General features: G+C 38.1%; 4 long non-coding RNA genes and 1 pseudogene across 16 annotated transcripts in view; all 5 read right to left on the reverse strand.

The window, feature by feature from the left end:
• Positions 1-831: 831 nt before the first annotated feature.
• Positions 832-6,842, reverse strand: LOC113311132. Of its 6 annotated transcripts, none has more exons than XR_003341571.1 (8): positions 5,948-6,842; positions 5,714-5,811; positions 5,428-5,542; positions 5,225-5,293; positions 3,869-3,936; positions 1,354-2,481; positions 1,056-1,254; positions 832-972 (listed from the first exon to the last, which is right to left on the reverse strand). It is a non-coding gene; the product is annotated as an uncharacterized LOC113311132 (long non-coding RNA). The 6 variants fall into 6 exon arrangements; XR_003341572.1 differs by having other exon boundaries at positions 835-972; positions 1,056-1,076; positions 5,948-6,837; XR_003341575.1 differs by having other exon boundaries at positions 928-1,254; positions 5,687-5,761; positions 5,948-6,841.
• On the reverse strand, positions 2,483-3,862 carry LOC113311133. Its single transcript, XR_003341576.1, has 2 exons — positions 3,570-3,862; positions 2,483-3,464 (listed from the first exon to the last, which is right to left on the reverse strand). It is a non-coding gene; the product is annotated as an uncharacterized LOC113311133 (long non-coding RNA).
• An 11,115-nt stretch (positions 6,843-17,957) lies between the features above and the next one.
• On the reverse strand, positions 17,958-20,493 carry LOC113310756. Of its 8 annotated transcripts, XR_003341371.1 has the most exons (5): positions 19,553-20,204; positions 19,416-19,464; positions 19,131-19,330; positions 18,904-19,015; positions 17,958-18,793 (listed from the first exon to the last, which is right to left on the reverse strand). It is a non-coding gene; the product is annotated as an uncharacterized LOC113310756 (long non-coding RNA). The 8 variants fall into 8 exon arrangements; XR_003341368.1 differs by adding an exon at positions 20,276-20,493 and having other exon boundaries at positions 17,958-19,330; positions 19,553-19,979; XR_003341370.1 differs by having other exon boundaries at positions 17,958-18,732; positions 18,904-19,330.
• A 7,597-nt stretch (positions 20,494-28,090) lies between these two features.
• On the reverse strand, positions 28,091-28,918 carry LOC113313660 (annotated as a pseudogene).
• Positions 28,919-71,739: 42,821 nt separating this feature from the next.
• The window catches only part of LOC113314098, a 3,526-nt gene continuing 3,176 nt past the window's right edge, over positions 71,740-72,089 (reverse strand). Inside the window, exon 2 of the long non-coding RNA XR_003342267.1 lies at positions 71,740-72,089. This exon is cut by the window's right edge and continues 2,215 nt beyond it. This is a non-coding gene — a long non-coding RNA (uncharacterized LOC113314098).

Consider the following 72,089-nt stretch of genomic DNA (forward strand, 5'->3'; position numbering starts at 1 on the left):
TGTGTTTCAAATATAACTCACTGATTTGCAGCATGTGCAATATTAAATCAACCTATGATAACTGCAGCCATTATATCCACTTTTTCATGGTCAAATTTCCCAAGAGTAAATTTAAGATATTTCGCCATCCAGTAATACAATCTTTGAAGTTTGCGGCAATCACTTGAGGTTTTACCTATCAAAAGAGAATGAGGGAGATGGCTTCTGCAAATCGTGATAGACTCTGGCACCCAATACGATTGAAGGAATCTCATAAGCAAGCATATTTCCTAAAAGCTTCTCCAAGACCTTGGTCCAACTCCATATTCTCTGTCGGATTCCCATTATGTGAGCTTCAAATAACGGAATCATTGTTTTTGACATCGGAAACATTAACATTTTAGCCTACTCAAATAATAATGTCATCCGTAGGAGTCGAACCCACAACTACATGGTTAAAAACCACATGCTCTTCCATTTGAGCTAATATAGCAGATACTATTTGCGATTTAAGTGGGACTTAACATGAAGTAATATAAAGTAGATTGAGGATATAGTCGTAAACAATATTCATCTTTACACCCTACTTCAGACTTGTTGTGGCCATTTCTACACCTAGCAATGATTGATTGAATAATCATTTTTAAGGAACAATTCTACAAATACAAAGTGTGTAATTCGGAATTGGTAAATAACTTCTACATTTTTGCATCCGAAAAATAAGATGTAAACACCAGCTAAGCTAAAGACCCTGGCACTTCTCCCTGATGAATTCCATTTAATACATCAATTAAGGAAAACATTTTAACAAATCTAATTGTTGTTTTACTTGATTTTCATCCTAATAGCAAATCGAAGAGTGGGATCATCTTATCGAACTCATTACCTTTATGTAACAAAAATTTACAACCTGTCCATAAAGGATATTACACAGACAGAGCAAGAGATAATTGTAAAGTACCTCCCAGATCAGGAATAGGATTCGTAGAGTGTCTGGAAAGACATCAAGGTGGTGTTAATATGGATGGAGAAATAGCTCAGTTCATAAAATAGACAGGGTGGTCGTTTTAAAGTACCTTTAAAATTCATCTTAAACCCTACAAAATCCAAATAATGAAGAAAGAAAACTGTAAATAATCCAATTCAGACTGAAACAAAGATAATTGAAACTAAGAGATGTATAATTAAATACTGGGCAACCCAATGCAGATCGAATGCACGTAAGTTATAGAAAGCGAAGTGAGTTTTTCTACTCTTACTTCTTGAATTTGAACCCTGAGATTTAATTCAAACATAAAAAATAAATGAATACGAATTTCTAATTTAAAACAGTAAAATAAAATCTTGAGAATACTCCAGACTAAGCAGCTTTACCTTTCCATAATAACTCATTAATACCGAGCAATGCCAATGTTTCCCTCCTTGTTAAATCCCCCTGAAATTAATCTTGATCTTCCCTTTTTACTCTGCAAATCTTCTTAATGATTTTACCTCTTCGAGATTTTTATTAGAATGACAACTCGGAGACCCATCTCTCAAAACCCACGACCAAAATCATCGAAGTTACGAAATACACTTGCAACTCGTATAACCACAATCAAAATCATTGAATAACAAAATCCACGATCAAAATCATTGCACATACAAAACCCACAATCAGATTTTGATCCAACTGGATTAATGTATCAAAAATATATTACCTAATTGAAAATTCAACTAAATTTGCTTGAAAAAGACATAATAAGATAGCGATTGATTGAATCAACAAACACAGTATGTAGGATGCTAATAAATCGAACGCCAATATTTTAGCAAATAAAATAGGGATTTTATTCCATGAATCAAACGCTACTGAACTGTTAATGAATCGGACACCAAATTGATGAAGCTGAGAACCGAAAATCTTTTAGATCTTTTAGGAGATTGTTTAATATCAATCAAATTATACCGAGAAGTGTGTTGATTTTAACATAAACGTAGGAATGTAGGCTGTTGCACCTTGTCCAGTATACGGATGAATGCCTATTGGCTACGAAAAATGCTATATCAATATAATTGCATCAACAAATCTGATTAGACAAATAAATGCTTGATAAATTAAAAATTCTTTAGTCCTCAATTGTTTTTAAGTTTATAAAGTGACCAATGACCACAATATTTCATTCCCCAACTTTTAGAATGTTGTGCAACAAATTATTAATTATTATGTTTCATAGGCTTAGTTTTCGTGCCGAGCAACTTAGCCAAAGCGAAAAAATGTAGCATCATAAATTTTGACAATGTCGTAAACGAATTCCTAAATATTAAATTCTTCATGGCAATCATCGGCCAAATGTAGTATTGATTTACTTGTCCATGCTTTTAGCTTTATTGTTGTACAATTGGAAGACAAAGAAGTATCCACGGTTGATATGATAATGATAATATATTACCTAGAGAACTGATACACCAGTTTGAACCGTGGCTTAGTGCTCCCCTTTCTCATTTCAGTTGTAGCAACTCCTACCGCAGAAAAGTAAAATGTATAAAGAAACTGGATCAGTAATACATGACACACATTACTCCCTATGTTATTGGGAGACGAATGGGTACATATTTCTTATTGCACCTAAGATTCAGTAAAATATAGTAAGATTTTACATTGATGCCATTAAAGCAATCAAACATATAGACTTCCTGAAAAACCTTCAATGGCATAAATGACATCACCTATTTGAACCCTTAAATTTGATCAAACATGGCATCTTTGTTCAGAAGATCCAGTGTACACATAGCTCACCAAATACAAAACCTATAATAGTCTGTTGTTCCTGCTTGTTACCCGAAATTTTGAAATATAAAAGAAACAGATCACATCAGAAGTAAGTGGTAGAGGTATCTTATTGCTGGAGAAAGAGAAGTCCAGCAAAACTCAAGGGTGCATCCCTAACAATGTGTGCATTCTATGTACACGAACGTAAAATCTACTGAAATCCATGGGTACATCCATGGTAATGCAGTATGCACAGACAACCTACATGTCTCTTTCATATGATTACTTGGAACACAAAAGTGCAATCAAAATATCATTAAGTAGAAACGTTAACTCAATTTATTTAACATGTTCTCCGAAACGAATGTAATTAAGTAGATGCACATGGCGGTTAAATGATAATGGATTTGCAGCTGCTGGAATAGTACACGCAAAAACAGTGACGGATTTAACATGTTCTCTGAAATGAATGTAATTAAGTAGATGCACATGGCAGTTAAATGATAATGGATTTGCAGCTACTGGAATAGTACACGCAAAAAACAGTGACGGACAGTTACATGATGTGAGACTAAGATCTTCTCCCAAAAAACTTTAAAACTGGAAATGTGAAAATGCCGAGATGAATTGGCCATACCAAGTACAATCCTAGAGAAGCCTATGTTCAAGCATACTACAATGGGCTTCCATCCAGAACAAACAACCACCGCTAACTTTCAAAAAACACGTTCACCTACCAATTAGCAAGATAGAAATTTGTAAAGGAATCTATCAAGGATCAGCTAGCTAAAAAACGAACAGAAAAGACAAAATCAGAAGGTTTTAGTCCCAGTCTTACCAAAGAGAACCGGCTAGATGCAGTCACGGAGAAAAGTGAAAGCCAATAGAGTAGATAATTCATTTATAACATAACTATCAACCGAAGATTTTTAGGGCAATGGACACCACTAACAATACTTTCATGGTAAATTTGGCAGCTTTTCCTTGTCCCATTCTAAGCTCACATGCCACCCGATATAACTAAGTGAATCTATAGCTGATTTAAATATTTAGCCCTAGACTAACAAATAATCAAAGCATTGATATTCCAAAAGATTAGTATGAAAACAACTAAGAAACTAAAGTTAAAGAACGTACAACTAAGAAGCATCAACTTGAGTTCCAACTATCTCTGATCGTATTTCAGTATATTTTTGAGTCTTTACCTGCAAAAGAGCATCCCATCATCAATTTTCTTTTACCTATTTATTCACGGAGATATCCATAGGTTTACTTGTCCAAACGACATCATCAGTACATAAAATTTTGATCCCCATAGACTGTGAATGACACAGGATGCTGATTTCTAAGAGATGAAGAAGTCAGGGATTTACTCACAATACATTTAAGAGGAGCAAAGAAAATTATCAACTCTATATATAAAAATATCACCAAAAAATTAAAATCATAATTTTCAAAACTGAAACAATCAAAACACAGCAGAACAGAAGATGCTAAGCTTCAGATGTTGCCATGAAAGCAGAGAAAACCAATCCAGTAATTAACCCTAGTCCCAGAAGACTCCAGCGACCACCCAAATTAATGTTACTGAATTTGTTCGAACAATTTAGAATTACTTAGGCTTGAGCAAAGTCAAACTTGTCTTTAGTTGCTTTTATTTTGACGTGGGCTCGACAGTGTACACCGAAGTACTGCAAATGTGCAGGGCATCAAGATAGAGGCATCGCCATTTCAATTAAGCATTTCAATTATTCTTATTCGGTTCCATGTCTAAAAAAAATGTTTGAAGCAGTCAATATTTGGAAGAAATGAAATGCACCTTATTCATGGAGTTGTCGACCATAATTAAATGGTGAAATTGGAGAGAGGTTTCCTTCAATATCCTACTTAATACTTAGGAAAATACACGTACAAATGTGTCAACATGATAAGCGTGTCGCTAAGCAATCCAAACTACATTCGTCAACTTAAGTGTAGGTGTTACTTCCAACAATATACCAACAATGTAAGGCTAGGATGCAAATTATTTCCTGTTGGAGGTGCTTGGTTTGAGTAAGTTTTATTAGTTGTCTTTCGTCTTACCGAGCCTACACCCTCGTACCCTATAGTACAGACTCTGCAAGATTCCTAAAAGATGTGTAAAATAATATGTTTTTCATTTCAAAAGAGAGTTGATGGGTCTGAGTTTTATATTTTTGTTATTTTGCTCTTTCAATTTCCTTTACTCTGTATTATTATAAGAATATCGATAACTCAGACTCATAAAAGTGAGAAAACTCAAAGTTTTGCATCAATAAGCCATTCTCGCTGCTAGTAGTTTACACCTAGACACGAAAGCAAAGTTTCAAGCATCTAACATGTTAAATAACCAACTTCAAGTAACCTAAGAGCAAACATTTTCAATAAAATGGAAATTTGGGGGTCCAATCAGAGATAACAATGGCATGCTTTACAACAACCCAACCTGATCAAATTTTTCTAGTTTCAACAGACCTGAAGCTCCCATAATAACACCATTTTCTTCGTCAGTAACCACTTTCAAGGTATCAACTTCACCACCCACTGTATTGCAAAATCAAAAACAAACATGTGACAATTAATCGGTGATTTTGGATGTAACACAGTAAATTAAGATTCATATTTTGATGAATTAGAACATAACAGTAAATAATTTTTCAAAAAAGTAAAAACTGCACCTGTGAGAAGGATCAAATTTTCCAACTTGAATGAGTAATGAGGGGAATTCCAGACTTTTCGTCCTCCTCTTAACCATGGATTTGTCATTTAGCTTAATCTGACCATGGTCCAGAACTAATTGCAAAGGAAGTCGAAGGACAAAATCATGTCAAAAGAGCTCCACAATTTTGTGAAGAACCATATAAAACCTTAGAATCAACAATTCGGAAAAGAAAAGGAAAAACAAAACAAAAAAAATAAATAACGGTTAGACTGTACCTAGAGTTTTCCTTTTTCCAAAATTACCTGAAGATATTGAGGACTCTGCGATCACTTGACCTAACGATCTTGTTCCTAACCACCACCGATTTTATCAACAATCAACGTCATCAATAATTGAAACCCTAAATTTTATAGATGCATTACTCGATATCAATTTCGTTGTTTAGAATGGGAAAACCCGAATTTTATCAATCAGCCTACAACAATCAAAAAAAAAAAACTAACAGATTATAAATTCTAGGGTTTCCTCATCTCTACCTTCTTCTTCTTTTCCTCTCATCGCCTTGCCTCCTAAATTTTCTGTAGAGCACATCAAGGAAACTCAAATCTCAAAATTTAGAGTTTCTTCGCGGGCGAAGAGAAGAATCGTAGTAGCAGAAGAAGAAAAAAAAAAGAAGGAGAAATAGGTTTCATGGAAGAGATAACAATTAACAAACACTTCTTTACGGTGACTCATCCGTATAATTAGCGAAGTTTTCCTAGCCGTCGAAGTCAAAGCTCCGTCCGGACGACAGAGACCGTGTGATGGGCCTCTCGGATCAATCCTGACTATCTAATGACTCTCAAATTTCGGAGTCAAACACCACCTTTTTTTATTACAGAGATTATTATTTGATCAGCCATTCATTTATGCTCCGTACTTCACTCCGGCAACCCTATACCTCTAATGTCTTCTTCAAGAATGGCGGTGTAAAGGACTGATTTATATGCTCAAGAGATGTCATTTGGCATTGTTCTTGGAATCAATATCTCCCAATCAAGAACATTTGATACTAGTATCCAGTTATTAATAACCGTTCAGCTTACAATCTGAATTAAGGAGGAATCTTGGTCCCTTAGGAAGAATGCAACGGATAAGAGTTACGGGAGATCAACCAGCTGATCTCTCGACCTTTGACCTGCAGACTTTCTTCAACGGCGCTAAGGCTATAACAATAGCATATGAAGCGGAACAATGGATACACCAGTATCACACCCAGCAGAGCGAGAGCTTGTAACAATTTTTTTTTTGAGACTTTCAACGGGTAATCATACTGATGTCAATCCCATGAAAAATATATAGAGACGTACGCAATGAAAAAAAAAAGAATTCGAAAATACAATTCCCTTAGTCTTCTGAAGCTTTTGGAACCACAAGGTATCTTGCTCTTTCAGTAACAAGAATTTCTGAATTTCAGTAAAAAGAATTTGAGTTGTGTTAGAGAAGTTAAGAAATTCTTGCTCTCTATCATCTATGTTTGTACTTTGAGGGTCATCATATTCGTCTTCCTCACGTGATTTAGGTCTGTGAGCATTGTCGACCCTATCTTCCCTTTTGTGTTTGCATATTCTTGCATTGTTTGCTCATGTTCAGTAAAGAGCATACCTGGTGGTGTTTTTTTTTTTGGCAAGTCCAACAAAGAAAAACAAAGTTTGTGGCAGCTGTGAAAAATTTGCGAGAGTGGAGACCCAGTGGTATGTTAAAACTTGATGGATAAACCTCTTCTTATGATTTTTGATTGATTATTGGATGTTGATCCCAATAATCGGGTACAGAAACTTGTAGAACATTAACAAGTTTGATTATTTGATTTAGAGATAGCTAATAACATTAACAAAATTTGTAGAAAGGTAAATCGGGTACAGAAACTAAAGAATTTAATTAGCTAAAAATGCTATGGAAAAGAGGGACAAATGTCGGATTCTTATTCGTCTCCCATTGCCCTATCCGTATTTGCCCCATCAAAAAATTTCTCTTTTTTGGCCAACCATAGGATGCAGATACACTTCAGTTCAAAAACAGTTTGGGGAAGGTGGGGCGAACCAGTTTGGGGAAGGTGGGATTGACTGGCTGGAACAACGATGAGGGTTCAAAAAAAGACTTTACGCCCTCTTCCATTCTTCACTCAGGTGGAAAAAACTTAGATCTTCGATGAGGGTTGCTGCCTAGAGATAAGCTTACCTGCTAATTGAATTAGCAAATAACTATATTTCATCACTTTTGAAATTTGTTCTTAGCAATATTTTTTTTCTTTTTCTTTTTGGGGGTGGGTACAATAGTGTTAGCAATGTTAATACCATTCGTGAGTCAAAGCAGTGCAGCGAAAACCCTTATTTTGTAGTTTCCAGTATACCGTGATGCACTTGAGTTGAAGTTTTCGAATATGAAAACTATTTTTTCTCATCTTATAGCTTGATTCCTAAAAAAAATTGTTGATTCCTAAATTAATCGGAAATGTTATTCCCCACTCGTCTCACAGTTCTATTTATCGTGCCTAATTATGTGGAGCTGAGTTGGCACGTGATTTGTGGTAAAGTGGCAGACTGACAGGTGAATATTGAAAAGTGAAAATTACAGGGAGACCCATTTTTCAGTTTTTCTCCACCGAGAAATCCACATCCAGAAAACTTCAGGCGCGCACCCATTTCATGGAAGAAAATTATTCTCAAACCCATAATTTATGAAATTCTGTTTTGCTCTTTTCCAGAGAAAAAAACTACTTCTTCAATTCGTTTTCTTCTTCTTCCCAAGTGTAAATCTTCATCAACACTTGAATTATGATTCTTAGTGCTCACTCCCAATGGATCGGTGACGGTGTAATTACGGTTTATAAGGGAGAGCTGCGGAATCCGTAAGGTTTTTAATCTCGATCTCTTGATAAAAATTATATCTTGGATCTGATTGATGTAACTAAGGTTGGTCTTATGGGATTGTGATTCAATTTGAGGTTTCTATATGATTTCCTTTACTGATTCGAAGGGTTTCTTTTGGTTTTCAAGTAATGGGTTTTTTCTCATAGAGAAACAAAATTCTCTTTTCCTCAGCTTCTATCAAACCGAGAAGGAGTCCATGGATAAACGGGGTCTGATGTTAATCGAAGTGGTTAGCAAAAGCAATTCTCGTTCATCTCTTTTTTATCTTAGCATTTGAATTCAAGCTTCTCTTCCGAAATCAGCAACAACAATTCTCGGTATTGAGAGTATTAATGGCTGAAATCAGTAAGGCAGTAGTGATGGTTTGGCAACAACAGATTTTGGAGAATTGATTTGAATTGAGTTGTAAGCAAAAATCACCAGCACTTTCACGTTTGAATTACCATCAGTGCTACTCATATGGTGTTCGCAGAATTGTTTGAACGATGGGGGAATGAAACTGAAATGGGTTCGTTGTTGTTTAGCCATGGATTCTATAATGGCAGTCGAGATGAAATGGAGGTTGGTACATGCAGTAAGGTGAAGTATTGAGCTGAGGTGTTGTTGTTCATAAGCCATGGCCAGAATGGTTGTCTGTAATGGGTTTTAGTGGTCGTGAAGGTCAGGTGGAAGATGTAACATAGAAGCCAACTGGAAATAAAAGTTGTGCTCGAATTGATGTGTATGTGATCGAATTGGTTAGCAAGGAAGAAGAGTATGTTGTTACCAATGGACAAGACTTTGATGTCAAGAAGGCAAGAAATACACAGTATGCGCTAAGGATGTTGCAGGTAATCCAAAAGATTTCATGTGTCTGCATAAACATAGTCGGCCTGCAGTTTCCGAATCCAATGCGAGTGTATATTAGACTGGACAAAGACAACAAATACTTCCTAGATTTGCTGATTAGAGTGCAGTGAGTACTTTTAACACACGAAAAGAAAAGCTACTACAAGGACAACTAAGAAGATCCATGTAGTTTATAATTAATCACCTGTAGTTTTGCTTAAATCATTTTGCACTTTAACTGTGCAAGTGGTTCGATCGGAATAGCTTCTGTTGTAACAATAGTAGCACATAACAGTGAACGTATAAAATCAACGAAAACAAAGACTGCATAACTTGTCATGCACCTACAATAATATCTGCATAACATGTTATACAGTCGCGAAAATGGATGCATAACCTGTTATGCATCCGAAAATATGGATGCATAATGCTTTATGCATCGAGATAATTGTTGCACAATCTTTTATGCATCGAGAAAATAGATGCATAATGCATTATGCATCTATTTTTTATGTACGCACTAATACAATGGCTACATAACTTGTTATAGATGCATAATTTGTTATGCAGTGGAGAAAATGATTGCATAATTCGTTATGCGTCTGCAGAACGTGTTATGCATCTTTTTTGTGGCTGCATAATAGTTATGTATCAAGTTTTCGAAAATTTTGCCTAAAATGATGATCACCTCAGATTTTTTTCGTGAAAAACAAAAATTTGATATTCTTGTTTGTACTCGTTGCGTAGATCTCTTAAAAAGATTTCCAACGATATAAAATTTGTAGAATTCCAAGGCGCGGATTTTCAGATATGTTACGTCCAAGTTCCGTTGCCAATTATACCCCTGATGCATAACCCGTCATGCAGATGCATAATCCGTCATGCACACATTTTTAATAATTTCATATAATTATGGGTATCACGAAAATAATTATGGGTGTCACAATACCTAAAATTAATTATGGGCCTGACAATGAGAATATTTTTATTTATTTTTATCTCCCCCTAAGTTTCCCTATTGAAAAGGGAGATAGAGGTTGAGTTCAAATACGTCAAAGCCGTTGGCGCACTGCCGCATGCTTCACTGTTTCGAAGCTATCCGGTGCTTTGGCGTTTCCTTTGTCTTCCGAAGATTTTGGAACCACAAGGTATCTTGCTCTTTGAGTAGCAACAATTCCAGAATTCATGTTGGATTGAGTTGGGTTAGAGAGGTTAAGAAATTCTTGCTCTCTATCATCGATGTTTATACTTTGAGGGTTATCATATTCGTCTTCCTCCACTTGATTTAGGCATGTGAGCATTGCCGAACCCATCTTCCCTGTTGTATTTGTATATTGTTGTAATTTTTGCTCATGTTCAGTAAAAAGCATACCAGCGGTGTGTTAAAACTAGATGGATAAACCTCCTCCTTATGATTTATTGATTGATTTTGGGTGTTAATCCCCCATTTTTGCCAACCGTGGGATGCAGATTTATTAGGTTTAAAAACAGTTTTAGGAAGGTGGTATTGACTGGCTGGGCCAATGAGCTTTTCCTGTGAGAACAATCTGAACCCATTTTAGTGTAAATTTCAAGAACGATTTTTTGGGACCATGGTTTTTTTGGGGACCATGGTTTTATTTTGGGTAAAGACATTAGAAGTAAATCTAGGTCACCCCTTATCTGGATATTTATATTAATACCTAAATTACCCTCCTGATTAATTTTGGGTGATGATTAGTTAGTGTTAATAATAATTAGTGTAATGACAAGTGAGATGATTAAGTTAAAGATAATTAGTGAGATTAAAAAATCAGATGGTTTTTTTTAAAGAAGTAGAATTATTGAGAGAGTAAAGTGAGAGAAGATGAAGAAGGAAAACATGAAAAACGATGGATTTTACCAACCACAACCGGAGGAAGGGTATTTGGGTACCCAGGTGTGCTTCAAACTTAGATAATGTTGGTTGAATTGCTCCAAACTTTAAAAAAAAATGAAAATTTTTATGTAGATTTGGGTCAGTTCGGTTACCATATGTCAAGAACATGTAACCGAACACACCTGAAAGTGTAGTTCGGTTACGTTTTCCAAACACGCAGGTTACCGAACTCGCTCGCTAATGGAGGTTTTGGTCGTACAGTGTAATGTTCGGTTACCTAGGATAAAATGGTAGGTAACCGAACTTTGAACTTAACAATTTATTTGGGTACATCTTGTATGTTCGGTTAGTTCGCAAACTTCAACGCAACCAAGTTCTGTAACCTAGTGTTAGAAGTTCGGTTGGTTCGCAAACTTCAACATATTTTGCGAATCAACCGAACTGGGCTTATATATGCATATATGCAATTAGGCAAACGTTCGGTTACTACGAAATTTATTTCTTGGCGAATTAGGTAGAGTTCGGTTACGAAGTTTCAAAGGTAGAGTTCGGTTACAAAGAAAACTTAACATTTTTGCGAACGAACCGAACTTGTGGACTTCTCATTATTTTCGTAAACTAAAGTTCGGTGATATCCTTATTTTGCGAAGGAACCGAACTTATGGACTTCTGTTGTTCTAATACAAGGAGTTCGGTTAAAAGTATTTTTTGCGAATCAACCGAACTCTATTGGCTAAGTTCGGTTACTTTGTAGTTTTAAAATTTTTTGCGAAAAAACCGAACTCTATTGGCTAAGTTCGGTTATTTTGGAACTCAAGATAGTGGCCACAACAACACAGTTCGGTTAGACTGGATTTTTTTTTTCCGGTTCTAAGGGTGGAGTTCGGTTACTTTGTAGTTTTAAAATTTTTTGCGAAACAATCGAACAGAGAGTTCGGTGACTTAGTTTTAAATCCAATAGAACCGAACTGTTCTTCGTGTTCTTCATTTTCAAGAAGTTCGGTTAGTAAACTAGGGTTTTTTGGAAAATCGGCCTAACCGAACATGGCTCTGTAACTCCTACTAAAATCCTATTTTGATGATTTCTATTCGATTGAAGCAATCAAAATCAAATTAAAGTGAAGGGTTTGTTGGAAAATACCTCCGGAGTGTCCCATGGCAGAATCAGGCTGCGGCTGGCTCTTTTATACTCGATAAAATTATCATATAACAGAACTTAATTGTGATTGCATTGATGTTGTTACATTTCTTAAATAGGCGGTGGTGGTGGTGGTGGGAGGAGGTGGTGGTGGTAATCGGTGGTTGGTGGTGGTGATAATCGGAGGTGGTGGTGGTGGTAATCGGCGGTGGTGGTGATAATCGGTGGTTGGTGGTGGTGATAATCGGAAGTGGTGGTGGTGGTAATCGGCGGTGGTGGGAGGTGGTGGTGGGAGGAGGAGGTGGTTATATATATATAGGTGGTTATTAGGTTGGTTTTAAATTAAATTAGGTTAAGAGTAGGTTAGTCATTTCAACGTTTTAGGACACCCTTATGATTATAGGGAAGGTGGCCTAATAAAATCATGGTCCCCTCAAAAAAAAAAACATGTTCCCTAAAAAATCATTCAATTTCAAAAATCTCACACGAACACATTTTAGCTCGTTATCAATAAGAAACTCTCAGTTTTACTAAAATTAGGTTCTGACATGGATTAATTGTGGCATGTGAGAGAGATTGGTTTTGGCACACAGTTGAGAGAGAGATATAGAGCGAATTGATGGGAGTGAGAGAAAAGTAGTTGTGAAATTTCTAGTGAAGAAATTCAATTAAGTTTCTTCCCCCCATGTTTGGGTCCCTTGAGCACCGTAATGTTGCAGATCTTGGTGAAGGGACTGTTCAGCATAAGCCATTTGTTTAAAGGACTAGTAATCCTGCCTCTGTCCTTGTTACCCACCGCCAAATCTCGAGTTTGACTATCACTGAACAGGTAAGCATGAAGCAGTGAAGAAGAAGAATATAAATGTCAGTACATTCTTCCTTCCACTTCATAAGAGTTTAGTGGCACCAAAACAGTGAATTGTAATGGCAACTGCAAGATGAAATTTAGCTTATATAAAGACAACTCTCTTTATTGATGTTTAGAAAATCTCTCAAAACTAAACACAAGCTCTAATCTTGCTTATATGATCAACCACAACTTTGGTGATCATATATATATAGAACTATGAATTCCTTTTCCTAATCCTATTACCTTATTACATGTCTTTCCTTTTCTTAGAACTAGATGACTTCTAATTCCCTTAGGATTACATCAATTTCCTAATCTTGTCCTAACCAGCTTGTTAGTGACTTCTATGTTGAAGTTAATCCAACATTCTCCCCCTTAAGCTTCAACTGTGCTTGTGAAAAATCTTGTACTCCTATTAATTTCCTCATCTCTTCAAACTTGATCCGAGCCAATGCCTTTGTTAATATATCTGCCTTCTGCTCAGTTCCAGGTATGTGTTCTACGTTAATGACCTCCTTCTCGATGCATTCTCATATGAAATGATACCTTTTGTGAATGTGTTTCGTCTTCCCATGAAACACTGGATTTTTAGTGAGTGCAATTGCAGACTTATTATCAATATTGATGAGAAATTTTTCAGGTTCTCTTCCTTTGATTTCACCCAACAGTTCTTGAAGCCATATTGATTGTTTAGTTGCTTCTGTTGCAGCCATAAACTCAGCTTCACAGGATGAGAGGGCTACAGTGTCTTGCTTTTGTGAACACCATGTAATAGGTGCTTCACCTAGATAAAATATATGACCAGTTGTACCTTTTCCATCATCTTGGTCAATATTATGACTGTTGTCACTATACCCAACAATTCCTTTTGATCCTCCTCGACCATACTTCAATCCACAACTGATTGTTCCTCTTAGATATCTCAATATATGCTTTATTACATCACCATGAGACTTGCGTGGACTCTGCATATAATGGCTTGCTACTCCCACAGAGAAAGCCAAATCTGGTCTTGTGTGTAATAAGTATCTTAGGCATCCAACATTTCTTCTATAACTCGTTGAATCAATCTATGCTTCTTCTTGTGCCTTTGAAACTTTAAGTCCAAACTCCATTGGTATCTTAGTTGGATTACAAGTTTCAAGTCCTGCTTCTTTCAGAATTCTCCTTGCATAAGCTTCTTGTTTAATCTGAATCCCATCTACTCCTTGATGGACTTCTATGCCAAGGTAATAAGTGAGTTTTCCGAGGTCTGACATCTCAAACTTTGATGACATTTCTCTCTTGAACTCATTGATCACCTTAAGGGAGTTGCCAGTCAAAAATAGATCATCTACATAGACTGCAATCACAAGAAGCGTTCCCTTTTCTTCTCTTATGTATACTGATGTTTCTTTAGAGCACTTAACAAAACTTATTTCTCTTAAGATTTGATTTAACTTTGTATTCCAGGCTCGAGGAGCTTGTCTTAGACCATATAGAGATTTTGATAACTTATAAACCTTATGCTCTTGTCCTTTTACTTCAAAACCTTCTGGTTGTTCAACATACACATCTTCTCGCAATTCACCATGTAAGAATGTTGTCTTAACGTCTAAGTGGTGAATTTCCCATGAGTTTGATGTTGCTTCTGCTATTAAGAGACGAATTGTCTCTAGTCTAGCAACTGGTGCGAAAACTTCATCAAAGTCTATGCCTGATTCTTGAACGTATCCCTTAGCTACAAGTCTTGCATTATATTTGTTGACAGTACCATCAACATTCCGTTTTATTTTGAAGATCCACTTAAGACCAATCACTTTTACCCCACCTGGCTTATCAACTAGAAACCAAGTCTTGTTTCTGTTGATTGAAATAATTTCTTCTCTACATGCTTGTGTCCATTTAGTCGAGACCTTTGCTTCCTGAAAATTCCTTGGTTCATCATTAACAAAAAGTAGCATAATCTCACATTCTTCTGCAGCTTGAAGAACATAATCCTCCAGATACTGTGGCTTTTGTATCTGTCTTGTTGATTTTCGCAGTGGAATGGGTTGAGTTATTTCATGGATCTCCTCTTCTTCTTCTTCTTCTTCTTCTACTTCTTCGTTATTCTCAGTGTTTTCATTATTCTCTTCTTCTTCTTGATTAACATCATTGTTTCCATTGGTATTGATGATTATGGGTCCTTCGCCTTCATCAATTACTTGACCCCATCTCATGTGAAACATTCCTGGATCCCTACTTGGTCCATCATTAGTTTCTTTCCAGTTCCAGTTTTCTTTTTCATCGAATACCACATCTCGACTTACTATTACTCTTTTCGTTGTTGGATTGAATAATTTGTAAGCTTTGGATCCAGGCTCAATTCCTAGATGCACAAGAGTATGAGATCGATCATCCAGTTTCTTAAGAGTTGCAGAATCAACTTTTGCGTATGCTTTGCAACCAAACACTCTTAAATGATCTATGTTTGGTTTTCTCTTTCGCAAACTTTCATATGGAGTCATGTCTTTCAGAGCTTTCGTAGGTATCCTGTTTATTAGGTATGTGGAGTGTCGTACAGCTTCTCCCCATAGATAATTAGGTACCTGCATAGCTTTTAATGAACTTCTCGTCATCTCCATTAGAGTCCTGTTTCTCCTCTCCACCACTCCGTTTTGTTGTGGTAGCCCTCGAACCATCTTGTTCTGAGACATAGTTTTTAAGGTTCTGAAACTTATGTGTCCTAATCTTGCATGCCACTTCCATGTCTGATCTTCCAGTCTCATATTCAGACACAATGGCCTTCCAATCATGAGACTTATCTTGTAGAGTATATTCTGTGAGCGTGAGACTCTAACTAAAAGTCTTCCACTTAGGTCATGAACTGTTAGATAATCTTGTCGCATTCTAACATCACATCCAACTTCTGTAGCTTGTCCTAAACTTAGAATGTTGCTTTGTAAGTTTGGGATGAAGTTGATGTTTGTGAAAAGCTTCTGTTCTCCGGTCTTGCTCTGAAATAGAATTGATCATTTCCCTTCAATTTCCACAGAATATCCATCCCCAAACTTCACTTGTCCTTTGATTTTCTCATTGAGTTCAGAAAAGGAGTGTCTCTTACCAGTCATGTGATTGCTGGCTCCATTATCTAAATACCATACTCCTTCTTCATTATCCTTTGTTTCATAGTTCTTTGGTATTAATTTCTCTTCGTTTAAGAATACCACTTCGTGCATGAAAAGAGCAGTATCGGCTTCCCTTGTTTCATTCTTGTTTGCTTCTTCCATCTTTTGTATTCTTTCAGGGCATACAGAGGAGAAGTGTCCTGGTTTATCACATCTGTAACAAATAATGTTTGATCTATCCTTCTTTTCTTTCCCTTGGTTTTGATCATTCTGACTTGTTGTTCTATCTTGTGAGTTAAACCTTCCTCCCCTTCCTCGGCCTCTGTTTACTCTACCACCTCTTCCACGACCTCTTCCTCTTGTCGCAGAGTTTTGTTGGTAAGAGTTTGTGTACAAGAGTTTTCCTTGAGTTTCTCCATTGTTTCTTCATCAAGGATTCTCTCTTCATATGCTTTCAATCTTCCAATTATATCTTCATAGCTAGTTTTCTTTAAATCTAAGACTTGTTTGAGAGAAGCTATGATATGAATATACTTGGATCTTGGTAAACTATTGAGAAACTTCTTTACCAGTTTATCTTCATCAATGGATTGTCCAAGTGACGCAGCTTTTGAGGCTATCTCTGATAGCTTTCCTGCAAAGCTATCAATAGTATCAGTGTCTTTCATCTTCACTCTTTCAAATTCAGACATTAAGGTTTGCAGACGGGCTTCTTTAACTCCATCAGCTCCGAGATTACGTGCCTTTATTGCATCCCAAATTTTCTTTGAAGTTTCCTGTTCACCAACTTGTAGAACAAGACATTCTGGTATTGCTTGAAAGAGTAATCCAATGGCAACATTGTTTTTGTCTGGGTCCAATGTACCAGGATCAATTGTTTCCCAAACTTTGTAGATTTTCATTAGTACCTTCATTCTCATGGCCCATATTGTGTAGTTTGTGGCGTTGAGGATTGGAACTTGTATTGATGGTGGCGTGAACTGTTTTGCACCCACAATGGTGGTTTCGTTTTCCATGGCTCAGAAACACGCTCTGATACCAATTAATGGCAACTGCAAGATGAAACTTAGCTTATATAAAGACAACTCTCTTTATTGATGTTTAGAAAATCTCTCAAAACTAAACACAAGCTCTAATCTTGCTTATATGATCAACCACAACTTTGGTGATCATATATATATAGAACTATGAATTCCTTTTCCTAGTCCTATTACCTTATTACATGTCTTTCCTTTTCTTAGAACTAGATGACTTCTAATTCCCTTAGGATTACATCAATTTCCTAATCTTGTCCTAACCAGCTTGTTAGTGACTTCTATGTTGAAGTTAATCCAACAAATTGGTGTAAGGGAAGAATTCAAAAAGTGGTTGGGTGCATTAAGTGGGTTTGAATGATTTACATCTGACCGGGAGAATTGCAGTGCCAGCGAGATCAGACTTCAGAGATTGACCAAAGTAGCAAGTTCTTTGTGGGAGAGGGATGGAGACCAGGAGACGAGGACTGAAAAAGATGGTTGAAATTTATTGCAAGAGAACCGGATCCAGTTAAGGTAGAAGGTGCACCAAGCTTTATTGTGCACGCGCAGCAGTCAAATTTATTTAGAAACTTTGCGCGCATTAGTCCATTATTTTTTGTTTTGCTGCATGCATTGTTCAATAATCATCACTTTAATACTTGTTGTCTACTTCCACCATTTAGTCCACACAACTTTCACCGTCACCAATTTACAAATTCAGAATTGCAGTCATAAATACCTATTTTTCTAAATACCAGAATGAAATCTAACACATGGTTTTTTGTAGCTTCAGCTGATTTACTTGATTCACTATCATCAGTATTAAAAAAAAAACAACAACAACAACACTTTGAATCTTCAAAAGCAGCACCAACAATACTAAATTAACAATTTTTTATTTTACATTTGCCATTGCACGAATCGAATGACTAAATACCCAGCATCACCTGCAATAGTCTAGCTCATCAAACAAATTTGTATTTCAACTTCAAGAGACTAGGTTTCTCACATCCAGTGGTCGATAAAAGCGAGACCACTTTCGTTGTTCAACTATAGACATGGACGTGGCCTAAAAATCATTTCAATCTAGATGTTCTCTAACCATAACTCAGGCTCAATTGACGCAGACATAGACGTTATCCTCGCTACGGTTGACGCAGATGTAGACGTGGACATTATCACCGCTACCGTTCATGCAGACTTCAACACCATCGTAATTTCTAATGACACAGTCATAACTTATCCCTTGCACAATAACAATCTTTTCGGGGTGGGGGGATTTCGAACAAGTTTTGTTGTTTCTTTTGTCGGTGAATACAAATTTTCAGACCAGTTATGATTGCCAGCTGCAACTGATTTCATTCCTAGTGCAATACTAGTGATTTCGCTGGCTAAGTCACAATTTGACTTAAAGGCTTAAAGCTTTAGTTTGTTGGGCCACGATCAGTGATACTAAAGCTTGTTCCTTTATGGAAAACCAACCCGATTGATCACGGCACAACAACACAAGGCAAAAAAATTATATATACTTGAAATTCGAAAAACAATCACGTGATATGTAAGTACCTTAGTGTAAACTTTTAACCCTTCACAACCATGACCGAGGTGTAACTGATAAGAGATCTCTAATCTACATAAAAGGAGATAATCACTGGCATCTTCAAATGAGATTGTAATAAATGGAGTGATTCCTACGAGATGACACCAAAAGTTATTAAGTTTACTTATACTCCATCAATAATGCATGTACGAACATATTGGAAAAGTGCAAAAAGAAAATGTAATCCGTCATAAAATATACCTTGGACCTTTGTTGTCGAAACAGCTCAACAAACTATAGCTGTTTGGTTCATTCTTTTAGACCTGCAAATATGGTTCCTCTATACTCAATTGACCATCCAGTACTTACTTTACTGAAATGAACCACAGTTCCTAATAATCAGTGGATGTAACACCTTACTGAACTACATGTCCGAGAAAAAAAATTACAAACACTGAATACACCACTGTCAAAGCGAGTAAGTATACCTTGACATAGAAACAAAGATTACACGCTTCATTATTTCTACACAAAGCAATCCGAGAGAAGACAGATTTAGGTAGCGCATCATATAATAACAACAACAAGAAATACATGAAAATAAAAAGTAACTAAGGATCAAACAATAACTCCATTACAGCAACCTTTTTGTCACTTTCCTCTCCAGCAGAACCATTGGAATCTCAACCTATTCGACAGAACACCATTCAGCAATACCATTCACAAGGCTCAAATTATAAAACAAGCTAAACTGATGCCAACGGATAACACACCTTGACACATAGATAGCCTGCAAGTGGCTTCTACCTGCACGTGAAGTCCCTGGAAAGCAAAAAACCAATACAATTAAGCTCAACATAACTAATACCTCAAAAACACATAGAAGACACACTAGAAATAAAATCCTTACCCAAAAACCTCCAATGAGAGTAACCAGGCCGCTAGCTTCAGCTCCTTTGGAAGAAGCTTGACACCAGAGCCGCTAGCTTCACAGAACATAATATAGTTAGGCTTCCATCTCCATCACAACAGTACAAAATCTGAGTGAGTAGTTCTTTCCCACTGCTGAGCAAAGACAACATCTTGCCATGACTTAAGATTCCGTTAGATCCGATTCCATATGTCTTAATCGGCTGAAAAATCAATAATCAACATAATCAACATAATCAACATAATCAAAAATTAATTATTAAAACAGACCTTTGAGGAAAAACAGACTTGAAGTTGTTTAACCTATGAGGCCAACATTTTATGGCTTCATCTTAATGAGCCAACAAACCCAGAAACCTAATATGAGAGTAATTGCGACCTCTAGCTTCAGCTCCTGCGGCAGAACCCTGTAAAACACAAGTTAATACTTAATAAAAGGTACCAAGGAAACTAACTCATGGAGTAACTTGATGAAAACTGCCATCTAATATCTAAATGCTAGATCTCAGAGAGACACGAGGTATGAATTTCTAATATCTTAAAATGGAAAACAAGTATGGAAGTATGGCTACAAACGGAAAAAAAATTAAAGAAATGGGAACAAATGGTCGTGAACCCTTGATTAGGTATACAGTATATAGAGTGAGAGAGAGAAAAAATTGATTGGAGTGAGAAAAAATGGTCGTGATAACGACCCACTCACCATAATTGTCTCTCTGCAATCTTATCTTCTTGCTACAGAAACACCAACTTGTATTCCAGCTGTGCGCTGCCATCAATGGGATTTCAGAGAGCTTCCAACCACCCCTTTTCTTTATTGCAGACAGAGAAATTGACGGGTAATGCGACACATACCGGGAGATAATCCCGTGGATTCTCACAATAGAGAGAAATTTTTGGGGCCCCACATGGAAATTTGCAGGGGTCTGTTAAGGGTGGGATTCTATTTTTTTTCACTCGGTGTCCACCACGGGATTACCTCCCGGTACACCAAGCATTATTGGAAATTGACCCTAAAATCAATAGCATATAGGGTAAAGAATTAAGAGCAGTGGAGGTTAGGTTAATGAGAGTATATGTTAGAAGATAAGATGGTTATGAATTGTGAGAAGGGTAGGTCTAGGGAAGCCAGTGGGCAGGCAGACAAATGAAGAAGAAATTGACAGAGAAATAAAGGGGAAGGCGATGATAACAGTGATAAAGTTAAATGGGACTAGGCTAGGTTTTCGTTCTGATTGAGAAGAGGAATAAGGAGAAAATAGAGGTTTATTTTGGTAACAGATGGCACAACTGAACTCTCTGAAGTTGTTGTTGATTCAGGAGAATTAGTGATTCATTTATTAGTAACCTTACTACAATCACAATGGAGCAATAGATTATACACTTGCTTTCTTGATTACCTCATACTGTAAATTGTTTTATCTTACAAGTTGTTAGTGTACAAGTATTTATTATTGGAATTAGATGTTACTGTGGGTGACTAAATTTTACTATTTCATAAATTCAATTCGGAAAAAAAAATTTGACAAGAAACAACCCACAAAATTAATAAGACAATTTGTTCTAGGACATTAATCATGTTTCATTTGCTTCAATTTTCCCAATTCACACTGGTTTGCAACCATGTCATCGAACATTTTAACCAACCGCGCTGAACTGGCATCATCCTCACCGTAGAGTGACATATGTGGAACTACCGCGCCAAACTGGTATCATTATCATTACATACTGACTTGTGTGGTGGAACTTTCATGTCATATAAAGAACTTTCATGACATATGCATCGAATTCCTGCATATAAAGAACAAACAATGATCGACACGTAGAGGACATTGCACTTGACTACTCTGTGCATATTATCTGTTATCTCAAGTAGTAGTTTAAGAGGTTAAAAGTTACAATAGTATATAGAAAATTCGTCCTCCCTCGTACTCGTACTCCGGCCAATCACCATCATAATATTGATTCTCTGTAACAGAAATCCATGTTCTCGAGCTGCAACCATATGGCCAAAGAAATCATTTATAATAAGCTTCATTTGAACTTAACATAAAAAAATAAGTCAATATGTCTCGCACAGAATACACTCTCTCTCCTAGAGCTCTGATGACGTGTCAAGGCGATTTTTTAGGTCAAATTCTTTCTTCGTCTTCACCATGGATGGCGCCGTTCGTCCTCCTTGATCCTAGATCTTAAATCAGAAAGGGAACTCCTCTAATTCTGCTAGCAACTTAGATTTCAACATTCGATCGGAAAACTTTCCATCTTTGAATGGATCTGTTATACCTTTTGAACCTTCTGGAGGAATCTGCACCTCAAAGTTTTGCTTCTTGCTTCAAGGATCCCTCGATGCAGACATCTACTCCATCAATTAAGCTTGCATATGAAGAACCAAGAAAAGATGTTAAAGATTTTGCATACTTCTCATCAGGTGAATTGCAATCTCATATTACTAGCTGTGAAGCTTTTGTTGTTGGTTATTTTGTGGGAAACATACTTGATTTCAATTTTGTGAAAGAAAATTTAACTACCCAGTGGAATCTTAAAAGGCAATTTTACTATGACTATCCATGGAGAGCAAGCCTTCATGTTTAAATTTTCTCTAGAAGAAGATAGAGTTAGGGTTTTAGAAATTGGATCCCGTCCACATTGCCAGTAAGTTGTTTCTTATTCGCCCTTGGTCACCATTTATAGAACAACAAATTGGATCAATTAGCTCTGTTTCTATATGGATGATTCTAAGAAATGTTCCTTTACATCTTTGGAATGCAACTGTATTTTCTAGGATAACAAGCCTTGTAGGAAAACCAATCATGATTGATGCTCCAACTGCAATGAAAACTAGAATGGCTTTTGCAAGGGTTTGTGTAGAAATTGAAGCCTCATGCTCTTTTCCAGCTACTCTTCCATTTCAAATTGATGATAAGAAGTATGAGGTGAGGGCTGAATACCCTTGGAAACCCACTGCTTGCTCTCATTGTAAAAGCTTTGGACATAGAAGTGACAAATGTATCTACTCCAAAGTTAACCAAAAAGTGGGTTCCTAAGACAGTTACTAGAATAGAAAAGGCATCACCCGTTGAAGATTCTAATGGTGATCTTTCTATCCATGAGAATGTAAATGCTGATAATGTAACTGACTCTACTGGACCTCCGTTAGAGACTGCTCAGGATGGTCACCCAGTAGTGAAAGAGAAGATTCCAGTTGGGGTATTGAGTGAAAAAGCGGAAGCTCTAGAGAAGGTGGCTCAACCAGCCGAGGAGAAGTGAACATCATTTACAAGAAGGAAGAAGAATTCTAGAAAAAAGATGATGTTCATAAGCAAGAGGCTTTAGACTTTTTGAACTCTTTCAGCAGTTTAGACTCTGACTCAGAACCTACCGGTATGGAGATATTTGAAGAACCTTTAGAGTCCAGTGTTTCTTATGGTTTTGAAGTCTTTAATGCAATTGGAAATAATACTCAAGATATGGACTCTTCAAGTGATGAGATGGAATTAGTGAAGACTAAATCTCTTGATGCTATCCAAACAGGATACAACGAACTAGTTCTCAGCAGGTGGAGAATATGTTAAACTTTTCAGTTATGCTTGGAGCCAATAGTGGGTGTTCAAAAGAAGGAAAAAGGACCATTTTTAGCGAATTAAATGATAAATACCAAAAGACTAGAATGGAAAGGGAGCTTGGAAAACTAGGTTTGAAGGATAATGTGGGCAACGAAAAATTAGGCTGAGGACATGGAAAATCTGCCAAGAAGAAATGACTGTTTGTTACTTCCCTTGTCGACAGGGTGTTGTTTCTTTTTGTGGTCTGAGTACGGCATTTGCCTGATCTCGTGTTGCACTGTTGTGCTTTTATTTTTCCTGTACGCTTTTGCTCTTTTTCTATTTTCATTATATTAACCTAGCGTTTTTAGGGGCCACTCAAAAGGAATTAGGGGCCAACAATAAAACAAAAAAGGTCACCCAATCCTAAATTGTGTTCACCCCTTATCTCCCATATTTCGTAATGACAAAATTACCTTCAATATTCGGTAGTTTGAGCAGGATTCGGGTGATAAAAAAATTTGAGGGATTTTTTTTTCTTTTTTTTTTTTGCTTTTTCGAACTTTGGTACAACCATAATCGGTAGTAAAGTGTGTTACTTTAACTTCCGAATGTATATTGGTCCCAAAATGAGATTTTTCCAAAATCCTTTAATTTTCGACTTTGGTACAACCATAATCGGTAGTAAAGTGTGTTACTTTAACTTCCGAATGTATATTTGCCCCAAAATGATATTTTGCCAAAATCCTTAAATTTTCGAACTTTGGTACAACCATAATCGGTAGTAAATTGTGTTACTTTAGCCTCCGAATATATTCATTTTTTGAATCTTAGTACTACCATAATCGGTAGTAAATTTAACTTCTGAATGTATATTGTCCCCAAAATGAGATTTTGCCAAAATCCTAAAATTATCGAACTTTGGTACTACCATAATCGGTAGTAAAGTGTGTTACTTTAACCTCTGAATATACTAAATTTTCGAATTTTAGCACTACCATAATCGGTAGTAAATTTAACTTCCGAACGTATATTGGCCCCAAAATATGATTTTGCCAAAATCCTAAAATTTTCGAACTTTGGTACTACCATAATCGGTAGTAAAGTGTGTTACTTTAACTTCCGAATATACTCAATTTTCGAACTTTTAGCACTACCATAATCGGTAGTAAATTTGATTTCTGAATGTATATTGGCCCCAAAATGTGATTTTGCAAAATCTTAAAATTTTCGAATTTTGGTACTACCATAATCGGTAGTAAAGTGTGTTACTTTAACCTCCGAATATATTCAATTTTCGAATATTAGTACTACCATAATCGGTAGTAAATTTGACTTCCGAATGTATATTGGCCCCAAAATATGATTTTGCCAAAATCCTAAAATTTTCGAACTTTGGTACTACCATAATCGGTAGTAAAGTGTGTTATTTTAACCTCCGAATATACTAAATTTTCGAATTTTAGTACTACCATAATCGGAAGTGAATTGTGTTAATAAGTGATGCTTATTATCTGCCGATTGTGTTCATGGCCTCAAATTCAAATTTTCAAAACTTAACAAAAGTTTCAAAATTTTCTACTTTCACAATCGGTAGTTAATGGTGTTCATTATCTATCGATTGTGCGTAACTTTTTGTACAGAGAAATTTAATTTTTAGAATCAAGAATAATCGGTAGATATCGATCAATTTACCTACCGATTATGGTTGATGTTCTTAAGAAACGAAGAACATCAACCATAATCGGTAGGTAAAGTAGATTATTATCTACCGATTATGTTTCTGCTAGTGTAAATCCAAGAACATCAACCATAATCGGTAGGTAAAATAGATAGTTATCTACCGATTATGTTTCTGCTACTGTAAATCCAAGAAAATTTTCGGATCAAATTTTTGATTTCAAGTAATCAAATCCTAATTTTGAATCACAACTACTATCATCTATTCGTTTTGTTTGTTGAACTCCTTTTTTTTTGATGTTCTAAGTTTCAACTTTAAGGTTAATGAATTTTGGGTTTTAATTTTAAACAATCAATCATAACATTTTGTTTGATCGATGATCTTTGTTTTCAATCAAAATTAAAATGATGGAAAAAAAAATTCAATGGGTGGAAAAGAGAAGAAGAAGTGGAATGATATGATTATGAAAATAAAGGATATAGGTTTAGATTTAGTATAAAGGTGAAGGACAATATAGATAATTTTTTATTTTTAAGACATCCCTTAACCTCCTTCAATGGATGGGAATAAAAAAGTGACCCCTAATTTCTTTTGAGTGACCCCTAAAAACGCTAGGTATATTAACCTTTCTACTCAAAAAAAAAATTATAATAAAAAAAAATCAGTGTTTAGAACCCAAGGATTTTACCTCAGAAAAGCCCCAAGAATCATCGTCAACGCACTCAACTAAATACCCCTACGACGCCCTACACCATCTTCTATTGAACCACTTACAATGCACCATCAAGACACGGACTCTCCACCATACCTTTAGTCATCATCAAGACAAACAAAACAATGAAACTTATAAACATGAATTTTTGTACCCGCTAATGTTGTTAAAATCTTAGGGTATCAATTATAGAGTCTTCCCCAACTTACTTTCAGAGATTTAAAAAGCATATCTGATTTGGGATCAGAAAACTCTTATTCTAGTTACAACCCTCATACCAGTATTAGTAACACGTAACATTTGAACGTAATATCCATTCTTTGGCCCGCATCACCTGTTTATGCAATGGAGCATTCTTATAGACAGAACCAACATAAAAATAAAGAAAATAACAAACCAACCTCAACAACTTATGAGAAACGTAAAAACTAAGTCATCATAATAAGCCAAGTAATTTACACATCAATATATTAAGTGAAATTCTTTGCTCAAAATCTAAGAGATTCTGGTACTCTGCGATTTTGTTTATCTCACGCAAACATACAACAACGAAAATCAATAGGCATGAAAACTAGGACTAATTTGCTAACATTAAAACTTGATTTGTACTTGTTAAATCAAAGTTTCTTCGGAACGGACACCCTAACACCTTGAGCCGAACGGACACCCTCTTTTCTTTTTTCCTCTCTTCTTCCCCATGAACGGCGCCTAAACCTTGTGATTACCGGAGCGATGCAGGCCTTAGGGCCGCTATTTCGTCTTAGTTGCCGGGATTTACCTTCGATTTGGGTATCGATTTATTTGATTTGCCGATGAAGTTGCCTCGTAATTTGCTAGTGCTTGGTCAACTGGTCGATTCTCTCTTTCAAGTTCCCATCCATTTGCATCTGCATGTTGGTTTATTTGAACCCCCTCGGTATCAATCCTTCCTCTCTTTGTTTAATTGTTATAACCTAGTCTGATTTCCTTCTTCTGTTCTCTAATTTCCCAAAAAAAAAAAAAAATCACGGTAGTCAGTTTGTTAATTTGTTCACCATGTCTTCAATTTCATTTGGTGTTTTTTTGTTGACTTCCGATTAGGCTTCTTGATGTTTCAGACTGCTCCTATTGTTAATCATGACTCCAATCCATCTTTTGACTTACTTTTTTATTTTGAAGAGAACCTGTTTGTTAGAAAGTCAGTAGGTAGTTTTTGTATCACCATAATTTGTGTTCTTCGGTGATGGTTCTTTGTTGGCTTTTGCACACCCTCTCTTCTCTTTTTTCAATTCTATCAATCACCATTTATTCCATCTCGTGTCTTTTTCTTTCTAGTATTATGTTTTTCTTAATTCAGTAAAATTTAATGTATTTTTGTCCAAGGGGGTTGATTGTGTTTGAGGTGCTCTGGGTTTGAGTGCTGTTATTAGGACCCAGTAGTTGTTCAAACTATTTTTGTGAGCTTCTTATCTCGTAATTTCTTCAAGCACTGGCCTTTTGATCGTCTTTTGAATTTGAACTTTCATCGGCATGATATACCCATGTCAGATTTTCATTTTTCTATCCGGTTAACTACTATGATTTGGTGGATTCTAATGGTTCTGCACCGTTTCGGTAAGCTCTTTCCCTGCATTTTTCTGGTTGTTAGTTAAATTCAAAGCCTCTACTTTGTTTCCTTCTTTTATTTTATTCCTGTTAAGCCTATTAGAAATAGCTCTATTACAGGGGTTAGTCCGGTTAGTCCACGAGTAAGTTGGAGGGAGTTTAATGTATTTTGAATCTTGGGGATTTTGAGGGAGTGTAAGAGAGTATTGGGAGTTTGAGAGAGTTTGGTGTGTTGAGTGTAGGGAGTTTGAGAGACTCAACCAAAATCTCTACTTTTTTGAGAGATCTGGAGTGAGGCAAAATTACACTATAAACTCCCTAGAACTCCCCAGAACTCCCCAAAAAAAACAAACTCCCTATCATTCTATTTTTTATCACTAACAGGGAGTTTAAGAGTTTCTTTCAAACTTCCCCACGACTAACGGGGTTTTCTAGGGAGTTGGGGAGACTCTTCTAAACTCTCCCACGACTAACGGGGATTTTAAGAGACTCCCTCGAACTCCCTCACGACTAACGGGAAAAAATACAACTACACCCAACTCCCCCAACTCCCTTGAGGACTAACATCCTGTTATTGTTTTCTATATTCTCTGTAAAAATATGTACAAGGGGTTAGTCCTCGAGTGATTTCGGGGGAGTTGAGTGTATTTTAAATCTCAGGGATTTTGAGAGAATTTGAGAGAGTGTAGGGAGTTTGAGAGAGTTTTGTGTTTTTGAGTTCAGGGAGTTTGGGGGAGTGTAGAGAGTTTGAGAGAGTTTATTAGAGGGAGTTTGGGGGAGTTTGACAGAGTTCACTCCTAACTCATTCTCTTTTAAGAAACAATAAACCCTTATTTGCAAATAACATTGATCTTTAATCAAAAGAAAAAAATAAATGAAAATGATATCTCTGTATCAATAGTATGTTATTTTGTGCAACGAGATAATTTTTTTCCCTTCAATTTAACGGTCTCCATACAATTCTAACTCCCTTTGTTCACGAACATTTTCCCACATATCATCCGCTATACTCTTTCTCCATGCATTAGCTTCTTGACGTTGTTGTTCTTGAGTTTGTTGTGTCAAAATTTCATCGTCATTTACAAGCGTTGATGGATGGCTATCTTCCTCTTCCTCTTCCTCGACCGGAAACTCATCTGAACGGCATTCTTTTCGTAAGAAGTTGTGTAGGCCTGCACAAGCTGTCATTATCTCCGCTTGCACCTGATACGGAAATGGAGGTTGAGACTTAAAGATCAAGAAACGAGACTTCACAACACCGAACAATCTTTCAACTACATTCCTCAAAGAAGCATGACGCATGTTAAATAATTCTTCAGCCTTTTTCGCATGATTACCCGTACCAGAAAATTCTTTCAAATGATAACGTTGGCCACGAAATGGTGTTAAACAATATCGTCGGTTTGCAAACCCACCATCCCCCAAGTAATATTTACCTGAATAAAACACAAAAAGAAAACTTCGTCAAGTAGAACCCGAATATAACTTAACCAAAAAACTCAAAACTTCACATTAGATAAAAGTAAAATTACCTGCGGTATTTTCAGTCCATTTCTTTTTGTCATTGCGTCGTTAAGTATTTTCGAATCATGAGCAGACCCTTCCCATCCACTGAGCACGTATATGAACTCCAAGTCGAAGTTGCAAACCGCTAACACATTTTGAGATGTAATTCCATGTCGATTCCGATAAACGGCTGCATTTCTTTTCTCTACCATTTGGGATATGTGTACCGTCCATAGCTCCAATGCAATCCTTAAAGTAAGGATAAAATCGTGTACTCTCACGAATTTTAAATGGAGTTGCACTTGTTGGCTTAGCCATCATCCTCGGAGCTATAGAATTTAAAGCTCGCAACATCCTGTTGAAGTTTTTACTAACTGTCCACCGAGAGCGACCAAATGTGTCACGTATTGTGCAATATCGTGAACTTTGGCCAACAACGAGTAAAAATGTACCAAGCATTTCTTCAATAGAAACACATCTTGTATCACATAATGATGTAGTTTCTAATGATACAACATAGTTTTAGAAAAATATCAGGGTACATCCTATAACTTCTTCGAAAGTCTTCTGGGTCTTGACGCAAAACTCTCCTTATATAGTTATATCCAAACAAAGTAACTGGGCGTCTCATTGGTCTTTCATACGCTGACTTTGTATGTATTGCAATTGCTTGATTATATCCATCAACCATGAATGCACCGCTGAAAGTATATTCAAAAATATGGATAGTTCAAATTCATTATTGCTGCTTACCTCTTCATCATCACTGCTTTCTTCTTCTGTATCAAAGGCTTCATCTTCACTATCAGTAGATAAATCCAAATCAGACATGTTCACCTAAAAAGATGAAAAGTACTTTTTTTTATTAGAATCATCATTATTTCAAAAGCATAAAAGTATATGTATATAGAAAATAAGCATATAGAATATAAAGTTCATAAATTCAATCATAATAACCATAAAGATGTCAACCCATAAAAATTAGTAGCAATCAATCCATAACAATAAGTTCTCAACTAGGAGAAAAGAAAAATTAAATACTAATAGTTATGAGAAAAACGATCAAATGTTGTAACTCTAAAAGCCCATTAAACCTAATAGAAACTTGCAAAGATGACAGGTTTATGCTTTTAACTTTGAACCAATCCACAACTTTCTCTCTTCAGGAGTAAAACGTATGAATAAGTTCTTCTTGTGATTGTTGTCCAGCATTTCAATTACTTTCAGCTTATCTTCCAAAGAAATTTCATTCATGCCATAAACAAGATCCCATACTTGGTTATCTTTCTTATCCTTATCAATTCTGCACATTTCTTTTTTCAATTTTGCGGTCTTCTTTCTCTTTCGCAACAAGAGCATGCATTGAATCAATAGAAGAAGCAATCGATGAACTGTTGGCAATCAATTTCTCTAGATAATCAGACTGCCCAGTAGGATTAGTTGATGTAGAAGAGTCACCAATGTCACACCTTGGTCTTTTCTTTGGTGCCGTTTTTCTGACAGGAATTTTCTTTGTGTTCATATCTTGAGTTTCATCTTTATCTTGTTCATCACTTTCCTCTAATCCATATCCCACGTATGATACGTTAAAAGTATTATCATATTGCTCTCGTTGAGTATAATCAACATCGAATAATCATCTTGTTCATCTTCCTTATCGCAGGTTCTAGCACTTGTACCCTCATGGGTAAGATCAACTGTAACTTTTCCAGAAGCACATTTATTCCCAAAAACAATAAGCAAGTCACCGTAGTCTTTACCATTATCTTCCCTTAAGTTAGTTTGGTTTGGATGGCTCTGTTAACATACAAAAAATAAATAAAGGATAAAGCATGAATTAGAACTCTGCACAAAATAGAAGAAAAAAATATCAAATTTAGTTTTCAGTAAGTAACACACACATACCTCAAAGTAATTGTTCCACATCTCGTCGGATCCAGTAATCATCTTGTTAGTATCATCCCAACCGAATCCAGAAGTACAAGATTTAAACAAATCCTGGTATTGACCAAATCTAGTCTTCAGCCATCTATGTTTCCCTTTATAGTTCTCAAAAGATTTGTCACAACCACATGCTTGGTTAAGTTTTGGAAGTATCTCCTCTTCCACTATTCTCTTAGTAAAACATCCACTAGTGTCTTTCTTCTTCTCAAGTGTAGCTTCTACCAACAGTTCCAATAATTTCTCAGTCTCTCGAGTTGTCCATTGTTTGTAATTCGTAGTCACTTCCGTTTCCGGTTCCGTATTCTTATTCTTCCTAACATTCTTTTTCTTCTTGTTGTTTTCAGCAGGTTGGCTGGATTTTTCCATTCTATGGTGTGACATGTTAGCTACATTAGTACTTAGACTAATACTAGAACTTAACAAAGCAAGGATAGTAATAACACCAAACAGTCTAATGTAAACATGATAAAAAAATGTGATACTAGATTACACAGTACTAACACGCAGAGCTACTTTGCCAAATTGTTAATCAAAGAAAATCCCTTAGCAACTCCTTGCAACAAAAGCACCGTATGAATTGGCTAAAACACGCCAATACGGAATGAAGTACGCCTCTGTATTGAACTTTGGCATATAGAATAGAAGAGAAGTATGTGTCTAAATAAGAGGACTTAACAAGTGATAGTGATTCTCAATGACACCCATGCAAAGTAGCAAGCCAATTAATGCATGATGACATAACAAATTATGAAGATAGCTGTAAAGGAATTCTGTTTCACCGAAACATAGTTTCAGATTGTCCAATCTTTATAGTACTAATACTTACCTGATCCTCTTGAAATTTTTACGGTACGCTTGAAACTCAATATTCCACAACACACTAAAAAATCATAGCATTCCAACGGTTCATTAAAAAGATACATTACTCAGAACCCGACTACTTTCAATACGTGCATACAGAATTCAGTTCCGGATTTCTCACACTTTGGTGTACCTAAAGTGATCAGAACTTCATTAAATTTCTACAGTAGGAAACCTTCATATATACAAACATCATACTAAAATTTCAGCTTTGTCCGATAAGCGGAGAATGAGATAAATAGGAATCAGTCCCTTATTCGGGATTTAAACTCAGCAGACCATAGTCATATATTGTGCAAGCTTTGCAGTAGAAAACGTGACCCGATCCACGTGAACATTTTACTGTACTTCTATAATAATGTAAACTACGACATACTCAAATTTCATCATATTTCAACGGTTGAATATAAAGATATCATTATAACAAAAGCACCGTATGAATTGGCTAAAACACGCCAATACAGAATGAAGTACGCCACTGTATTGAACTTTGGCATATAGAATAGAAGAGAAGTATGTGTCTAAATAAGATGATTTAACAAGTGATAGTGATTCTCAATGACACCCATGCAAAGTAGCAAGCCAATTAATGCATGATGACATAACAAATTATGAAGATAGCTGTAAAGGAATTCTGTTTCACCGAAACACAGTTTCAGATTGTCCAATCTTTGCAGTACTAATACTTACCTGATCCTCTTAAATTTTTTATGGTACACTTACAACTCAATATTCTACAACACACTCAAAAATCATAGCATTCCAACGGTTCATTAAAAAGATACATTACTCAGAACCCGACTACTTTCAATACGTGCATACAGAATTCAGTTCCGTATTTCTCACACTTTGGTGTACCTAAAGTGATCAGAAATTCATGAAATTTCTACAGTAGGTAACCTTCATATATACAAACATCATACTAAAATTTCAGCTTTGTCCGATAAGCGGAGAATGAGATAAATAGGAATCAGTCCCTTATTCGGGATTTAAACTCAGCAGACCATAGTCATATATTGTGCGAGCTTTGCAGTAGCAAACGTGACCTGATCCGCGTGAAAATTTTACTGTACTTCTATAACAAGGTAAACTACGACATAATCAAATTTCATCATATTCCAACGGTTGAATTCAAAGATATCATTATAATAAAATCATGCAATTTCTTACCAAGATCTTTTGAACCACAAATTAGGGTTTTGACAGAGAGAGAGTACCCACAAAAAAAAAACTATACACACAATCAAAATAAACAATCATGGAGATCAAAGATATGAAAAACAATCAAAATATTACACAAATCAAACTATTATAAACAATCATGGAGATCAAAGAAGAAAAAAAACATACCTGGGAAAAAATGTTTCCTCTTCTTTCTCCTATGGTTTTCTACGCACCAAACTCCTTCCCAAATCTCTACTCTTTTGAGAGATTTGTTGTGAGACCAAAATACACTAAAAACTCCTTCGAACTCCCCAAAGCAACCAACTCCCTAGTATTGTAGGGTTTTATGACTAACAGGGAGTTCAAGAGCTTTTTTTAAACTCCCCAGCGACTAACAGGTGTTTTCTAGAGAGTTTAGGAGACTCCTCTAAACTCCCCCACGACTAACGGAGATTTGGAGAGACTCCCTCAAACTCCCCCAGGACTAACAGGAGAAAACATAAATACATTAAAATCTCTCGAACTCTCCCACGACTAACCCCCTGGTAGATTACGCCATTTAGAACTTCCTTCTTACCCTTTGAAGCCCGGTTAACTCTTGGCCCACTCCTTTGGCTCTCATCTTTTTTTCTTGGGTTCATAAATACAACACTTAGGAATCTTTTGATCCCAATCAATTTCCTTAGTTACAATCTTTTTAAACTTCGTCTCCTTTCGTGTGATATTAGTTTTACTTTTACTAAGCTTCGCTTATATTTTGGTATCCCCTTTCACACCATGAAACTTCTCTCTGGAACGTCCAAGAAATTGGAATACCACTCACTAGGGATCATTTAAACCATCTCTGTCATTTCTACAAGCCAGATGTTACTTTTTTATCGGAGACAAAGTCCCCTTTCGACAGAATGGACATTTTTTTTGAAAAAATCTAACTTTCATGATTGGTTTATAGTTCTTTCGGTGGGTATCGCTAAGGGGTTAGAAATAGCCTGGCGCAATAACGTAGACTTGAAATTGATCTCATCTCATCTAAATGTCTGTCACTTTGAAATGTTGATTGGTGAAAAAGAAATAGAAATTACTTGCGTTTATGGTGCAGTGGAAGCAGATGAGAAAATAACACAATGGTCATACATTTCGGATCTTGCAAAACAAGTTCAAAAGCCTTGGGTTCTAATTGGAGATCTAAATATCATCCTGGATCCGGGAGAAAAACAAGGCGGCAATAATTCGAGATCTAGCAGCAAAACTTTTGTTACTCAAGTTATCGATTCTTTGGGTCTCCAAGATGCGGGATATGAAGGAGCACCATTTACTTGGTCAAATAACAGAAGCGGTGATGCTAATATCTGTGAAAGGATTGATAGAGCTTTAATTTCTTAACAGTGGATTCAGATCTTCTATAACACAAAGGTAAGTTACCTAACAAGAGTTGGTTCTGACCATACCCCTATACTCTTTAATTCCAACCCGGAAACAAAAAAACTCAGCAAACCATTTAGATGTCTCAGATCTTGGCTTACGCACCCTACGTTATCAACAGTAGTGGCAGCGTCTTGGAACCTCCATTCCTAAAAATACCCTGATAGGAACTTTGCATCTACCCTAAAATCTCTCTCCTCAGACCTAGCTCAATGGAATGCTGATGTTTTCGGCAATATTCATAAAAATATTAAAGCTCTTAATAACAAAATAGAGAACATACACTAGGGATGAACATGTTTTCGGTTTTCCGCTGGAACCGGACCAAACCAGACCAATTAGAATGAAACCAAACCGAACAATTTCCTAATGGATTGGTTACGGTGTAGAAAGTGAAAAACCGATAGTGTTGGTTTTGGTTTGGTTTGACCTCTAAAACCGAACCAAAAACCATTGGAAAAACGATTAATTTTTAAACTTAATTTCTACCGTTGAGTTACAAGTATTAGATTCTACCCATTGATTTAGAGGATAAATAGAAACCCTAAATCTAATATTTCATTATGATACTCTCCCTCTTTCTCCTTCTCTAAGTCGCGTCCCTTCTCCACTGCCAACTACAGCCGCTGCTACTCGACTTTTTTCTTCCCGTCTTTTTTTTTTTTATTTGTCAATAACTAAATTAAGATATATTATATATCTTCTTTTGATCTCTAGAATTAGAGTAAGCTTTAACTATTCTTGATATTTTTTTTTGTCTGTAAATTTGTGTAAACTAGTACTATCGGCAACTATGATTTTTATATCTGTAAATTTGTGTTTTTTTTTTTTGGTTTTACATAATTATTGGTTAACCAAAAACCATTGGGAAAAACCGAAACCAACTGGAACCATTTGGAAACCGAACCAATGGTTAATGGATTGGTTTGGTTTAGATGTTTAGAAACCAATAGTATTGGTTTCGGTTTTGGTTTGGCTAGAAACCGAACAAAAGCCGACCATGAACAGCCCTAACATACACAAGTCCGGGAATTTTGCCTCTAAAATTGATACTCTCAAGAACCTCCAAGCGGAACTGGGGAACTGGTACATGATTAAAAATGACTATTACCATCAATTATCTAGGGAAAAATTCTTTAAAGAATATGATCAAAATACTGAGTATTTCCATACTTCTGCTTCCAATAGAAAAAGGGTCAATGCAATTCACTCCCTTAGAGAACCTTCTGGTATTTGGATCTCAGACCGAGACCAAATCAATGCTTTACTGATTAATCATTTCACCCAAATTGGAACCTCTAAATGGGTAGCTCCAATATCGATCTCTCAGAAATAATCAAACCTTGTATTTCTGATTCGGAAAATTCTTTTTAACCCAAATTCCATTCAAAGAAGAAATTTGGTCCACCCTCTCAAAAATGAACCCTTGGGGTGCTCCCGGACCAGATGGTTTTCAACCGGGATTTTTTAAAGCCAATTGGGAGATCTTTGGGACTGATATTACAAACACCGTACAAGATTTTTTTAGAACAGGGAGTCTGACTCAAGAATTTAACCATTCTTTTATTACTCTTATCCCAAAAATATCAACACCTCAAACCCCAGCGGATTTCAGACCGATCAGTCTCAGCAACACGATTTACAAACTTATTTCCAAGATCTTAGCCAATAGATTAAAGCCCTTATTAAATAGGATTATTTCACCCAATCAATCGGCCTTTCTTCCTGGGAGAAAAATTACAGACAACATTATTATAGCACAAGAGTTGATTCATTCAATGAAAACTTCCAAAAAAAAAGAAGGGGTTTTTTGCTCTTAAGATCGATCTTTCAAAAGCCTTTGACAGAGTCGAGTGGCCTTTTATTAGAAATCCTTTGTTTCTCCTTATGAAGTTCTTTATGGTTCTTCTCCTAATTACAATGATTTGAAAGTATTTGGATGTGCTTGCTATCCTTGGCTACAACCTTATGTTCAACATAAACTAGCACCAAGAAGCAAGTTATGCATCTTTCTTGGGTATTCCCAGTCTCATAAAGGATATAGATTCTTTGATCCTCCGACAAGGAGATTTTATCTGTCAAGACATGTCAAGTTTGATGAATCTCATTTTCCAGCTCTAGCTTGCAAACTATTTGATGTTTCTAACACTTCATCAGATAAACTATATTTTCATCACGCCACTGCAGTTCCAGATACTTCTACTGATCCAGCACCAACTCTGCAAGAACTCTCAATGCCACAGTCTGCTACTTCCTCCACCACAGTATCTTCTACTTCCACTGATACAGCACCACCTCTGCAAGAATTCTCAGTGCCACAGTCTGTTACTTCCTCAACAATAGTGTCTTCTCCTTCTACAATGGATACTTCTGCACAGGATACTTCTATAGTCCTTCCAACTACTTCCACACACAACATGACTACTAGATCCAAAGATGGTATTTACAAACCTAAAGTATACTTTGCTACAAGATATCCTTTACCAGCTGCATTCCTTACCAATATTACTCCTCCAGTACCAACTTCATATTCTCAAGCTATTAAAAATCCTGCATGGATACCACCATTGGAAAAAGAATTCACAGCTCTCAAGGATGCAAATACATGGTCTTTAGTGCCTCCAGATTCATCTCAAAATGTAGTTGGATGCAAGTGGGTTTTCAAAGTAAAGTATAATCCTGATGGTTCAATTGAGAGGTTGAAAGCTAGACTTGTAGTTAAAGGCAATCACCAGCAGGAAGGAATAAATTATGCTGAGACATTCAGCCCAGTTGCTAAACCTCCTACAATCAGGTTAGTGCTTTCTTTAGTTGTTCATCATGATTAGTCAGTTAAGCAACTTGACATTAGTAATGCCTTCCTTCATGGAGATCTTCAAGAAACTGTCTTTATGACACAACCACCTGGTTTCCAAGATAAGGATTATCCACATTATGTGTGTAAGCTAAATAAGTCAATTTATGGGCTTAAACAGGCACCTAGGGCCTGGTATGAAAAGCTAATGCATAGTCTTATCTCCATTGGATTTGCTGCTTCCTTAGATGATACATCAATGTTCATTCACAAGTCAGGCTCATATATTACTGTGGTACTTATCTATGTTGATGATATTTTAATCACTGGGTATTCCTCAACTGTGATGCTATTATATCTTATTTGAATTCTCAATTCCCAATCAAAGATCTTGGTCCCATACATTACTTTCTAGGTTTAGAAATCAAAAGGAATTCTTCAGCAATGCATATCTCTCAGTCCAAATATATTCTAGACCTTCTTAAGAAGACAAATATGATGGGTGTTAAACCTTGTTCTTCACCAGCTCTTGCAAACTGTAAGCTCAGTTCCACAGATGGGGATTTACTGACAGATCCAACTGAGTACAGATCTCTTGTGGGTGCATTGCAATATGTCACTTGGACAAGGCCTGAAATTATTTACTCTGTTAATCAGGTCTGCCAACACATGAGTCATACTACCACCGTGCATCTGATTGCTGCTAAGAGAATCCTTAGATATTTGATAGGAACCATTGATTATGGTATTGTCCTTCAAAAGGGTCTACAGGTTTTATCTTCTTATTCAGATTCAGATTGGGCTGGTAACCTAGATGATAGAAGATCTACTTCTGGTTACGGTGTCTTTTTTGGTTTAAATCCTATATCCTGGTCATCAAAGAAACAACCCACGGTAGCAAGAAGCTCCACTGAAGCTGAGTACATGTCTTTGGCTCACACTGCTGCTGAAGTTCTTTGGGTATGTCAATTACTGAAAGAACTAGATGTTTTTCTTGATACTTCTCCTTCTTTAGGTTGTGATAACAAAGGTGATATTGCTTTGGCTTCAAATCATGTACTTCATAGTAGAATGAAGCATGTGGCCATTGATTTTCATTTTATCAGGGAGTTACTTCAATCCAAAACTCTACAAGTTTTTTATATCTCCACTGATCAACAAGTAGCAGATGTCTTCACCAAAGGGTTAACAGCTTCAAGGTTTGATCTCAGACACAAACTGAGTGTTCTTCCTCACTCACAGCTCAGTTTGAGGGGGGCTGATAGAACTGAAGGACATATTCTATGAGTGCCCTGAGTCTTTGTCTGAGTGTGTTTATACATTACACTGTTTACAGCTGTATTTGTATAGACTCTTCTCTCTCTTACAGCAACAATTGTGTTATTGTCAGAATGTGTCTATTGACTATATATATAGAGTGTGTACTATCCTCTTTAAACAATGATCAATTGATCTTTCTCTTTATGTTTCAATATTCTACTAAAAAGTAGTGTAAATTCGTGTTGTACAACTTGAAAAAAAAATGGAGAAAAAAGATGATCCAAAACAAACTTGGATATAAAGAGAGACAGAGATATATTAATACAATAATTTATTATTTTTGCAGAAAATTGTTTCTCCAATTTCTATATGGTGGACCTACTTTATAAGATACTAATAATCAAGATTAATCACCGGCCAATACTATGGGGAGGAATGTGCACCCCTAGTTAAGTGGGGGTGCACATAGATGCACTCTTAATTATCAATTGACACTTAGCTTATGTGTTACAGCAACCCCTGATTGCTACAGAAACACCAACTCGTATTCCAGCTATGCGTTTCCTTTTTCTTTTTTTCTTCTTTTTCTTTTTTGAAGCATATAGCTATGCGTTTCCATCAATGGGATTTCATAGAGATTTAAACCACCCTTCTTTACTGTAGAAATAAATAGTCCCTAAAATCAGTAGGCTATAGGGTTAGGTTAATGAGAGTAGATTTTTTTTTTTTGAAGCATAATGAGAGTAGATGTTTGAAGATAAGATGGTTTATGGAGTAGTCTTTTTAGTTTTGCCCAAAATCAGGGAAAAAGAGAGCGGTAATCGGTGATGTAATTTATATGCATCACACATCAACCGTTGATAATATGGTATGGTGATCTTGTACACGTCGTCGTAGGTAAATCACACAAATTCAGGGATACGTGGTGTGCCAAGTGGGACTCTGTCCAAATCCGCCCGGCACCTGTGATTTTGGAGGCATAAGAGCTTCTCCAATGATGTTGTGTGTGTTTCCTAGGTGGAATCACAAACAAGACATCCTCATTCCAATGTTAACTTCAATTTAGGGTGAAAAATAATTCATCTCCAATGGTGTCGGTTGTGACTTTTTTTAATTAAATGTAGATTTTAATTTTAGTAATTTTAAGATTTTATTAGAATTAAAAATGGTTATTTAGTATATTGGAATTTATTTTAGTTAAAAAAAGCTTACTAGAATAGCTTGACATTGTCAAGGTGAATGTCTAAAACTTGACATTCACCTTGACAATGTCTAACAAAAATTAAGCCATATCATCTTCACATTCATTTAAGAAATTGGGTTGGAGAAGAATTTTATGGAAAATGAATGTCTATCCTATGTGGACTTAGACATTTATCTTCACATACATTCCATTGGAGAAGCTCTAAAGCCCAATTCTTTTTGGTGGCCACTTGTTAAGTAGAAAGTGTACAAATATCAAAAAAAAAAAAAAAACTTACAAGGACTACTAATAAAAGAATAGATTTACAAGGGACCACTTTTTTTTTTGATATTTTGTTAGAAATATCAAAAACCTGGCTAAATTGGGGCCTATTGCGATTAATTGGGGCCTATGAATTTTTTCATCCACCCCATAGAGAATGATAAGGGGTGTCTAAGTTTGATGGAACTACCATTTTACCCTCTACAAAATTTTAATAATACCAATTTATCCTCATTAAATCCTAATAAAAAAAATAGAAAAAACTAAATCAAATCAAAATCACTTCCATTTCCATTTCCATCAAAATTAAGAATTCAAAATCAAACGAAAAAATTAAGACTTCACTAAAATAGGTAATTTTTCGTTTTAGCTCGAATCAGGTATTTTTTTTATTAACCCAATCCCCTAAAGTAGGTTTCCATAATATGTAATCACTCAAACAATCCAATTTTTTTAAATCAAAGTTTTTTGAATTTATAACAATCGGTTTACGTCAATGCACTTGTAAACCGATTTCATTTAGAAACGGTTGTTGTTTATGCCCACAAAGACTGATTGTCCTGGATGACATTTTGGTCGGAGGAAATTGAACCAGAATCGGTCTACGTTAATGCCCACATAAACCGATTCTGGATGCCCGATTCTTGTATGGAATTTTTCTGTGTTTTTTTTTTGTTAGAGTCGGTTTATACAATACATATATAAAAACTGATTCCTGTTATGCAATGTTAGGAATCGGTTTTTATATACGTATCGTGTAAACCGATGCTGGTTAATCATTTTTTTTAGAAGTATTCGATCATAAAATGAGTATGAAATCATACTCGATTTTATTTCGATTAAATATGAAAATGAAAATAGTTCTATATGTTTTTACCCAATTTGAAAATGCGCATAACTTTATACTCGAATTGAAAACGAGTATAACTTTATACTCGGATTGAAAACTAGTACAACTTCTTAAACGATTTGAAACTGAGTATGAAGGTCATACTCATTCTTAACTCGGGTATAAAATGAATTTTAATTTTATTTGATGTTTAAAAACACAGAATTCACATATAAAAAAGAAAAAATTTATCCACAATCGTTTTATGTTCATGCCCATATAAACCTATTCTGGATAATCGGTTGATTTTCATGTCCATATAATCTGATTCTGAGTAGAAGCAAGTTTCGGAAAATCTCTGTATGTTTTTGAGGTTACAATCAGTTGATACCAATGGCAACATATACCTATTCTGAGTTGGTGTTCTTCAAAAGATTTCAAATTTTCAAAAAATTTCATGTTCATATGATTCATTAACACAAGTTAATTTCACATCTAACACGATGTTTTAACACTAATCACCCAAATTAACACTAATTAATTAGGGATAAATTATCCATTAAAAAATATTTGGTTAAGGGGATTTTCATTTTACGTCAAAATGTCTCTTTTTTGTCACGTAGTGATAGGCCCCAATTTACCCAGGTGTTGATGGTGGTTTTAGCTTTGGGTTAAAATCGTAAAACCTTGCATTAGATGTGACGTCACTCTGCAAGGAAACGGTGTTACGAGTACTAACCTCTCCACCAACGCATTTATTGAACCGCTCAATATACTTTAAATTCTGGCGCCTTGCCAATACTAGACTCGCTGAGTACTTTCCTGTGCTATATTCCACATCAGAACCCTTAAATCGGTATGGCATGACGGATTTATGTTCACTCGCAGCTGAATAGCATGAAACCTCAGAGTACCAAAATTAAGGCCATTGCACGAAAGGCTCAGACAGAAAGCATATTGCATTCTGTACATAAATATTTTTGTGACAAACATACGAAAATCCATCTAATCATTGTAATAACTTGCAACGAACTCATAAACCCAATAGAATTGCAAATTAGGGTTTGCGCCTCGCGCCATATACTAGACCCCGTTGGTTGAAACCATGCCTAGCCAGGCTAGGCAACCAAATTCGCCGCAGCGCGCTAAAAGTTCGGCCGCGCTCTAACATGCCGTCCCTCTTCCCATTGACCAAATAGGTCACTTCAAATCCGCCACTGCGCGTTGTAAGTGTAACCACGCCCCTAGAATGCTGGCCCCACTTCCCGACGACCAATCAGGTTGCTCCAAACCTGCCGCGGTCTCAAAAGAAGTCGTTATACTAAGCTAGCTTCCCAAAACGTGCTAGCTTCCCAAACGCGCCACACGCATACTACACGCGTTAATTAGGGTTTCAACACACCAAACCATAATTTGAGAAAGTTGCAACCAAATTCGTCCACGATACTTTGGCCACGCCGCAACTAGCATATTGCTATGCCGTGGCCACTGGCACGTCACCATGCCACAGATGCTAGCACGTCGCTATGCCACGGCTACTGGCACTCCAACATGCCACGGCTACTGGCACGCCACCATGACACAACTACTAACACGTCGCTATGCCAGGGCTATTGGAACACCACCATGACACAGCTGCTAGCACGTCGCTATGCCACGGCTACTGGCACGCCATCATGCCGCAGCTGCTAGCACGTCGCTATGCCACGGCTACTGGCACGCCACCATGATATAGCTCCTAGCAAGTCGCTATGCCACGGCTACTGGCATGCCACCATGCCACACATAGAAACCTGCTACACGTTTTCCACGAAAACACTCGAGACATCAAAACATGTCACAAACTGGGGGATACTCATCAGGGTATTGATCTGGCGGTTTACAGCGTGCGGCGTGCAATACGCCCGTTACAAGAAAGTATCATAAGAGTGAGGCGGTTAGTAAATACAAGAAGTAATAGTGAAATGTTTTTTCATTATGGAAACATCAATTCCAGACGTTACCCGTTACCACTTTCTTCCATTACTCAACCGTTTTTACTTCTTACGAGGCCAGGGTACGTTTCATTACGACTTGTATAAATAGGTTTCACCTATTTCCACCAAAAAAACAAGTTTTGTTCAGGAGAACAATACACATCCATAAATCACCTGGTAGCTTTCCATTCAGCTCGCCAGTTCAACTTTCGGATACAAGTCGCAAAACACCCACACTTCCAGAATCAACTATTTTGGTCTCAACGCTTTCTTCGCTTCCCTCCCTAAGACCAACCCTTTTCCTTCACTTTGTGACCGAAGCAAGCCTGGAACGGAAATTTCTTGGTTTAGGTCAGGATTGTACAGATTGATCTCTCGAATCAAAAGTACTCCCGTGCAGTACATTGTTTTGAGTTTAGATTTGTTTCTCACCCACACACGCAAGATTACCAAAATCGGCAGAAGCAGTTTTCACCCACAAACACCAGGATAGAAAAGGTTTTAGAAAATGTCCTTTTTATATCACTTGAATTTTTTTAGTTTGTGCCTCCATCTTTGCGTGGCCTCAAGTTCGGTTTTCACCGCTTATATGGCAGGGCCGTCTCTTAGTCCAATCCTATAATTGGTAGTCTTGTGTGCCTCATTACAACGCTCATTATTGTAGGGTTGACCTTTGTCTATAGTTTTGCATTTGATTATAAGGTACTGTGGCCGTGAAGTCGAAAGTAATTTTAAGCTATAAGGATTAATGACTTTATTTTTTTATTTTTTCGCTTCAACGTTGCGCTTCGGAGCGAATAGTCGAGTTTTGAAGCGAAGCGTCCATTTCGAAGCGTGAAACGTACACTTTTAAATACCATGGACAGTAGCCTTTGGGTTATTAGGAGGTCAACGGTTCGATTCTCCGCTGACATTTTCTTTTCTTTTTTTCCTTGAAGCGCATCAAAACAATGGAATCTTTGCGCTTCGCAAAAGATTCGCTTCAACATTACGCTTCGGAGCGAATAGTCGAATTTTGAAGCGAAGAGTGCGTTCGAAGCGTGAAACGTATGCTTTTAAATACCATGGAAAGTAGCCTTTGAGTTATATTAACTTTCTTAAACATTCAAACATGGAATGAAGATGCAATGGTTTATCGTAATTCTCCTTATGGAAAAAAAAAATGTATATAATGCACAAAATCTGTGTATACCGATATTTGAGTGATCATGATTTTTTTTTTATGCTCGATAAAGAAATAAATATTAAAAAAGAGCACGAAACAGCCCCGGCAAGCTCAAAGAGCAAACCTGAAATTCACCGAAAACACAAACAAAAACCCATAATAAAGATACAGCTTAAGGTGGTCTAATAAAGAATTGATCCACCCAGCAATAATAATATGGGAAGCATGACTTTCAGAAAACACGAACGAGTTTTAGCCCAATCCTAGACTTGAACCGTGATGTCTCTAATTATATCTAGAACCGGAACCTTAATGTCCTTAGCTAACATATTCTAGACAACTAAACTACCCGTATTATAACAGCTGGTGACCCTCTCCGAAGCTGGTTCCATTGCTCCAAAAGATTTAGACATTCCCTGCTAACAAGAAGACAGTACGATGTATTACATTGCTTAAGCTCATGTTGTTCTATTTTTGAATTGAACTACTTTCTTTGATATCTAAATATGTGACTCGGAATATAACCAGATTTGCAATTCATACATGGATTAAAAATCATTAAAATAGATGTCGTCTTACACAATACTATTAGCCTCTTTGATCGGATTTGATGTTCCATCAAAATGATCATTGTTCTTTGCTAATCTTGTACTTTGATTGAAAATATAAAAATGGCCTTTTTATAAAAAGAAATTTATCGTGAAGAAAATACAATAACAAAAAGTAGATTAATTGCACCGATGGTAGTAGACTAGAGGCTACCTGAGGTAACATGAAGATGTCAAGAGATAAGTTTGTAATCTATCTTACAAAAAAAAAATGTGTTTTTCCCAATCAAATGACTATAAACAGGTCTTTTATACCAATCGACGGCTATTATTCCTCTGAAAGCAGAAGAGATAAATCGTGGCTGAGAATCCACCCACTCTCTACGCCCTAATCCAACGTCTATAAGGGTGTCCGTGTGGATAAAGTCTAAGGTTACACTGAGAATTTCAATTCCTTTTTAATTTCTCCAATAGTTAATTTTTCTTCGCTTACTCTGATAAATATCCCCATTCATTGGTATTAACACCCTTTTTTTTATATCTCCATCAGAAACGGTCGATCAAATTGGGAGGGAACTATAAGACACAGAAAAGTTTAGTAATCAATCTTAATGCGTTACAATACTCGAGTCCAAATTTGTGCACCCCCTTAAAACCGGGATGCACATTCCGGCCATTGTGATTGGCTTGAATTTGTCAAAGTGGTTTCTATCCGGCCATTATGTCATTCATAATCTCGACTTTTTTTTCTCTCTCATGGTTCTCTCCGGCGACTTTTCCTGGCGACCGAAAGCCAGTTTCAATCGCCGTATTCACCATGAATTCTTCGAGATTTCCAATCGTTTTTTATTTCTTTTTGATTTCTCAACCACGGTTCCTTAGTTTTGGGATTTTTGTTTTTCTTTTTCGCTTTTTCCCTTTTCCTTTGGTTACTGTTTTTGGGTTTTCTTTTAGGATTTCAGTCGTCATTTTTAGGTTTTATCTGTGTTTGCCATGGCTAGATCCACTAGGGCGTCTTCCCGTACTCATCTTCCTGCAACTCCTTCTTCCCAGACGCCTTTGAACTCTTCCTCATCCACAGACTTAGTTTCTTCAGGTGATGGATTCTACCATTGCCCTCTCAAGTCTTTTCAGAGCTGTCGTGATGGTGTAAACGGCAGAGGTTACGCCTAGGGCTCGTTCATGAAACATTTAATCGACAAGCATTTGAATTCTGAAGACGGCAAATCATTTTGCAGAGAGTTGATTGCTAATAACTTGCACATTTATCGTGTATGGGAAAAAACTCTTAATCATCTTCGAATGTGGATGTGTTGCAGTTGCATGCAATTGCATGCTTGGAGAATGCCTTGCAAGGGACGGGAAGGTATGGTGCATAGGGAGGTCGTCGCTGGACCAGGTTCAGGTGCCTCTTTTCTACTACACGGTCTGCCGAAACCATTTGAGGCTAGTACTGAAAACTTGGATTCTAACAATGATGATGTTTGTAATGCTTCTACGGCTGTCTGTGATGTTTCTACTGCTGTCTGTGATGTTTCTACGGACAGTGTTGCTGATGTTGTAGGGGATCTTTCGACTAACCTACTCAATGCCATATTTCAAATACAGTTTACAACTGTTACTAGCATTCCGTATAAATGCACTGCTAGCATTCTCAAGAGAATTGAAATTCTGTCTCGACATAGTCATTGTTAGCCCAAACAACCTTTCAGCGTGGCTGCAACTTATCCTCCTTCCATTTGTACGCTAACCCTGTTCAAACCGAGAAGCTCATCAGAAGAAAAATCAGGGAACCAGAAGAGATTACAAGCGCGACTATCATCAATGCACTTTCAGTTTGGAAAGAGCCGAATGGGTGCTTTATTTTGGCAAACAAATTACTTCATCAACCTGTACGTACTGGGGTTAGGAATTCAGATTCAAAGAAGTTGGGAGCTGCCAATTTGTTGGCTTGCCAGAAGAAGATTAGTTGCGGTCACTTTGCTGCCGCAATCAGGGTACTTTATTCATCTGGGGTGGCTCCATGTAATGAGTCTACGCACCAAGATTTGCTGGATAAACACCCACATGCGCCCCTTCCTGTTGTGCCAAGTGATATTTGGTGGATGTGATGAGTGGGGCTGCAGCTGCAGTCGCGGATAATTTACTTGCTTCAATCACAGGGGTTTTCAATCTTTGGTTGGCTGGAAAATGTCCCGGGAGTTTAGGCGAGTTCATTGCCAGTGCACTCCTAACTCCGTTGCTTAAACCTGGAGGTGGTATTAGGCCAATTGTTGTTGGCACGGTTTGGCGAAGATTGGTCTCTAAAGTGGATGCTTTCTCTGTTGGAAAGGATATGACTTCGTATTTGGGAGATTATCAATTCGGAGTTGGTGTGCCTTCTGGGGAGGAGAGTATTTTACATGATGTAAACTACTTACTGGAGATGAAAGGTCACTCAGATAAAATGTCAATGCTGCTCATTGACTTTTCTAATGCTTTCAACATGGTGAGTAGATCTCAGCTCATCAAGGAATTCCGTCTTCATTGTCCAGGTATTTCTCTCTGGGTAGAATTTTGTTACTCGAGACCTGCTAAACTCTACTATAACCAGTATATTTTGTCTTCTGCACTTGGAGTTCAGCAAGGTGACCCCCTCGGTCCCTCGTTGTTCGCGTTGACACTTCACCCTCTAGTGAAGACTATCGCTTCTCAGTGCAAACTCGATTTACACGCTTGGTACCTTGATGATGGTACTATTATTGGTGATACATTGGAGGTAGCCAAGGCCTTGAGCATAATTGAAACTGAAGGTCCAAGAAGGGGTTTACATCTGAATGTTAAGAAAACGGAAGTCTTTTGGCCTTCTCCTGATCCCAGAAGCATAACCGATGGTGTTTTTCCCCCTGATATTGGTAGACCCTCTAATGGCGTTAAACTCTTGGGTGGTCCTGTGAGTTTGGATTTGAACTTTATTAGTGATATGATGTTGAATAGGGTGAATAAGACTGTTCAACTAATGTCTGCAATCAAAAAACTCAAGGACCCTCAGAGTGAGATGTTATTACTTCGTAATTGCACCGGGATGTCAAGACTATATTTTGCAATGCGAACTACCAATCATGCAGCCCTGCAGCCAGCCACTGATCTTTTTGATGACCATCTTCTTAAGTACTTGAGGCTACTAATCACTGGAGATGGTGCTGGTTTTGGTCCTTTACAACAAAGATTAGCTACCCTTCCTATCAAGGATGGTGACCTTGGCATCTACACCATGGCTGACACCCGCGCCTACTGCTTTCTTGCTTATCAGAGTCAAACAGCTTCGGTGCGAAAAACAATTCTTGGAAGCTTATTCTCAACGAACAAAGGTCCTGCTTATCAGTTGGCTCTTCAGAATTTTATCCAGGTTTGTGGATTGCCTCCTTCTTATTGTGTCGATGATGCTGCCCTCCCTTCCATGAACTCCCTGGCAGTTACTTATTTTGATACAGTCAAGAAGAGAATCCCAGACCAATTTTCCATGTCTGCAAGAGATTCCATTTTGTGGAAGTGTAATCATGTCAAGCATGCACATGATTATTTACTGGCGGTTCCCATTAGTGGGCTTAACCAATGCCTTGGACCTAGACAGTTCAGAGCAGTGCTTCGCTACAGCCTTGGCATCCCATTGTTTGTCGAGAATAGCTTATGCTCAAGTTGTAACAAACCTATGGACATCTTTGGAGACCATGCGCTTTATTGTGCTAAAGATGTTGGGAGTAAGTTCCGACATGACCTTGTTCGTGATGTGGCTGTAGACATTTGTTACAAAGCTAATGTGCCTGCACGCAAGGAAGTCTCTCTTGGTATTCTATCATACGATGACAAGGATTTGAGGCCTGCTGACATTCTTGTTCTCAACTGGGAGAATGGTCGAGATGTTTGTATGGATGTCACAGGGGTCTCTCCCATTGCCGGTGATGGCATTCACTCTTTTGCTCCGGGAAAAGCTATATCTAATGCGATCTCTCGCAAACGCACCAAATACCTGGACAAGTGCACTGCACTTGGATATGGCCCGGGAGTCCTAGCTTTTTCCACTTTAGGAGAATTTGGTGAAGATGCTTTGTGTTTTTTTAAGCGCTTAAAGAATTGTCTAGTCTGTAATGACGCTGGTAGTGGTTTTGGTAGTTTCATTTTTCATAGATTAGGTATCGCTATTCAAAGAGGAGTTGGGGCCCAGCTTGTGGCCAGGCTACCAACCAAAACATTTGTATGAGTTTATTCTTTTTTACTTATTTTTAAATTAAATTTTCTATTATTATAACATTATATTTATATTTTTTGTTTTTATTTCTTAAATTATATTAAGTACGAAAAGCAAAAAAAAATATATATATAATTTTCAAAATCTCAAGGACATCTCTTCTTTTTATTTATCTTCCTCTTTCTGTCTCCTTTGGTTCTCCATGAAACAAATTAAACATCCATAACAAAAAATTCCAAATAAGAAACATTCAATGTTATTTTTACGCTTCAACCCTCAAACATAAATGGTAACGTAAAAACTGTTTCCCAGATGATTTGGTTTGATATCTTTAGAGGCAGATTTGTTGAGAGCGATTTAGATGTAGGGGAAAATCAGAAGGCAAGAAAGAGGTGTACCTAAACAAATTTTTCGTAATGAGCACCAATCTAGGACAGTTTGATTTTATTTTTTTAATTATTCTTGTTGATCTTACAATATTTGTGTATTTGAATTGTACTTGAGAAATATTCATTCTTTTCGATTTGTACACATTATTCTTTCGGAGTTCACCTGGATCTGTAATATCATCTTGATGCATCTCTTAAATGAAGGATGTATTCATCTTACTAAATTTCACTGAAGTTCTCTGGTTCTGGCTATTAGTTACCAATTTTTGATGAGGCAAAAAAAAACAAACACAATACTATTATAAATTGGGCACATTAATTAAATACCCTTAGTTTTGACACCCAACAAATATATCCTTATACGACGATAAATATACTTTTGTCATTTAAAAACTTTATCCATCTAAATATAGATTACATTAATACCCTCACTCATATTATTATTTTTTTATTTCAAAATACAAACATATTTCTTTCTCCACCACTTCACACTTCACAGCCGCCACCACCTCCATCGCCGCTCCACAAACACCACCTACTAACCGCCACCACCACTCCACCACTGGAACACCGCCGCCGGCACCACCAACGCCACCAGTTGTGTCAACAACCAAAGTTGATCCAAAAATGTAATATCAGAAAATAAGAAAAAAAATATGGTGTCAACAACTGAAGCTGATCCACAAACAAAAATCACAAAACTAAAACAAATAATAAACAATAATAATAATAATACGGTGTCAACAATCGAAGTTGATCCCACAAACAGAAATCACAAAATAATAATATTAATATGGTGTTAACAACAAAAGTTGATCTCATAATATGTTGTCAACAACCGAAGTTGATCCCAACAACAAAAATCAGAAAATAAGAAGAAAAAAAAATGGTGTCAACGGCCGAAGTTGATCCCAAAAATATGGAATCAACAACCGAAGTTGATCCCCAAAACAAAAACCAGAAAATAAATAAATACATAACACGGTGTCTGAAAAAGCGGGGGTCTAACAACACCACCAAATATTTCGCTTAGCAATCTGTATAGACTAACTCCGAAATACTTTGCTAGAGAATCAACTAGACAGTCAGACTCAATCTAGATAAAAGTATCTCAAGGAGTTAATATCTCTCTCTTGATTTGATTTTTACTCAAGCTAAAAACAATAGCGAGTCTTTATCAAATACAAGGAATACTTGGACGGTACCAAAGACCAATGTCCAAGGATCAATCAATATCAATCAACAACCAAAGGTTGGATTTCCAATTGATGATCACGAACGCACAACCTGTATTATTTCAATTATATAAAATATAATGCGGAAAAGAAATAACACAGACACCAGATATTTTGTTAACGAGGAAACCGCAAATGCAGAAAAACCCCGGGACCTAGTCCAGATTGAATACACACTGTATTAAGCCGCTATAGACACTAGCCTACTGCAAACTAACTTCGGACTGGACTATAGTTGAACCCCTATCAATCTCCCACTGATACAAGGTACAGTTGTACTCCTACGCCTCTGACCCCAGCAGGATACTGCGCACTTGATTCCCTTAGCTGATCTCACCCACAACCAAGAGTTGTTGTAACCCAAAATCACAGACTTGATAATAAACAGATCTGTCTCACACAGAAAAATCTATCAAAGGATAAATTTGTCTCCCACATATAAATCCTAGGTTTTGTTCCGTCTTTAGATATAAAATCAAAGGTAACATGAACCAATTGATAATCCGGACTTATATTCCCAAAGAACAGCCTATGTTAATCAATCACCTCTCTACAATCCTTCCTGACCACACAAGCGGATTGCCGAGGAATCACAAACAGTGAGACGAAGATGTTTGTGACTTCTTTATCTTGCCTATCGGAGAACTCTCACGATCTCAAGCCAATCAATCAATTGTACTCGTACGATAGAAGATGCAAGATCAGATCACACAACTACGATAAAGTAGTATCGGTCTGGCTTCACAATCCCAATGAAGTCTTTAAGTCGTTAACATGATTTTAGAGAATAAAATCAAAGGTTAATGGATATCGACTCTAGCGAGCGCACTAGTAGCACACAGACGTGTGGGGATTAGTTTTGATCAATGCTAGATGTCTCCTTTATATTGTCTTCAAATCAGGATTTTGCCTTAGTTACAAAGCAATCCTTATTCACCGTTAGATGAAAACCCGATTTAGATTCAAGCTAATATTTCTCAACCGTTATATCGAAAACTTAGCTTCTCACACACACTTGGGTATACGTTTACTGGGTTCGTGAAAACCATGCCCAAACGTGTACGCGTATGTTGGTTCAACATAGTAACCCAAAAGGTTAACCATATGATCATTTCATATTAACCTTGTTCTTCTTCACCATAGCTAGTTCAATTGACTCAAATGAACTAGTTAAAGAGTTGTTCAATTGCTATGAGATCTTACGTAACTACACAAGACACAATTGAAATAAAGATGATTTGATTCGATTGAATCGTCTCATGAACATTATAGCCACGGTTTGCATAAAGCATTCCTTAGTAATTTAATGTTTCATGTTCAGAGCACATCTTTAGATCATAACCTCTTAAGTTCACAAACAAGTTCGCGGACTTAAGTTAATCAGTTGAGTTTTCCGAACTCAGCAGAAATTCTCGGAAAGAGAACTTCCGCCAGTTCACGGATTTGGTTCGCGGATTGAGTTCGCGGACTTAGCACGCAAACGAGTTTTGGAAAATCGAGCAGAAATTCTCGGTCGAGAACTTCCGACAGTTCGCGGACTGGGTTCGCGGACTTGGAAAGCCAATTCCACAATCCTCCCGATTTCTCTTGATCAACAAAGTTTGAAAACTTCGGTTCAAGGAATACATGGTTATGTAATCTAAACTCTTATTTCAATCATTAAGACATTCTCAGAGGACGCTATGTATCCGTTATTCACAGACCGATTCACGTCAGAGCAATTCCCAAAGTGATTGAAACTTTTCATGACTTTCGTCACTAGGTGAAGGTAAACTTGATCAAAGCGAAACGCTTTACCAACACACGATTTCGAGATAAAAGATAAGCAATGAATGCTCAGCTCGAAATGTCGAGTGTGTATGATCTAGTCTATATAGCATACGACTTTTTTCTCATAAGAAGTAGGAGATAGAATAGATAGACTTTTGAGTGATAGATAAGTTCAAGTCTCCACATACCTTTTTGTTGATGAAGTTCCACGGTTCCTTGTATAGATCTTCGTCGTTGTATGATGAATCGCCATGAAGTCCTTGAGCTCAACTACACTTTTCTATCCTATTCCGAGACTTAGCTATGTGGGCTAGAAATCAAGACTCATAGTTTTGATCATTAACATTGACAAACATGCTTGAAATAGCAACGCATGCGAGGTCGACCGAGCAATGCTCTAACAGTGTCAACAACCGAAGTTGATCCCCATTCCCCAAAATAAAAGATTCAGAAAATGTTCAGATTTATTTATTGTATCAACAACCAAAGTTGATCCCAAAATATATTATCAACAACCAAAGTTGACCCCAAAATTTAGTATCAACAACCAAAATATCCCAAAAATTGATGTACTAAAATTAGCTGACGTGAATTGAACACGCATCTACTAACGTGGAGTCAATTGTGCTACAATTGCACCACAAGTGCATATAATATAGCTACTTCTATTTTTCTACGGTTCAATTTCATACTCCAAGCAAATGAATTTCTTTTCATGCATATCTGAAAGGTTTTATCAGCTCCCACGGTCATAAATGCTAAAGCAGGGTCATCCACCACAAAATCTTTATATATCTAGTATTTTATGCGAGGGATGTAAGGTTTAGACTGTTGAATAGGGAACTAGCCAGCAATATCAAATGTTAATCGACTAAAGCAATAAAGTATTCACTGTCTTCAATAAACCATCTTTACAAGGACAATACATGATTGTTGGATATGTTTCTACAATCACAGACAGAAAATTGTGTGTATGAATAGCTCGACAGTCCATTGTCAGAATACAGAAGCATAATATCACCAGAATTTTGTAAACAGAAGTAGAACTCACTGGTAAAATTGTAAGTGTAAGTGCATGCCAAAACTCGACTTGTTGGCCTGTACAATAACTAGTATGCATAACCAAAAGACGAGAAACCTTGAACGAGAAGTGCAAACTGACCTCCATCTTAAAGGAATTAGGAATGACTACTGTAGGAAAGCAAATGCGACATCCTTGAAATCTCCATCTTGCATTATTATATTTATACCAACTGCTCCAGCACTATCTTGCATTGGAGTACCAACAGCACCAGCACTAAGCGCAAAACCTACAAATTAGTTTCCCAACCCAATTATAACGAGTTGAGGTTTATTAGATGCAACTAGACTATGAACAGTCAAATTAATTTTTCAATTCAAACCTAATTTTTTAAGAAATCTTTTCTATGTATTTACATTTCATTCATTTCCCAATTAGCTACTATAAATGAATCAAGTAATACTCCACTTTTCCCACCAATTTCTTTTCATACTCTTACATCAGTCATGCCAAAAAAATATTACCTAAATTGTAGACTATCACCTGTTAGATCAAAAGCCCACAATAAAAGCTATCATAATACCAGAGTCCCCTACCCCCACCATCCCCACTACCATCAATTTGTTAGTATCCACTCAATCTTGTCGGATACTAACAACCCAAACAAACAAAAAAGATTCAGCTCCTGGTTAGCTCCAAGTCGACACCGTTTCTTTCCCTCCACCATCACACCCACCATAGCAACAACACCAGCATGAATACTGCTATCACACCAATACCACCCTCACTACCACTGTAAAAGACGACAACATCACCTGATCTAACTTCTTAACCTTAAACTACCAAAATTGAACTTAGTAGTTACCATGCAACACAAAAGGAACTAATTGGATAAATGAATCCTGGTTTCTGTTCAGTCCATACACAAAATTCGTAATGCAAAAAGGCAAAATGAATCCTGGCTTATATGCAAGAAAATTAATAACAAACACATTAGTATTAGGAACCAATAGTTGCTGACAACCACCACTGTATGTACACCTTTCATCATCCACCACGTGTACAGAAAGAGACACGTGGAAGGTATGCAAAATAAGATATCAAAACATGATAGCAAGCATCTCATCAGAAGATGCCACCGGTCAGCAGATCCAACGGTCAGGGACAGAGGATCACAGAGGTATGATGACTCAGAGGAGCACCAGATAATACCCCTTGGGTGTTAATACACCCAATCCCGAGGGAGATTCCAGATCAACGGCTGAGAGGAAGTTTGACTGACACAGATGTGACCAGACAAAGAGACACTTGCCTGACACGAGCAGACATCCATCTACCCGCATTAAATACCAAAGAGATATACACGTGTCAATCATCTCGTGGAAGAGGCGAGGATAACCCTTCGTATTCAAGCTCAGGCCGCATCATATGCCGAAGACCTCTACGTAATGGGCACAAAGCACAAGAAGATAAGATTACAACGGCACCTCAGAATTAGGACCCACGTTCCAACCCTATAAATACCCCTCTCCACTAAGAGAGAGGGGGTCGACGAATCCAGAGCAATTATAGGAGAATATAGGAGAGAGAAATAAGAAGAGTAAGGAATCCCCCTACTTCCGCAGACCTATGTACACTCTAAAGTCATTCGACTATCTTTGTAATCATTCAATACATAGTGAAACACCATCCCCGTGGATGTAGGCCTTAGTGCTGAACCACGTAAATCTTTGTCTTATTTACATTTTAGCACTTTACATTCAGCGTTGAACTTCATGTGCTTTACATTTATACTCGATTCTCTGTTTATTCCTTTATACGAACATTATTTATGATAATATTCGACTAGACAATGACAAGTTCGAAGGCTTCGAGTCGATGAATCGATATAATCATCCCCTTTACACATACATCGTACAATTCTAGAATTAGACTGTATGCGAGTATTGTTTGTGAACACGTGGATGGCTTCATGATTTATGTGTTCACAATCTGGCGCTAGAAACAGGGACTTTTCCCCGGTAAAAGATTTATCTTATCCTGTGATTTCACCTTAAACGCGCATTATGGTTGTGCCCTATTCTGGGTTCAGCGTTCTTTCAAAACCTTTTTTATTCTGGGTTCATGGTCTTCATTTTCACAAACACCATTTCAAAGCAGACACATCCACGAATATCTATCAAAGATTTGCACGTGAGGTGTTTTTCTTTTAAAACTAAGACTTAATAATCCAGATTCATGAGTTCTCGCGACGGATCTGCCTTTTCAAGAGTTTTCGTTTTCAAAAGTAATCTGAAAACAAGGTCCATGATTGTTTATTAGAGGATTTGTATTTCGAAAACTAGACCGATGGAGTCTTTATGTTTCTCTTTTATTAAGGCCCTTGGGCAGCTCATTTCCTTCTATTCCAATAATTTTGCGGATACGAATGGCACTAACCCGATCCTCGTGGATATCTTTGGTTCTCTTTATTTATTCCCCTATGCAGAAAAAGACTAAAATGGAAAAGATACTAGACGCAGGAAAAACCAAAGCCTCATCAAAGGAGACACCGAGGATTACCCCGGTCATGACCCGAAGAAAGCAGAAAGGAGACAAAGCTAAAACAACTACTCAGAGACAGGATGCTGCGGAAATCACCTCGTCTATGAACACTGACTCCATTGCAGCCGCGACTCTCAAAGCAGCAGCCACAAAGAACAACGCAACTGTTGCGGCCCTCCAGGATACAGAAGCTAACAAGACTTTGGTTTCAAACCAAATCCATCAACAAAGAGAAGGGGTGGCAGAATCTATGACACATCGGCCCGCACATCCACCAGTCTTCGGAATGTCGTCAACCAACGGTCAGAACCAAACCATACCAGTGGTTTTAGCACCGCGGGTGGAAGCTCAACCAAGGGGACCAAACTTGGAGATACCAACAATTGAAGTTGATCCTCTGCCACCCTTAATACACACAGTAGACGAAGGGGGAACTATGGTCGTAGGGGCACAAGCCGGAACTCCTAATCAGGGATCAAACCAATCCCACCGACTGATGGTAGAGCTCGAAGAATTGAAAAAGAGCCAGCAGGTCTACGCAGATGTCGTAGCTCTTCTGGCCAGGGAGAACCAAGACTTGAAAGATAGGATTTCCCAAAGAACGAAGACTAGCCAACAACTGGACGAAGCAAATTCTAAAGCACTAGAGCCTAATCGAGACCGAAGAATCATGCTAGCAAACGCCGCTAGGGGAAGCAGTGCATCCGATCCGGAATATGCCGCCGAAGACTTAGACTATTATGACAGTGAAGTTCGAAGAAAGAAACGCTCAAATGAGCATGAGAACGTGGGATATTACCGCGCAATGGAGGATATGCGTGATGAGATGATGGCTGAGATCAGACAGTTAAAAGCCAGACAAGGCGGAGGAAGGCTTGAAGAGGTGATGAAAGAAGCTAACTCCACGCCCCTAACTCATCGCCTGGCAAATACCCCCATTCAGTTAAACTGCCCTGTCCCAACTTTTGAATGCTATCACGGATCCAGTGATCCCGCGGAACATATCCGGTATTATAATCGCATCTTAGCCCGATGGAGTCAAAGCGACGCCGTCCTCTGTAGGTATTTCCCATTAAGTCTGAAGGGATCGGCTTTTTCTTGGTTTGACAACCTGCCACCTGATTCCATCAACTCCTACGATCAACTCGCAGAGAAATTCTTAAGAACCTACATGTACAACAAAGCTGTCAACACCGGAATGGATTAACTTTTTTCTATGGAAATTGGTTACAAGGAGACACGAGGGAATACACCAACATATGGCACAAGATCTGCCAATCCATAGGGAGTGTGGATCCCGTAGTAAGCATCAATTGCTACAAGTGGGGATTAGACCGAATGAGTCCACTATTTGTTGAGATCCACGGAAGCGTACCTAAGACAGAAGGAGATCTTCGAATAATTATTGAGAAGTATGCTCGTCTTGAAGAAATCCAGCGTGAGAACCCGAGGGCACAAACGCATAGGTCTCACCGTACCAATTCCGCAGAACAAACCAGCGGGTCCAAAATAAATAACTCAGTGGAACGACCACACGAAGATAAGAAGGAACGAAGAGATGAACGACGAAAAGACAATCGAGAATTCGAAGATCAGGTTTACACGAAGCTCAATGCTAGCTACGCTCGGATCTTGCGAGAGATCAAAGGAAGGGAAAATTTGGAGTGGCCGTGGTCTAAGGGAAAACAACCCCCAAGGACCGAGAAGTCTAAAGATTACTGTGAGTATCATTGCTTCAATGGACACCAGACCGAGAAATACAAAAACCTCAAAATAATGATCCAAAAATTGATTGATTCCGGCGAACTCAAGCAATACATACGGAAGGAGCTCACCGAGGACAGATCCAAACGAACCAAGCAAGTCCAACTTCCAGAGGGAAACCGCACAATCAACACCATCTCGTGTTCCGAAGCCGCGGGGCCCTCACTTACAGCGCAGATAGGAAAGAGGCTACGAAAGAAATTCGAAGACCACTGCGAATTATATAAGATTGATGGCGTAGAGGTGGACGAGCACGAAGAGTGGATGGACGCACCTATCATCTTCGATACTGAAGATATCGAAGAAGATATGGAAGACCATAACGATCCCTTGGTCCTCACACTACCAGTGGCCGGATGTAACCTCAAAAAGATCCTCATCGTCGGGGGAAGCTCAGTGAACGTTCTATTCTACGACGCCTTCAAACAGATGAAGCTCCATGATGAACAGCTGATGACCTCTTATTACACCATCTACGGGTTCAACGGAGCGCCCACAAAGCCATTGGGAGACATCGTGTTGCAGGTGAACGCCGGGCCCATGAAAGTAGAAACAGGATTCAGCGTGGTAGACGCCCCATCCCCCTATAACGCCATTATTGGACGAAAGTGGGTACATAAACTCAAGGGAGTGGCAGCAACTTACTACCAATATCTCAGGTTCCCTACGCCCGAGGGAGTAATGGAAATCAAGGGAGATCGGGTCTCTGCAAAAGAGTGTCAGGCCACTCAGGATCGTATCAACAACGAACAGGAAGAGCAACGAAAAACCCGAAGGATCAAAAATAAAGAAGTTGCGAAAGAACAGGTCATAGACCTGTTCCTCAAGAAAACCGCAGGGAAGGGCTTGACAAAGGATGATAATGTCCTTAACACAGAAGCAAGCACTTCAGCAGCCAACGAAGGACATAAACATACCAAATAGCAATTAAAGAACGTCCCAGTCCTTGGGGACCAGAAGCCGGTGTTCACACCAGTGGAGCCCGTAAAAGAAATCAACATAGGAACGGAAGAAAACCCGAAGATGATCAAAGTAGGGACCATAATGGACGAAAAAAGAGAAGATTCCTTAACCAAATTACTTAAAGAATACGCGGATGTATTCTCCTGGAAGTTAGGATACATGCCGGGGATTGATCCGAAAATAATCCAACACGAGCTGCGCATCAAACCAGGCACGCCACCTTTCAGGCAGAAAATAAGAAAAGTTACACCAGAGTATCATAAGGCATTAGAAAAAGAACTTCAGAAACTACTAGAAGCAGGCTTCATCAAGGAAGTCAAATACCCTACATGGATCTCCAACATGGTCGTCGTTTCTAAGAAGAATGGAGGGGTTAGGATATGCATCGATTTTACTAACCTCAACAAGGCATGTCCAAAAGACATCTATCCCCTACCGAGCATAAATCAACTGGTTGAAGCAGTGGAAGGGTACGAAGAGCTGTCATTCATGGACGGATATTATGGTTACAACCAAGTAGCCCTGGAAGAAGAAGATCAACTACACACAGTATTCTACACCCCGCATGGCCTTTATTGCTACACTAGAATTCCCTTTGGACTTCGAAACGCAGGGGCAACTTACCAGAGAATGGTCGATGATATTTTCAGGCCATGGATTGGTAGTACCCTAGAAGTCTACGTTGATGACATGCTCGTCAAAAGTAGGCTGCGCAAAGATCACCACCAGGACCTGAGAGATATCTTCGAAGCAATGAAGAAACATCACATGAAAGTAAATCCAGAAAAATGCACCTTCGGTGTCACCTCAGGGAAATTCCTCGGATATCTGGTAACAAAAAAGGGTATTGAGGTAGACCCCGCGAAGATTCAGGCCATAGTGGAAATGCCATCTCCGAAGAATTTAAAAGAAGTGAAAAAGCTCAATGGGTCCTTAGCAGCCTTGGGCAGATTTATTGCCCGATCCTCGGACAAATGCAAACCATTTTTTCAATATTCTCAAAAAAGGGAGTAAGTTTGAATGGACCGCAGAATGCGAAGAAGCCTTCCAAAGAATCAAGGAACACCTGGCTTCAATTCCAATCCCGCAGAAGCCTGATCCTGATGAGGTTTTGGCATTATACATAGCAGCGACAGAAGACGCAGTTAGCGTAGTGTTGGTCAAAACCAATACGAAGATATAACAGCCTATCTATTATGTCAGCAAGACCCTCAATTCTGCGGAAAGGAATTACACGAAGATCGAACAACTCATCCCGACATTAGTATGGGCTACTCAAAAGCTGAGAACCTATTTCCTAACTCACTTCATCCGCGTCCCATGCAAAGCATCACTGGAAGCAGTCCTCAAAAGCGCGGGAAAACTAGGTAGAATAGCCAAGTGGAACTCCCACCTGGACCAGTTCAACATCATTCATGAAATTCAACATTCCCAAAAATCCCAAGTTTTGGCGGATTTCTTAGCAGACCTCCCCCTGGACAACGATGAAGAAATTAGGGGAATACCAGAAGCCGACGAGGAAAACAAGGATCCAGTTGATGTCCTCTAACCCGCGAGTCAAAGACAATGGGAAGTCTTCGTTGATGGTTCCAAAAATAAGGAAGGGACAGGAATAGGCATTGTCATCACCACCCCAACTGGAGAAAGGATCGTACAAGCACTCAGGTTAGAATTCAAAGAGCATACTAACAACATCGTCGAATACGAGGCAGTCGTACATGCCCTCCGCTTAATAATAGAGATGGGGGTAACTGATGTAAGACTAACAAGTGATTCGCAGCTTGTCATACGACAAATAGGGCTCGAATACAATGTGTACGACGACACCCTCTCAGCTTACATGGCCTTGGTCCAAACATTGGCATCACAAATTCCGAACATCAAGTTCCGGCACTTATGCAGAAGGGATCTCAAGCACGCGGATGCCCTAACATATATATCATCCATGCTGAAGGACAAGAGTATCGAAGCTATCAAAATAACAAGGGTATACGAGCCTTCGATTGCATCACAATTTTCCTTTGCTACAAATCAAGATACAGTGGAAGAAAAATTCGAAGATCAGGTGGGAGAAGACATCCGTGACGATTTTGAAGAAGAAGATATGTTGTCAAGAGCAAATCAAGACGAAGATTTCAACAACGAAGATGATTGGAGAATGATGATCCATGCGTTTCTCAAAGATGGAACCTTACCCGCGGATCACAAACAAACCAGGAAAATACTCTCCAAAGTAGGAAGATATGATCTTCGGGATGGGATCCTGTACAAGAAATCTTTCTTCGGACAGTTACTACGTTGCTTATCTAGGAAAGAGGGGCATCGAATTCTAAACGACATCCATTATGGTGACGTTGGGAATCATAGCGGCATGAGATCACTAGCCGACAAAGCAAAAACGCAAGGATATTACTGGCCCACAATGATACAAGATGCTGCAAGAATGTCCCGACGATGTGAAGAATGTCAGCGTTTCGCCAAAAAGATACACGCACCAGCAACAACGTTGAATTCCGTGGATAGTCCGTGGCCATTTGCAAAATGAGTCATAGATATCGTTGGGCCTTTCATCGAAGGATCAGGGAAAAGACGATTTTTGATAGAAGCCACGGACTATTTCAGTAAATGGGTGGAAGCCAAAGCCTTATCCAGGATCAGAGACATGGACGTGTTTACTTTCATATTCCAAAACATTATTTGCAGGTTCGGCATACCAGCGGAAATCGTGTCCGATAATGGTAAACAATTACAGGGAAAAAACATAGACATGCTCTTTGACACTTTCAAAATAAGGAAAAACAAGTCCACCCCCATATACCCTCAAAGCAACGGACAAGCGGAAGCTACTAACAAGACCCTCGTCCTTATCCTCAAAAAGAAATTAGACGAACACAAGGGGCGATGGTGTGAACAGCTACACAATGTATTATGGGCATACAGGACAACACGAATATCTGCCACTGGGGAGTCCCCATTTCTCCTCACTTATGGAGCTGAAGCAGTCATCCCAACAGATATCCTCATGCCAACCACAAAGACCGAAGCATGGGAGAAAAATCTCACAACAGACATGATGTTAGAGAGACTGGACGACCTGGAAGAAAAGAGGGAAACAACATTGCAAAAGATGGAAAATTTTCAACGGAGACTAGCGAGAGAGTACAACAAAAAGGTTAAGCTTCGAAATTTTGTAGAAGGGCAGTATGTGCTAAGAACAATCCCGCAGTATCAACGAGAGAAGAAATGGGGAAAGTTAGCACCTACATGGGGAGGACCTTTTATAATACACGACATTGCGGGAAACGGTTCCTACTATCTTCGCAATCTGAAAGGCGAGGTCCTCCGGCACCCTTGGAATGCTAAATGGCTCAAACCGTACTACCCATAGGAACAACGCAGCTTTGCATCTGCGTGAAGAATACCAGAAGAAGAAGGCAGCGTAACCGCTTTACATGTTTCTATCTCTGGACGAGGAGTAGCAGGCCTCAACCTATCAATCAAACAAACTTTTTGGGAAATCTTCAAGCAAACGAAATGGTCAAAAGGCCCGCTGGGTGAACACATGTACATTACATAATAAATTAACAATATTGGGGAAAGTAGTTAATCTACAATCTCTCAGGGCTCCTCTATCAGTGTCTATGAGTGTAAGACCAGGGGGAAGGAACCCAGAAGAAAGAGATACCCAACCAATTTTAAGGAAGCGGGTCGACAGAATGGGTGCATGTAAATATTTCAAATAAGCATTCCATATCCTAGAACGCTGCCTCGGCCCCCACCGTTTGGGAATCCTCTGGCCCAGAATTCTCCAGCGGGGTGACAGGTCTCAAGAAGATCACGAAGGTATTTACCTTCGGTGTCGCACCCAAACACTCTCAACTTTTTAAAAAGCAAGTTATTTCTAGTTTAACACTTCACAATACTTAAAATAAAGATGAATTGATAACGCAGGTATTCCAAAAGTATGATCCATTTCATGAAGAGTTGATTACAAGTTCAGCAAATAAGATAAAGCAGGAAACACATCAAAAAATGATCCGAAATTATATAATCAACAAGGATCAACTTTTTATGACTAATAAAACAAATCTACTTGGACGATACAGCTCCATCAACAAGGTTGTCTCTGCGAGATGAAGGTACGCTACCACCTGAAGAAGACCCAGAAGAACCAGGCAAGGGCGCGGGAAGGGGACGGCGCGGATAATTCTTGACAAGACCATGTTCGACTTTAAGATCAAGTTCAATCTTATCTAGGACTTTGTTGGTCTCCTCAGCCAACTGACATCGAGCTTTATAAGTGATAACAGCGGTCCGCTGGTTGGCCTGAGACAGCAATGCAGATAGGCGTTCCGCCTCTTTGGAGGCAATCTCCGCTGCTTCCTCACGAGACGCGGACAACCCTTTGAAATAGTTGGCTTGTCCTTCCTGCTGCACTAAGGCAGATTGAGTTTTTTTAAGCTCATCATTTGCTGCGTGAAGCTGTCCCTCGAGTGCTGAAAACAAGAAATACCAAGGGGTTAAAACGAAGAAATAACAGAATCACACTCGATAAAACGAGGTTATACCTTCGACATTAGCCGAAGACTCTTCATACTCATTAACAACTGCATCCCGAGCCTCATCAAGAAAGTCATATTCGTCGGATAGTTTCTTATAATCCGTGTGAAGGTTCGCAAGAGCAAATTGACTCGCGTATAAGTCTACCTGCTTCATTGAATCCACGTGACGAAGATGGTTGACTTCGTTATTCATCTCCCCCATCCTTTTATAGAGTCGATACACATTCACTTCAAGATCTCTTTCAGATTCCACTTGGCGAGCAACATCAGCTCGAGACGCTGCTAGGGCTTTACTAAGAGCACCAACCTCAGCCCTAGCATTATCTCTTTCCTCGGAAAGATGCAGCATACTATCCCTAACCCCGGGGCCTAACAAAGAACGAGCCTGTTGTAACTCTCCTTCCAAAAAACGCACTCTAGCCTCTAAGTCCGGAGCATGTCCTCGAGCATAACGCAGGTTTTAACGCGTCCATAGCAGTGTACCATTAAACAGACAACGGTCATGATTGTACTTATTTTGCATATCAACCATCAGTGTTCGCTTTTCACGCCACTCAGTTGCTAAGGCGTTGTGCTCATCAGCACGAGCATTCCACTTTACGGCTTCGCTTTTCAACTTACCCACCAACTCTGCAATGCGGGATTTTTGTCGTTCCCTTTCTTTCCGAAGCCATATGAGCTCGGGGACTCCACCCACTTAAGATAGGGTGGGGAGACTGAGACAGAACACCAGAGTACAAATAGGGAATCACGAGGAGTAAAAAACCAATAAAAAAAAATACGAACCTGTGAAGGACGATACATTTCTGCGAGCTTGCTCCAATTCGTTGCGGACTATAGCAAGTTCCGAACGGAGGCTCTCCTCGGCATTACCCAGCCGCTCCTTTTCCTTCAGGCGACCCTTCAGTTCACTTATTTCCATCTCGGCCGCAGATAGTTCTTCTTCTCTATGACGAAGCTTAGCCTCCAACTTTAAAGAATTTGCTTTAAAGAATTGGTATAAAACATGGTTACAATGTTCGCTCCTCATCATCTATGTCACAAACGACAAACATTATTATACCCAAGGGATCGGATATCGCGAAGAAAACAATGTTCGTATATCATGAGGGAATCAGTACAAGGACTTACCTCTAAGACACGCTGCTGAGGAAAACCGTATTGATACCCATCAGCTATGGCCATCATATCAGCAACATAGGAGGGAGGGTCAACCACTAGGTTATCTTCTGAAGCTCTCAGATTCTTCTCCCACATATCAGCAACGCGGACTTCAGAAGACACTTGCATCATCTGACGAGTATAAGCGTCAGAATTCTTCTCACCGAAGACCACTGGGGCAGGGTTGGGGACGAACATCAGACTTTTCTTCTTAATCCAAGCCAAAATGGCATCTTCGCCTTCAGGCATTAGCGAGTAAGGGAAATCCTCTGAAGGAGATTCAACCGAAGACTTCCCTTTGGCTGTTCTCCCCTCACTCGCGCAAGTCTCGACATCACCAGACTCAGTATGACCACCGGCGTTTTCAGCCTGCTGACCGGTGGCATCTTCTTTACCAATATCCCCAAGCACATCCCAATCATCATTTGGGGAAAGCAATGAGAAGTCTTCGGCAAGACCCATGGCAGCATTCACATCAAAGGATTCCCCTGCGGAATATATCCTACCGAAAGAAAATTCAGGGGAAATAACGGGCAGAGTACCCACACCAACAATATTATCGCCAACAGGGGCAGATCCACCCCCGCCAGTACCACCAACGGTAATATTTCCCTCAGACTCACCATCACCACCCGCGGAAATTCCTTCTTCACCATCACCACCCGCGGCAACTTCTTCTTCACCATTACCACCTTCGTCATCAGGCTGAGAAGTTTCGGTACGCTCTTCTCCATAGGACATTTCTTCATCCTCAGCATACCCTTCGTTTACAGGACTCGTAACCTCCTCATAAACCTCAGCCTCACCGGTAACCATAGTAGAAGATTGTTTGGGTCCAAGTTTCTTCTTCTTCGACACCTACAAACCAGTACACATCCCCACAAAGGCTCATTTTTTCCCTCACTTCAAAAATGAAAATTATTTCAAGCAAGGAAAAAGGGGCAAATAGAATAGAGAATATAAGAAGAAACTATACCTTGGCAGCAGCAGCACTCTTCGTTGGATGGGTAGCACCAGAACCCTCCTCCTCATCTCCATCAACGACATCAAGAGCGTAAGGAAAATTCATGCCCGCGAAATTCGGAAGCCAAGGACAAAAATCTCCATAACGAGCAGGAGGAGTTTCACGAGGCTTGCTGTTTTCAGAAAGAAGCCAACGGAGCGAACCCGGAATCTAACCATAAGCCCAAGGACCAACTACCTCAATAACAGTAGCATGCCATTCATAATCATGGTCACGCTTAATCTTTTCACGAGCAGGAAAGAGTTTCCGTTTAGCAGATCCCTCAGTACCAGGAACATACTTCAGCTTGGCATCACTCACCTCACTCAAAAGACGAATTTCACCACGGGGAGCAGCAATATTACGAAGACTAACACTCCACGGATTACGGTTTCTACTGTTGACATAATCCCCAAAAGAACTGTTAAAATTCTGAGGAGTGTACCACTCTCTCTCAGCAGGATTTCGAACATAGCAGGTCATCAGTCTCTCCCTTGCTTCGCAGGTAACATTCCTTCAGTGAACGAAGATAATTCCTAGATAGTTGTGACACAGAACGATTATGAGTGTTCGTGGAAGAGCCTTCGCGACTATCCAACACGTCATAATAAAAGGAGTCACCCGACTTATATAGGGTCAACATGAGACCCGCCTCAAAGGCTCCAACCTTAGCCAACAGATGAAACTCGTTAAACTGATACTTCGCAAGGAGCTCGTAAGTGATATCATCGTCAGGGGCATAGAAGCGAACCTCAAAAGCTTGAAGTTCATGTTTTTCCTTGAACATCTCAAGATCAATATGCTTGAAAGTGACTTTCTTCTTACCAACTGAAATGCTGCGTATCACGGGGACAGTTTCTTCTTCGTCTGCGGAATCAGAAGTAGGACTCAATTCCGAAGCTTTCCTTTTAGAAGGAATATTTTTAGACGGATCAGCTCTCGACATAGTACCCTTGGAGTACTTCCCTTTGAGAGAAACCGCGGGAGGAGGCGGCAAAGATTTCTGCGGAGGCACTGAAGGAGGAGCCATTGAACGAAGGGGCGGAACATCCAGTGTTTCAGTACGAGGAGGAGGAGCCCGCGTACTCCTAGAGTCATCACGAGGAGAAGCCTGCGTACTCTTAGAATCTTCACGAAGACGAGAAGGGGCGCGGTTAACAGCATACCTAGATCCAGAAGGACCCTTCAGCACATCCCCTTTCTTAGTAGGCGCAACCTTCACACCAGAGGAAGATGAAACCCTATGACCCCGAGGATCCGATTGCGAAGACTTGTAAGGACCTTCCCCAAGTGGAGATCTGTCAGAATCTCGATGCGGAGGGGATCTTGGCGGACTAGACGGCGGGGTTTGGTAAGGAGCCCGCGGATGATCAGACATATCTACAAGGAAACACAAAAACAGTTTAGAGAAGAATACGAGGAGATCACTAAAGATCAAAAAACCCATAATTGATGGTTCATCCGGATAAACATTAAAAACCCTAAGAACTAAAAATAACCAGAAATACTCCATCCAACTCCAGGGATAATACTTAGATACAGACTCACAGACTTTGTAACAAAGAACGGGGGTAAATGTATATGCTTCGACATGTGTGTTCTTCATCACAAAACCAACAATACAGCAGCAGGAAACAAACGGGTAGATACATAGATAAATCAATGATGAGAAGCTAATGAAAAACCCCATACCTGTATAGAAGAGGACGACAAGCACCAACCACAGTCGAAGAAAGGAGGATCGGAGATATCAAAAGCTAGTTGTCTACGATACAGGGGAAACAACAATCGAGAGCGAAAGAGACAAAAAATTGAATGTTGTTATCTTCCTCACAAGAATGACGATAATAAATGACTAAAGAACAAGAATAGAAAACAAGAAGAGGATGAACACTGACAAGAAGAGGATAAAAGTTTTTTTTCACATTCTCTTTCCTATTTATGAAGCTAGAGAAGACAATAACTGTTCCTCGTACCAAGGAGCAGTTATGGGGAAAGTTAATGCAAAGTGGGAAACGTGTAGGACGACCTTTCTTCTTCTAAATTGCAAAATACGCCCAAGTCAGAAGAAGATGGGCAAATTATATGTACACCTTTCGTCATCCACCATGTGTACAGAAAGAGACACGTGGAAGGCATGCAAAACAAGATATCAAAACATGATAGCAAGCATCTCATCAGAAGATGCCACCGGTCAGCAGATCCGACGGTCAGGGACAGAGGATCACAGAGGTATGATGGCTCAGAGGAGCACCAGATAATACCCCTTGGGTGTTAATACACCCAATCCCGAGGAAGATCCCAGATCAACGGCTGAGAGGAAGTTTGACTGACACAGATGTGACCAGACAAAGAGACACTTGCCTGACACGAGAAGACATCCATCTACCCGCATTAAATACCAAAGAGATATACACGTGTCAATCAGCTCGTGGAACATGCGAGGATAACCCTTCGTATTCAAGCTCAGGCCGCAGCATATGTCGAAGACCTCTGCGTAATGGGCACAAAGCACAAGAAGATAAGATTACAACGGCACCTCAGAAGTAGACCCACGTTCCAACCCTATAAATACCCCTCTCCACTAAGAGAGAGAGGGTCGACGAATCCAGAGCAATTATAGGAGAATATAAGAGAGAGAAATAAGAAGAGTAAGGAATCCCCCTACTTCCGCAGACCTATGTACACTCTAAAGTCATTCGACTATCTTTGTAATCATTCAATACATAGTGAAACACCATCCCCGTGGATGTAGGCCTTAGTGCTGAACCACGTAAATCTTTGTCTTATTTACATTTTAGCACTTTACATTCAGCGTTGAACTTCATGTGCTTTACATTTATACTCGATTCTCTGTTTATTCCTTTATACGAACATTATTTATGATGATATTCGACTAGAAAATGACAAGATCGAAGGCTTCGAGTCGATGAATCGATATAATCATCCCCTTTACACATACATCGTACAATTCTAGAACTAGACTGTATGCGAGTATTGTTTGTGAACACGTGGATGGCTTCGTGATTTATGTGTTCACAACCACCTCTAGTACAAGCACAATAACCACCACCATAAAAATAACAATAAGCATCACTGCTACTGCTAGCTGTAACAACACCTACGGCCACCGCCACCACAGCATTCACCAACACCATATTCATAACAACAATAACTTATGATTTTTGATTATCTTAATCTTACTCTCGAGTCACTAAATAGAAAAAAAAAATTAGAAAATTGCTTTCAAAATCTAGCACCAACAACATAAACCAGTCGCAAGAACTGAAATATGACTTCCTAAATCAATAATTCCAAAAACAAAGACGAAAACCAACTTAACCCGATTCAAACACAGAAACTCTAGAAATCATTTTCAACACATAAACGAAACTCAATAGGATTCCAAAAATCACACATAAATCAACTCAAATGAACTTAAAAAATAACGATTTTGATCAATAAAAAATCAACTCAAGTAAACTTGGATTATACTTATCTTTCGATTCATTTTTTGTTGATGAATCTTCGTTTGCAGTTGTTGTTGATGATTTTCATCGACTTTTCTTCATTGATTCAACACAAATTTATTAGAAATGATGTTCTTGATGGATCTCGTTGAAGAATAAGAAGCAAACCTAATACTAAAAATCTGATACCATAATTTTCTAGGGTGATCACTCTATTGGCGGCGCGCGGAGGTGGTATTAGTTGTAGAGTTGGTAATGGTGGTGGTGGAGAAATGGAGAGAGGATGTTTAGGATGTCGTGTGGTGCTGGTGATGGTGTATTTGGTGGAAGTATATGAGGTGATGGCGGAGGAGGTGTTCTTTAATCTATGATGGAGGAGGAGATGGTAGCGATGATGAAGACGTTGATGGTGGTGGTGTTGTCAGGAAAGAGAGAGAACATATAAGACTTTTAGATCCGAACTGAAAGAGGAAGATACTCATACGGGGTAAATTTGGAAGAAATAAAAACGTTAATGGACTCCTAATAGGCTTATGAATGGAGAGGGTATATTTATTTTGTGATAAGGATATTTGTGAAGCCCATCAAAATAACGGATAATTATATAATTATCACTTATAATTCATATCGAATGCTTTGAAAAGAAGAAAAAAAATCCATATCGGATTGAGAGAACAAGTCATTGAATAATCGATGAAAAAAACCTTGACTAAATTAACATAAACCAGGTTGGTAGCCGAGAAGAGAAAGGAAGAAGAAAGAGATTTTAATAGGTAATTTTTTTTTCTCTCTTTTATTAACGTGATTTTAGGAAATAAAAGTAATAAACTATAATTGAATAGAAAACTGCTTTCAGAAATTTAGGTGGTTTATGCTGATTTTCTTAACTAATAAACACGGTCGGAATGTGCACCCCGGTTTTAGAGGGGTGCACAAATTTGGACTCAACAAATAAGGTATTGGAAATGTTAGAAAATTGAAATGTACTTTTGTGAAATGAATGTGTGAGAACATGTGCATTGTGTGTGTGTTAAATAACTGCTACTTAACGGTTAAGATGTACGTTATTCACCGGCTGACAAATCACAGTTTTGTGTGTTCAAATAGAATCTGTAAAGTTGTTCTGAGCATATGAGAAAAACAATTCAATTTGAAATGAAATCAAACAAAAGAAGAATGTCTAACGATATTTAATCTTCTCAACATGGTATCAGATACCTTTCAAATCTCAAAAACAGATTCCTAATCAACCAATTTTCAAATGACGAATTCAAATAAACACATTCCAATAACTATCAAACCACCATCAAAATTGTCTGCAACCAATTATGCTCTATGGAAATCACAAATCACTCAATTACTGCGAAGTTATGATATATTTTGATTTGTATATGGTTCTTTTCACTGTCCTGTGAAGTATCTTTGCCGGATATCCACTGTTGGTGCTGCTATTTTCAATGATCATGTGTTTGTTGATATCGATCCTGATAATGAATTTGTTCCAAATCCAGCATACACTTATTGGGTAAATCAAGACTCTGCTCTTTTATCTTGGTTATTTTCTGCTTGCACAGAAGAGATTCATTCTCAGGTAATAGATTGCACATTTTCTTATGAGATCTGGAATCGATTAGAGCAAAACTATAACTCTACTACTAAATCTCATCTTTTACAACTTAAAATTGATCTGATTGGTTTGAAGAAAAGTTCAGATTCGATGTTAGTTTATTTTAGTAAGGTGCGTTCAATTTCACATCGATTAGCACAGATTGGTAGAATTGTGTCTGATGAAGATTTAGTAATTCATATATTACAAGGTTTACCTTATGAGTTCAATGTTCTTAAAACATCGATCTGCACTCAACAATTGAAGAATGAGAATCTTATTACTTCATGAAAACTTTTAGGATTATTATTATCTGAAGAAGCTAGAGTGAATGTTGAATCCAAATTTTATCTTAATGATGCTTCCGCTAATGTGAGTCAACAACAAAGAACATCTTCAAATTCCAATCAGTTTGATCAACAATATGCAAGTTCAACTACTTATCCACATAATGCTTATCATCCTAATGATTATCCACAATATTCTGGTAATCAGTCTTGGTATACTTCTCCTAATCGTGGCAATTTTGGAAGATCTGGTAATACTGGTTTTAGAGATAATAGAAATGCTGAAAGATTCAGATGAGGTTTTCGAGGTGGTGGGAATGGTGTCAGATTTGATCGTCAAGGGAATTCAAACAATTTTTATCCACCAAGGTACAACCACTATGTTGAGTGTCAACTTTGCAAGAAACCAGGTCACTTAGCTCCAGAATGCAGATATAGATATGATGATAGTGATAACACAATAGTGCAAGCCTATTATACCTCTAATGCATCTTATTGTGATGATTATGATGATTACTGGTGCTCTGAGCCTGAAGCATTTGTTGCTTATAATGAAGAGTCTTCTTGTAACAGCCCGGATTTTCGGACTTCCAGCGGACACGGATTCGACCTTGTGGGTCGGGTCCGATCCGTCTAGCAAGTCCAAATTTCCGGGCCGTCACTCGTTTAGAACCAGATTTTTCTTTTTAAAATAATTTAATAAATTAAATACAGAATTCGAACTCAAATAAATTTTTTATTAAATAAAATTAATGTTAGTTTTAAAATCACAAACTATAAAATAATTATTATATTACATAAACAAAAGATCAACTAAAACAAACCAACACCTCGACTAAATTTAAAACGTGATACCTAAATCCCCGTGATACATAACAACTTATTTTACAGCTGGTATTTCTTCATCTATTTGGAAAGGGAGGAAAAATGGGTGAGCAAATGATCGTTGTCGTATGCGTCAAAAATAAATTACACTTTCTCACTACTCAAAATATATAATATAGCAAGGGTAAGAAAGGATCGTTCCCACAGAGAGGTCTAGGTTGTCAATATGTTTTCGGTTTCCTATAAATAACAAGGGGGGATTTTTATGATTTCTAATAAACTAGACAAATATAAAAACAAAGAAACAAATAAAACAAATCAAATTAAGTATGCGAAAGTATTGGTTAAGGATTTCGTTTTCATTTACTAACATGCTCTTGTCATAATAACTAGAATTGATATTTAATCTCTCATTATCAAAGGCCCTAGGATACCTTGATCGCAAGAATATCCCGTTAGTTTCCTCTTGTCATCAACAAACACATTAAAAGATGCGAATATGAATTCTACCTAAGAGAACAACCTAACGTGTAAAAGCATTAATCAAGCTTAATTCCCTGGATGCACTAAGTTCAATGAAATCAGGCCAATCAAAGCAACCGAACGTGTAAAAGCACTAATCCGATTTAACAAAGGTCAAGGTTCACATATGGTTACTAGGATATATCACTACAAGCAATAACCATATTTATGCTACTTGTATTCAAGATGCATCACTTTTACGTATGAAACACCCTAAACTAGCATAAGATGTGAATATGAGTTCAATCAATTGGCCACTCAACTAAACAAATATTCAAATCATACATGGCGATAAATATAGTGAATCAAGATCGATAATTATAGACATAACTAATTTATTAATAAAAGAAGCATGCTTTGTGAAATCAAATTAATCCATAACCAATAATAAGATTAACTACTCATATCAATGGAGTTCATAACAAGAAGGAAGAGAAAACCTATCATGTTTCTAAACTATAGAACAAAGTAGATATAGAGGATAAAATCCCCCCTAGATAGATGAGAAAACTCCTCTTTTATATGCGCCCAAGACCCCAAGTAGTAAAAAAAATCCCGTCCATAATCTGGATGTGAAAAGAAATTCTCTAAACATTCCAATGGGCCACACAGCTGCTGTAGAATTCCAGCCCAATTAGTATTTGGCTTGTCAGTTCTCTGGAACTGACAACACATCTTCACTTCCTCCAACTGCCGGCCTTCTAGCTCACT

The sequence above is a fragment of the Papaver somniferum genome, chromosome 9 (genome assembly GCF_003573695.1).
Source record: "Papaver somniferum cultivar HN1 chromosome 9, ASM357369v1, whole genome shotgun sequence".
Taxonomy (NCBI): Eukaryota; Viridiplantae; Streptophyta; class Magnoliopsida; order Ranunculales; family Papaveraceae; genus Papaver; species Papaver somniferum.